We start from the raw sequence: 72,089 nt of genomic DNA, 5'->3' as shown, positions 1-72,089 counted from the left end.
TCTTCCTGTCAATCTTGACTAAATGTACAAACAGCACTAGTAAGTTTTCTGCCCTGAGGAAATTCTCAACTAAAAAATAACTTTAAATATCAACACTTATTCACAGAAATTAAAATTCTTTTCCTTCAAGTTGTGTGTGAATGTTATGCATATTTAATAAAGAAGTCAGTCCAGAAAAGTATAGGTTTTCTTCCTGTACAATAGAGAAATAAAAATACAGTATGTCACAGTATAAATATAGTTATAAAGACATTTTTTCAGGCAACTTTCCCATTCAAATAATTAACATCAGATCTCTTTGACATGACATAATACAATTTATTACATTGGAGTCAAATTGGTACATAAGCACCTAGATTACCAGATGTATTTATTATGTTTGGGACTTAGAGGGAGATATTGAAAGACAACACAGTTTTCTTACAAACTCCTTCCAGCAAAGAGAGGGAAATTCTCGGGTCTGTAATGTTAACCTTCTGTTTTAGTTTTAACATACAGCACAGTAAATGCTCGAATTACTGGGAGCTAGAACAATTTACAGGAAATATGTTACTAGCAGCACATGCTTAAAAATGAATTTTAACAGTGAGAAGCTAAAGTTGCATATCCATACTTTCTTCTCAATAGGAGAGTGACAGTTCATGATATATTTACAACTATTTCCAGCTCACCAGGTTTATTTGCAGATTCTCCTCTAGGGATTTGCACATAGCTGGGGTTAAAAACTGGAGCATTTTTGGTGCACGGATGACAATGAGACATTGATATTGAGGAACTGATGATTCCAGCAGCAGATATTTAAGACATTAAGGAGGGGCTTGGACAAACAGAGCATAGATTTGCCTGCAAGAGTGTGTGAAATAAACTCGTTTCACATTAATTCTCGTACCCAGTCGCTTAGGCAGGGTGCAAAACCTGGGGTAACTGCATTTTTTAGAATGACAGTAGGAGGTCTACGGTATGTCATGACTCATTCTGACAATCACAGCCTACCTGTGGTTGTCATAGAAGTTAATGATGGATTGTTAGAAACTGCTTCAGCCTCAGGCAAAGCCCTGGGAAGTTAACTACTAGGACAATCTCTAATAAGCTGCAAAAACCAGTTTATGGGCTATTTTGCAGATTAAATTTACTTTTTCTAATAAAGAGAAGCTTTACTAAGGCATCATCCAGTTTTAAAACCAGGTTCAAGAAGTAGTCAGAGATCAGTGCAATTCCATCCTTCACATAATTATGACATATCTAGCACACATAGGAAACATATTAAAAGTCATATTTATAGTTATTTTGAATTTATTTAAATTGCTAGAAATAGCAGGTAACTTTATCAGAAAATTTTAATGAAGGTCATACACAAATACCACTTCACCTCACTATACTATGACTTCTTATTGAAAACAAGCTCTGCACTAATGACTCTTAACATCTTTAACCCTTACTGGAGAAAATAACCCTGCCTCCAATCACAAAACAGAATACCCTGGTTTAAGTCATGATGGTTTTGTCAAACTTTAAGTTTTGGCAGTCACTCATTATGGCCAAAATTCAGTTCAACCTTTTTAGCTTGCCCAAGCTATGAAATTCTTTACTGCTTCAACGTATTCAATATTTACATTGTAAAAATGCCTTTGATCCACAATGAAGACAAGCAGCCAGTTGTGCAGATGCTGTTGATTAGCCTGTGGATGCACAGCATTTTTATAAGGGCATATAGTTCACAGCTTGTAGAATACGGCAGAACAGTGGCATAAAAGTCAGTCATTTGCATTGTTTACCTCAGTTGATACAGAGGTCAACTGACAGTAAATGTGCAAAAAGCCAGTGTTTCTCAGAGCTGCCAGCACTGGGCTGCCATGTAGGTTCACTTTCTTACTTTGAAAACAGGCTCAGCACTACAAAGTTATTTGCTTGCAGCTCATTCCTGCAGTTTTTCATCTCCAACCAATTCTATAACCAAACCTGGAGAATATGTCCTCTTAAGGGAAAAGGCCTGAAAACTATTAGTAACTCAAGATGGCAAGTAACTAATCAGCAGAACTCCAGGAGCATCTTGGAGACACTTGTCTGCTACTGGAAAAATATAAACCAAAAAGCCTAGAAAAAAAGAACTGTCCATGGCTTGTCTTTGGTTTGGGGTTTTTGTGGGTTTGGTTTTGTTTTTTATTGGAAGTACCTTATTATGCTTATAAAAGCCTAAGTGCAGCTTAATCCTCACATGAAAATACTTTGAAGGATCCAAGTTTAACTGGCATCAGACCAGATTTACATATAGTGTGTAAGTCAGGTCCGCTTTTCTGCATGGAAGCAGGAAGAATATCTCAGCAGATATATCATTAATCTGCCATTCTACAGACCTGGGCTAATTTCAAAGTTCAGTCACAGGCACTGGGTATGAAACAAGAAAAATTCATTCTGGCTGAAAGCTCAGTCTAATCACTGTTCATAAAAAAATCTAGTGTAAACTGAAATGCAGTTAATAACTATTTAGTGAGTCAGTAAAAAAATGTAATCTTGCAAGAAAGTACTTTTGAAGAGCTCAAAAGCAGTATGCCATAATTTACCTTCAATTCTTTGTGATATTGCATTACTGGACAAATATTCTAAGAAATCAAGTGAGTTATTTTGGACCCATGTTGATAGAACTGAGAGAAGACTTTAATTCTTTATTAACATTCTGTTCAAATATTAATAGGTTTAATCTTATTAAATCAGATTATCCATATTTTTGAAAACCAAGAAATGTATAAAAAATGAATTAAGCCAGAAGCTCATAACTGAGCTAAAAATTCAAGAAGTCCTAGTTGCATACTCCACAACAATGGAAAGACTAATTTCATTCCTTTTATTTCTCTATTTTCTCTTATTTTTCCTTTTTGTTCACATTCCACACTAAGTCTAAACTGCCATGAACTTAAAAGCTGAGTGGAAACAAAGAGGAACAAGCCTCAGTTGTCTTTGACACTCACTCTGTGACTGGAAGATTTGTCAAAGGCAAATAAAAGGGGGGGAAAAGCACAGGGACTATATTCAAAAGATATAATCAAAGAATAATTTAAGCTGAAAAAGACCTACAAAGCTGAATAAAACTGTAAACCTAACACTACCAAGTCCACCATTAAACCACATCCTTAAGTGACACATCTACATGCTTTTTATTATAATTTACAGAAAGATTTAGTGAGTCAGACCTACATTTGGCTGAGAGATTACCATAAGCAACATTTGAACAGATTTTGCCATGAGCATCACTATGCACTTAATGAAAGCACCAATTAAAGTAATAAAAATATCTTTGAGATGTACCTACACTGTAAAAAAGGATTAGGAAATGACCAGCACAAGATTCCTGTCATCACCTTGCATTGCAAACTTAACTTTCGGTTTTCAAGGCATCTCCAGTTACAACACTGAATCATGACAATGAAAAATGTACTGTTAAAAGAATAATCCATTTCCTATCACACATGCCTTTTATCCAGGGATCAGGTCAGGCATTGGAACAGGCTGCCTAGGAACATAGCAGAGTCACCATCCATAGAGGAGTTCAAGAAACTACTCAGTGTAGTAGTACTATGTTTAGGTTGATATGGTGGTGTTTGGTTAAATGTTGGACTCAATAGTTTTGGAGGTCTTTTCCAACCTGAATGATTATATGGGTGCGGCAAGACGTTGCTGCCCAGGGGGAAAACCTGGTACATCACATAAATTCTCATGTACCAAGACCTAGGCCATTGAAGAACATCAGATTAACCAGAAGATCAGAGTGCTGACTCAGATGTATCATAAGTGCAAACTGCTTTTAGCCCAGTGCGTCCATGACACCTTGGGCCTTAAGGAAGGGATGTAACCCTCAGATGGGCTCATGACTGAGGGGTGGAACTCATCCATGGACACTCTCACAAAGTGAGCCATGAACATGAAACATGAGCTGCATCAAGCAGAACAAGTTTGTGTGGAGGATGGTGCCTGCAGAATAAACATGGGAGGGCCTGGCAGGCTGGCTGTAACACACTCCCACCAACACACCAGGGCCAGGGCCATGTGCTTACAGTGGTGGAAGCAGCCTCTGGATGGCTGGACACAGATCCTGTGTCCCAAAGCACCACCCAGAACACTGTCCTGGGCCTTGAAAAGCAAGGCTTATGGTGACATGATACTCCAGGAAAAAGTGAGACAATGGGACTCATTTCTGAAACAATTTCATGGACACCTGGCCTGAAGAGCAGGGCATGGAGTAAATGTGTCACACACACCAACCTCCAGGAAAATCTAATGATACGATGGATTGCTAAGGACTACACTGAGAGCAACAGGTAGAGGGTCAACACCACAGGATCTGCCAAACTGGCTGACACTATCCAATCAAGACTTTCATATACTGCAGGAGAGGATAAAGTTCCTGTAGTGCACATAAAAATATGCTGGGTTATTCGTGCCTCAGGCAAACGCTGCCCATCCATGAGATTTCTTCTTCTCGAGGACCTCGATGCACTAGGTGGGTAATGTGGGAGGACAGGATTCTGATGTGTGCCTCAAGAGGACTTGATTCTAGTTGAGAATAACCTATAAATTAAATTATATTAACTTCTATATAATGACATATGTTATCACTTTTATGGTGGGTAGCTGCCCATCACCACACTAGGCACCTCATGGTACCTGTCTCTGCCATTCCAGACATGGAGATCTGAACACAATTCCTTTTCAATCACCACATTAATGAAGAATGAACTTTAATGAATGAATAAAAATTGGATGGAGTCAGAATTGGCTTCAGCATGCAACAGCCCAATGCTACACAACACCTTTCCTGCCCTGAGAGATTTCTGATAAAGCATGAAGTCACGGACTACATGAATTCAACGGAGTTTTGTATGGATGCTCCATAAACTAAGGGATGATATATCTTAGTATACCTGCGTGTATATAAATTGAAGAACAGGAAAGGTGATAGTGTACTGGAAAGCACAGAACCTGGTATGCCACAAGGGGTATCAAACAAGAGGTGGATACTGTTGTGGTGTATAAAAGAGTTGACTTTTTTCCTAGTAGCTGATACGGGGCTGTGTTCTGAATTAAGGATGGGAATAATGTTGATAACACATTGATGGTTTAGTTGTTACCAAGCAGTTGTTGCTTACCTAAGACAAGGACTTTTCAGTTCTCCGTACTCTGCCAGAGTGCAGGTGCAAAGAAGCTTGGAGGGAGCATGGTCAGAACAGCTGACTTCTACTAGCCAAAGGGATATTCCATAGCATAAAATGTCTGCTCAGTATAAAAACTGGGGGAGGTTAGTTGGGAGGTGCCACTCTCTACTGTGGTGAGGGCTGAGCATCTATCAGTGGGTAGTAAGCAATTGTACTTACTGTGCAACACATTTTTCTTGGATTTTCACCCTCTCTCTCCCTCTCCTTTTCATCAATATTATTATTGTATTTTAGGTTTTTCCCCTCACAATTATTATACTATTCTTATTTCAATCCGCAGGTTTTACGTTTTTTCTGATTCTGTTCCACATCCCAAGGAAGGGTGGGGAGAGAGGTCTGGGGAGCAGGCACACACCTGTGTGGTACCTAGTTACTGGCTGGGGTTAAACCACAATGGTAAGATAAAACGTGCATTTTTGTGTCTGACCTATTATGAACCCATATAGGGAACACAAGAGAAATAAAAAGCTATAGTCCAGGAACTTGCAGTAAAGCTGTTTCTTCCTTAGCAGTTCTGTTCTTCAGCATTCTCTCTCCCTTGCAATTCCCTGTGGTTTAATCCTTTTTTTATTTCCTTCCTTTTCCAAAAATACCCTCCCATGTTACCAACAGTTGCCAAAGGCCAATTGTGCTGAAAATAGAGGCTATTACTCTCAGAGGGAAAAGCGAAAGGAGTTGTTTTATCTAACACTGCTAAATTAGCCACGTTTTTCTAAACTGTTTGACAGATTTCATTCTCGGTACATGACACTGAACTTCAATCACTAAGTCTCCAATAGGGTAAAAATAGCAGTCAAAGTAAGTTCAGGCCCCTTGGGAGCATCTGTCGTTCATGTTTTGGAGCACTCTAGATGGGTTTAGGGGACTGAAACAAATAAGGTTCTAAGGAATTTACCCCACAATCAAGGTAAAACTGGAGAGTAATAACTTTTAATTGGAGAACTAGAAACAACTTTTTGGTGGCATATTAAAAGAGCTTCAGCATTTTATAAGATTCTACATGACATTTTATGATGCTTTTCCATAACAATCTAATCACAATAGCAAACATACCCATTTACATAACAAAAGAGGCTTCTCTGCCTTTCAGAGCTTGCTTCCTGAAGACTGGGACTGCTGCAGTTTACTTCAGATTCAGAAATGAATCCTGAACCATCTATGCCCACCACTTGCAATCTAGAGGAGGAATATTTTGACCAAACCAACTCTGAGTACTGTGTTAACATTTGCTAGCTAAGTTTACAAGACAAGATATAAAATCAAAAACCTCATTGAAATGTGTCTGTCAAAGATTAATGTCCTATTGCAAAATTGTATATATTCCTAATACCCAGTTCCATTTCCACATCTGAAAAATCTCTGTTCTAAAAGCTCTGATAACTGCTTTGTAAAAGGCACAAGACAGGTACAAGCTTGCTAACTCCTCGTTATAGTATGGTTTTCTCTTGGAGCCTTACCTATTGTGCATATCAGCCTTTTCTTTCAAATACCATCTTGCATCCAGCGACAGACTTCAGGGTGGATACTCTGAAATAATAGTAATCTTCACTCATAACCACATCTGCCACTTTCAACAAAAAAGCAATAAGAAGCACACTCCTTGCCCTGGAACTCCTGCAGTTACAAATCCTTCATTCCTTAGCACCACAGCATCCACTCATTTCACAGCTGTCATAACTCTTACACCTGACAATCAATACAACTGCATAGATCAAACATACGATGAAGCTACTGGGGAGTTTTTCTTACTTCAGTGCTGCAAAAACAGAGAAGCTTATAAAAACAACAACCACAATGCAAAACCAAAACAAAACTCTGTTGCTTGAACCAACAAATACAACTATATTCTTGCTGTTATCTCCTATAACCATTACAGAAGAGAATGGCTTACAGAAACAACACACAGTCCCATTGGTACGAATCTTATATTTAGTGGGGATCCAAAAGTCTCACACAAATCAAAGTCAAACTCAAAAGTCTCTAGCAGAGCTGTGGAAAACCAGTAGAATTGGTTCCAGAGACCTTACTCCAAAGGTAGGACTCCATGTCACATAAACAAATATATAGTCTGTCATACCATAAAATCATCTGCAAAGGAAGCACTATAGCCATTGGTGGGAACAGCAGCATTTATCAAGAGGGTTTTCACTGAACCAAAACTTAATAAGTTCCAACAGAAAATATTCTCCATTATAATTTCTTTATGGGGTTCTTAAACACTGCAATGATCCAGCACAAAAAGTATCTATCAGTATATTTTCTCAACTGATACGTCTGGGTTGGATAGCTTTAAGTGTTACCCTTTCGCTCTTAAGGGTTTTTTCTAATTCCGAACAAAATTAATTTTATATACCTATATGAAACCCACTTTTTTTCTTCCTTAAGACTTTTCTAACAGGCTTCAGCAAATTTTTCATTAGTTTGATTAGTAGTAACAGCTCAGAGTTCATTCAGTGGTGTTGCTGAAATATGACTCAAGGTGGTTAAAAAAAATTCAGTCCAGGAACAATTAAATTCTATTCACAATTTTTATGCAGAGGAAAGCTGTTGAACATTCCCTGCTACTTGATTATACATTACTTCAATGATCCCATTGATTAGGTGACTTTTTCAATCAAGTAAGGATGTCCATTTTCAACTGTACTTTTCTGCACTTGATGATTCTCTCTGTGCTCTGATGCATTTATTTTATTTTAATTGAAGAGGAAGGTTGTTAAAATTCTGGGAAAGTATTTAGACTATATGAATCTTTAACAATGGTCAGTGATTAGCGAGGCCTTTTACATATTTAATGATGCAGTTTCTGTAATGATATGCTGTTCACCATGCACATTGAATGTTGAAGTGATTACCTGCATCTAATATTGTTTTCCTGGTGAATTCAGAGTGATTCGTGCAGTGAGTGGGCATGACAAAACTCAACAATCAGGCTTGGTTTGAGTGACTATTGAAAGTACTGAGACCACTCACAATCACAGAACAATTTTAGGTTCAACGGGACATCTGGGAGACATCCAGTTCAACCTTCTGCTCAAAGTAAGACCAGCTTCAATTTCAGATTTGGTTGCTCAGGATAGAGTCTAGTCAAGTTCTTTCAAAACTCCAGTATGAAGATTTTGCAATCACTCTGGGCCCTGCTTCAGTACTTGGAGATAATAACGGAGAATTGTTTTCTTTTTAATCCAGATGAAAACCAGTTGGGCTTTGAAATACTAGCACTCCACTGAGGCTGGTGAGCCAGCCAGTTTCCCAGTCCACACTTACAACCCGTGTCTCCTTGGTTTGACTAAAAGAATGCTGTGAGAAACCACAACAAAAGTCTTGCTACGGTATACAACTTCTGGTGCTTTGCCTTGTACGCAAGAGAGGCGGTCCAATCCCACCACAGGAAGCAGCCATGTCAGCCAGGTAAAACTTGCTCTTGTTACACTGATGATAGATGTCCCCAGTCAGTCCATCATGGACCCAGAGCTGGCTTCTCTAAGGACATAACACTTCACGGCATAAAGGTGAAGCTATTTGGGCTGTTGTCATTCTTGCCTTTGCTGGAGATACGAGGAACGTGCACCTTTTTCTAGTCATAATGCCCTCTTTTTTTTTTTTTTTTTTTTATTTGGAATGCTTTTTTATCTCCCAGCTCTGAAGAATTCTGAAGAGTTCTTTCCTCCTCACTGCACCCTGCCTCTATTTGTAAACTGCTGTTGAAAGAAAAGCAGTGCCATTTTTCCACCCCACTCTCATATTTTCTCTTTCTTTGCTTCATGTTGCCTATTGTCTATCACCTATTTATTTCTTTACAACTGCAAAGATGATCTTGCTTTCCCATTAGCTAATTTTCTTTTTCAGTCCACACATATCAGGAACAAAACTGCAGGGTTTTCCGTGTGGTATAAGGCCAAATTCAGTAAATATGTGGGATCTTGGGACAGAACAGTATCTCACTGCTCTGGAAATCTCAGAATGACAGAATCTAGCCAAACTGTTTGCTCTCTTATAAAGCCTAGCCTGATAAATACCTAACAGACACACAAAATATCACCCATAGCCTAAAATAAAAACAGTAATACAAAGCAGCACAGTTTGTATCAATGCTGTTTCACTCAAGTGTTCAACTTACAGAAATAAAAGAAAATCAAGATCTTCAGATAATTTTCTAACAATGAACTAGTGAAACATTTGGCATATTATGTACTTAAATTTAGTGCAAAAGAACAGCAGTCTGCTGACTTCTTTCTGTGGCAGCCCTAGAAAAGAATAAAACATGATCATTTTCACCAGCAAGTTAGTACTTTGGGGAAAGCAGAATTACATATGTCATGCCCTGATAAATGACTTTTCTCCAGATGAATACTATCCTTTCATGTTATGAGAGTTGTCTAGAAGCCCCCCTCACCTATAATAAGACCTTGGAGAAAGCTCTCTGCTTTCACACCCAGCTTTCATATATGAATCACATCTGCCTTCTTTGCTGTAAGTGCTGTCACCTACTCAAGAATTCTCACTCTTTTAAGTCTTAAAAAGTGTTATGCTTTTATAAAGAGCAGGTTTTTATTTTAATAAAGAAGATTCATGCCACAATAATGTTCTATTTGAAAAAGTAACATTTGAAATGCATAATTCAAATATATTCAAGGTTGTCTCCTGCGGCTTATACTAAAATATCTGACTGATGTTCTGTCCCTGATATCTAATAATCCTTCCAATGGTCAGCAGATAAACATATTTATTATGTGCCATTGAAATAAAGTCGGTAATTGGAACTGAATTTTTTCCATGGCTTTCAAACTAAGCAAACAAGAAAATTTATTTCTGGATGCATCCTTTCTATGGAAAGAAAAATTAAAATAAACCTCTCAGTATGCAATCTTAAATTATACTAATTAGACAATTACCTAGTATAACCTATGAAAATGCAATTCAGGAAAGATTACAAGTCTATTGCCAAATCTGTTATGAGGGAAAACTCTTGAAGGAATAACTTGACACACAGGGAAATTATAAGGTTTATTAATTGAGAGAGAGGACTAGGCTGTCTTGGACAGTGCAGATGTAGAGGGGACTTAATTATTTAAGAGGTTATAAAAAGAGCTCAATCTCTATTATATCCAATTTGCCCCTCTTTAAATTTGCCAGAAGGTATGACAAAGAAAAGATATTGAAACTTATAGAAGGAAGAGTTCTAACCCATGAGGAGGAGAATATTCTTCACAATCACAAGAAAAAGACCAAGAGTAACAGTGAAATAATGTATGTGTATCTAGGAAAATTTTTCTCCCAGAATCTTTCAAAATGTAGAAAGGTCATCATCGTATTATTAATAGACAGCATAAACAATATGAGGCACAAAGTAAAATTACAACTTATAAGAATCATAAACATCAAAATATTACATATGCATATATCACAAACACTTCCTTATTTTTGGTAACCATGATCTGCAGTAAGTGTGAACATGGCACCCTATCCCTGGATAACCTCTCTGAATTTCTTACATGAAATCTGGACAAGACTTTTATAAATCTGTTCTTTATTCCTATTTCTGATATCAATGCAACCTAATTTCCTTAAAATGTTGTATAAAGCAGAATTTACTGTGTTGCCTTTAAGATCTTTTAACTATCTAATTTTCTACTTCACTGTTTCCTAGTCTCAGATGTAATTGTACACCAACAGTTCCATCTGTCTCTACATCACATCTGTACAACTCACACAGCGTATTCCACAATGTCCTGTCATACCTTGTGCAGTCATGCATGCAGGTACCACGTGGAGCGTCTGACACTCTCCAATTCTGTTCCCAAATTCATTGCTCCTTTCCACATCACGATTCTCAGTTCTATATTCTCCCAATCCCTCATATACCCAGATAAACACTTGTCTCTATGTTTTGCTCTACTGTCAGTAATTTAGAATCTGATCTCATAAGAAACAATGAGATTAAGCATCCAGTGCATCTAATTAAAATCAATTTGGAAAACCATACTTGAGCTCTCTGAAAATATTTTAAGTATGCATGCTAACCACCCTACTGCAAGCAGTGTAACACTTTTATAACTATTGAGATCTATGAAGCATTGTACTGAATAACACAGACTTCCTGAACATCTTCTGAATCTGTAAAGAAAAAGAAAATCTTCACTGCTTTTCTAAGTAATTTATAGTCCTTTCTTCAATCACCTTTCTTAAAAAATGAAATTATTGAATCTTTTTTAGTTAAGTGTAGTTGCACACAAAAGGATAACATCACAGACACCTAACTGTCTGTAGCACTGAAAAGACAGTATTTCTAATATTCATACAGAGGCAGAAGACCAAATCTACACTCCCAGGAGCTTCTGTCAACTAATACTGCAATTGTATTTTCAGCAAGTCCTTGTGTATGTGCTCATACATGAATATGTGCCAATATACACTTACATAAATCCTTCCTTAGTGAAGAGGGAAAGTGTCTAAAAATTTTCCTTCAGTTTTTCTCTGCCAGCTGGCTGGGTGAGCTGAGGACAGCAGGGAACATAGAAGGATTTTAATATTTTAGAGATCTGTCATTTCAAGGATAAACTTTTCATTGCAGTATTCTGAGAGCCAAAAATGAGATTGGCCCTCATGCACCCAGCAGTCAGAACAACACCTCAGCAGAACAGCCTGTCCAATAGTTCCACAGCCACAGTGCTGGCCCAGTAAATCCTGGTTCTTAGAAGGGACTTGAAAACCTTTCCCCATATATTTGTTTGCATGCAGAGTCATGGGTAGCTCTGGATTCACATGTGGAAGTTTATGAGAAATCACAGATTAAGTTTGCTACTATTCCTTTTAAAGTGTAATTCAGAGGACTAGCCCATAGGTCTGTCATTAACAGATTTTATCCTGATCACAGAACGCACTTTAACTGCAAATCGTGATCATAACATGGACAGTAGAGCTACTTCAGACCACTGTGGTTCCTAAAACAATGCAATTGTACCCTTGTGGTGCAATGTCCAAGGAAAGATATTTTGCTAAAGGTAACTAATGAAAAGATAGATATATCTATTTCAGGATCATTTTGGAATCTGACAGATCACTGCTTGGATGGAAAAGGACTTTGCTGCTTTGGTTTGATCCATCTCAGGTCCTTCTGCATGATCCTCACTTGCATAGTGCAGGCATTCTGAAAAAAGGCTGCTGTGTAGGACACTGAAAGAACTAAAGCTCAGAGAACTGAGCTGACTGCTAGGTGCAGATTTCAAGCCTAAACAGGATCCTAGCTGGCTAGTTTGTGACCACTTCTTACAAAGGAATCCACCTTTTGCAAAAGAGTTGGTGACAGCTAAAGGAGACAGAGAGACTGGGAGTCAGAAGGTCGGTAGTTTGGATGAGACTGGCTGTCAACTGAGGTCAAGCTCTAGGCTGTTTATTAAATTAATTTTAAATTGTTCTAAAGGTCTGACTCATTTAATCAGATGGTTTTCAAATAGCTTTCAGTGAATCCTTCAGTGACAAAATTCATATCCACTGGTAAAGCAAACCATTTGCAATTTTCATTAAAGATTTACTTACACTCCCTTGTGCTGAGCAGCTACCAATTCTGATTAAAAAATGCTTTACTTTTAGTGACATGATGAAATGGAGTCTCAACAGACCATCTGCACAAAAGGACAGCATTACAGCTTCTAACTTTCCAGCAGACACTTCAGGGAAAGCTCTAACTTCAGATTATGCAACACATGAGACAGCACCCTGTCTCAGAAAGATTGCCACACTGGAATATTTGAAGCAGCTTTAAATCAACACAGGAAACTGGAGGGTTACAGTCATGGAGCACTCTTGCTTAATGAAGGTCTGATTTTAATATTTGAGATTGCTTTGAAGCGGCTCAGTATCCTTAGATGAAAACTGAGTTTTGTTTTGAAGGGTCTGGATTCAGAACTTGCTCATGCAAATCCATTTCAATCAGTTATTGTGACATGCTGTCAAGAAGGAGACACCTTAGAGGCTGGCCTTTTCCAGAACCTAAGTGTAGGCTATCAGGAACCTGCTGGCGGCACCTCAAAGCCAGCAGACATCTACAAACCAGACATCCCACATTTGGACATGCACTGTAACCACTGCATGATGGTATAGTACAGTACAAACCTTCAGGAATGTTTCAAACAAATGGCTCAATCCTATTTTAATATTTTTATATTTGTATATTTTAAATCCTACACCTTTTCTATGATACACTTTATGGATCTTGCTTCAGGGTGTTGTACAGTGAGACTCAAAGTTCAAAACATTCATTCCTTGTTCTACAGAGCACAGACAAACTGGTAGCACCACCCTCGTGCTTGATAAAACTTCAGAATATATTATTTCCAGAGTACGTGGTCTCAGTGAACACAGTTAATAAACAAATGATTTATTCTGTTAAATTACCTCAGCTGAGTTGGGCAAACAATAGTTGAAAGTTTCTATGAAAAGACAGCCAGAAAGATGGTACCTTCCTGCTAGACCACCCTGAGAAAAATAGAGCTTCATAAGGCTGGTCTCAGAAAGCTACAGTGGGATGACAATGCCTGTTTTATTACTATAAAAATTTCTATCACATTTGGGGCTTGTTTGCTTGTTTTGCAGGAAAAACAGTCACTTAATGATAACAACAATCATGATTTTGCCCCAAGGAAGATAAAACCTAAGTACAGTGAATAAGTAAAATGCAGGTCAGGCCCATAACCTCTATCACTCCACCTACCTTGTAAACTCTTTACATATTTATCACCTATTTGATTGTTTTCCCAGGCATTTATTCTTGCAGCCAAAGCTGGCAAGAGAGTTGTAAAAGTCGTGGGATCAATACTGTCATACACCCAAAAAAACCACATTACATTTCTGGGTCTCTGCATGTATGACAATGTTCACAGAGTTGCACAAACACCTCTCAACTGTGTATCAAGCATTTACTTTTGAAAACCCTGCTTATAAATTAGAAGATCACAAGTCAGCAAATTAGCAAAAACGCTTGAAGGGCATTGTAGGAGAGAGGGAATCTTTGCTACTCCTGGGCAACTGCTAATAAAACAAAGGATTAGCAACAAAGCCAGGCATTTCTTTGCTTATTCCCTCTACACAGGCCCTTGTTACTGAGAGGAAATTAAAAGGGAATCTTTTGTGCTGCAGAGTTTAATATACCTGCGAACATCTATCAGATCCCCCGCTCCTATCCATGGTGGCAAAATAAATCTCTTTTAAAAGTCAAGAGCAGGCTGGTGACAGAGAGCTGCTTTTTCCTGGTTCTGTGAAAGGATTTTGAGAGGCTAAATATATTTGTAGGTTTTGAAGTGGGGAGGGATCTACAGATGGGAGCTTTCACATGACAGTGTATCTAGGCAAAGACTGACACCCATTGTTCAGGAAACAGAGGAGAGCCGAGATAAATAAAATTCCTTAAAATATGCCATTAATTTTTTTTTCCAAAAGCACATCATTCCTATAAGGCCTCTATTACCTTGTTCCTTTTTGTCTGCTTTCTGCTTGTTACATTAATTCACAGTGTCTACCTTTGCTGCCTTCTCTCAGTCCACAGTACTGAGGATTACCTGGTTTCTGTTTTTATCTTCTGGAGTTTTGAAATTTAATCAAAGCAGAAACACTTTTTTTCAACAGCATCAACATGATTTATACTGCAGTATGTGTCCCTCAAGATAACTATTCAGACTACCAAACCTCCTGCAGCCAGCCAGATCAAAAGTGGGAATGGGAAGAGAGGGGAAGGTGTGAGAAAAGTCAGTAATTTTGTTCAAAATTCGGAAAAAAAAGAAGCAAAAAATATATCAAAAAGGTGTCAGATTCGATATATCTTTTACTTTGCAACTGCAACATTAGCTGGAAGAGTTATTTTGTAAGCAAGACTGTTTCAAGATTTCAGCAGAGCTTTACAACAGATAATGGAAATGACAATTAAAAAAACCTATTCCAGTTTGCATACAGGAAATACAATTAGTGTATCGTAACTTAAAAACAAATTGGGAGCTCTTTTTTTTTTTTTTTTTTATAAAGCCATAACATGTCTTCCACATTAGACAGGAAATAAAGTTTAATTCTTTTCAATCTTTATAAACACAGCAACACTAAAGTAAAATTCTAACCCAGCAAAATAAAATCTTGTAGAGAATTTACCTTCCTAGAAAAAAGATTTTCATTCAGTAAACTTCCACTTATTTCCCTCTCCATGTACTCTGCACTATCACCATCTTCATTCTCAGTAGACTGTTAAATCTCAACTACATGCCCATCAATGATACAAGGAATCAGCTAGAATAATTTGAGGACAAAAAATGTCAATGCACTATGCTTTGATTTCTCCCCAGGGTAGCTAAACATTCACAGATTTCTTCAGTAGCTGCCTCAGCCCCATAGTAACAAAATTAAAAACTAAAAACTGTCTTGAAAGTTCCAAAGTCTAGGGGAGTGTTATTGGGTTGCATTTTTGGTTTTTTGTTGCTGTTCTTGTTGTTGTTTTCCCCAGCAGCAGGCTAGTCTTTGCTGCATGATTAATAAAAAAGGCTTTTGGTGGTATTTTGTGATTGTTCTTCTCTGTGGTGCTGTTCATTGGCTGGATGGTTAGTTCGTTTTGGGGAGGGATGCTTGCTTTTTGCAAAAACTGTTAACATTTCCTGCAGACCAAGTTTCTAATCAGTCAGCTTAATGTTTCCTCTAAAGTGGTGGGTTTGTTTTTTGGGTAAGTTCTAATGCCAAATACTTAAAACTGTGGAAGTTGTTAGCCAGGTGCACCTTCTCTTGATACGCATTTTGGCAAGTAAGGCATTCCTTCATTTCCGTTTGAGCCATCGTCCTCCTTATAGCAACTTAAAGAAGAACAAAGGTACAGAAATCTGCTCAGCCAAGGTCTGAATTGGCAAAAGTAGAGAAGAGAGAACTATACTTAAAATGTGTGGGACATATGGAAGAATGCAATGAGACATCTGAGCTGCTCCTTCTCGATCAAACCTATCCAGTACGTCAATGGCCCCCATCTGACCTGCACGCCTGCTTACCCCCCAGAGTTAGAGCAATTACTTCTGCAGCTCAACCTGTGGAGATCCATGCTGCAATATTAAAAATTCAGGGCTCAAGATCATCTTCTGAAGGAAGGTTTCAAGGAAAGGGCACCAATTGCGCAGTGAGAAAGGTAAAAACAAGTGTATGATGTACTAACTCCCATAGGCATAAATTATATCTGAAAGCTAAGTTAAAGTAATATTGCAGCTGTAAAATCAGAGGTAAAAAATTAGGAATTGTCCATGCTAAACCTTTATCCCCTTATGACTCATTGTGTAGTTCCATGATCACATGTCATTTTTCTGTCATAGTAATGGATTCATACAAAACCCCTGTTCAGCCATGAATCTGCCGTTTTGTAATTTTCTGATACTTGGTTTCATAACCCAGATAAGGTTTCTTTGTCACACTGCCTGCTCACAATCACATTTACATTGCCAGGCTGGAGGTGCATTAGGGATAGCAGTTCAGCACACCTACACAGAGGAAGCATGCTTACATATAGTGCTGCTTGGAGCAGCCATATGTGAGTCAATGTGTTTGATTTTAAATGCATGAAATATTGACACACTTTGCTCCTCCAGCACCTGCTGCTGACTGAGCTGTGCACAAGCAGGGCCACAGGAGTTACCCTCTCAAGAGTAAGTAATGTATGATGACAACTCAGCAGTCACCAGCCAGAGAAAGGAGTGAGATGAGCAAGGGGACTAAGAGGGACAGTTGCTTCAGCCAGAAAAATAAGCAAAGCAAGACAAAAAAGAATGACATTCAAAAATCTTTTTTTTTGGGCCCCACAAAAGCTCGTGTGTACTGCAATTGCTTCTTTTGAGCTCTGAGAATTAAACCTGCAGAATTCGTAAATTCATAGATGAAACCAAAGACATTGGGGAGGGGAGGGAGGGTGTAGAGGAAGGAACAACAGGAGAGGGGTGACACTGTGCTCACCCCATTCCCAAGAGCACAAACCACAGAACTTGCCTGAATAAACATTTCTACCTGAATTCTTTGTACTATATTTTACAATAAGGTGTTTAGGAACCTGTGCTGTTCTTTTTTTTTTTCTTTTTCTACCTAACATTGCTTGTACTCATCTAATTTATAGCACAGTACTTGATGAATTAAGCAAACAGCTGATTAAAAATTTAAAAATACAAAGTTTGAGTACTGAGAACACACAACTAAACAAAACTATTCATACAGATACTTCATCAATTTTCACATATACTTCCCCCTTTCAGGGCAGCGTTCATGCCCAGTCTCAATTCCTGGTCTGCCAACAAAGACATTTATTCTTTTTAAAATTATATAGATATTTACTGTGACTTGAAAGTAATATATTCTTCACAAGGTTTTGAAAGCAACATTTGCTTCTCATTCCCATGGCTCACACTTGATTGTACTGGCAGGAAGTCAAGACTCACAAAGCAGCCTCCTGTCTAATCAAAGTTAATATACAGTAATAATTGGAAGGGCACTGGCACAAAACACTGAATAGTGCCAGTAAGTAACAAATATCACACTGAGTGCAACGTGTATGTTTTAGAGAGGGCTGGGGAATGCAGCTTTATTCTCTGTGTCAGAGCAGCAGGGTTCTTTTCCGAAAGGGAGAAAAAAAATGGCTGTAATGCCTGTCCTTCCCTTCCAGACTGCTGACTCACAGGAAAGGGTGTCAGTGAGGCAGGCAGCAAACACATATGGGGGGCCTGGGGCAGTGAGAAAATGCAAAACTCCATGTGCATGTGAGTGTGCATGTGTAATGAAGTGCTCTAAGGAATAAAACTAGAATAATTGTCTTCTGCTTTAAGGATTGGTTGAACTAATTTTTGCATGTATGCCATACGCCAAAATGGTGGCTCCCAACAGTGAGCAGCTCTGTCTCTCCAAAGGGGAAGGGCAAACTCCAGCTGAGGGGGTGGTCCATGACAGGAGAGGTGTAGCCAAAGCCAGTAGCACCACCTGTGTGCACCAGCCTTGATCCTGAGGAACTTCTACCTACAGCTCTATAAATAATTTTCAACCTCCACTGAAAAAGAAAACAGGCTCTTTTTCTGATTGCTGAAAAGATGGGAATGGTGCCTCCAAGTTTCCAACAGGATACCTCCCAAATGACTTAGTGTTTTACATTGATCAAACTTTGTAAGAAAGCTTATGAAAATATCCTGATCCTTGATCCTTCTCCCTTCTCAAGAGTGTATGTCCTCTTAGGTTGCTAATGATGTAACAGAATTTTGCTAAAAGTCAGAGAGTTAATGCAGTGGTAACTGCTGGTCAGATGGGGGGCATTACTCCATGAAAGAAGACTAACAAAAAAACCAAGCTGGAGACTATCAATAAAACATACCACTCTCTACAAAGGTGCCAAACCCACTTTGGGTATTTTTTGCTTGCTTGCTTTTTATTTTCTCAGAAAAAATAAATTAACTATTTTGAAGTTCTGGTTAGAATCTTAGCAGATATTTCAAGAGTTGATTAATCAACTCGTCCAGTCAGTTCTGTAGCCTGTACCAAATAACTCACTTCAACAAACTTGCAAAGTCACCAGTGAGAGATCTGCACTGAGCACAGGGCTGCAATGCACAGCTGTGAGTTTGGGAGCAGGGCAGATGAAGGAGTGAAACCCGATGACAAAGAAATAAATATAGCAATCTGCATGAAGTACAGTTGTCCATTTTCTTACACGTATTTCCATAAAAGTGTGAAAGGATTCAGAGAGGTCTCTCCAGAAAAATAAAACTGAACAAACACACACACACAACAACAACAACAAAAACAACAAACAAACAAACAAACAAACAAACAAACCCCAACCAACAAAACACAAAAAACCCCCACCAAAAACCAAACTAAAATCCCCACAAACCTCAGTAATTTATAGTTAAACCTGCTGACAAACTTGGTATTTCTATTTCAAAACACTTAAAAATTCTTATTAAATGTTTTATCCATTAAATATCACTTAATCTACTTCAAATGCACAAAGCCAGAGGCAGACTTTTACTGGGACCTTGCAACTCCTATAAGGTGAAGATGAGCTTATTCATTACTAAACCACATGAATCCACCTGCACTGAAGAGTAACGAGCCTAACAACACAAAATGAGTCTAAAAACATACAACGAGTCTAACAACACACCACTTGAAGGAAGAGGTGTATTAACTCTTACTGCCAAAATAACACTGAGGTATGTTTTAATGAAGTCCTGCTTATGTAATCATGTGTTTGCACATACGTGCACTGTCTCTTCTCTCTCTTTGTCACTGACTTTGGAGCCCCTGACCCTATAATTTTTTTATAAAGCAATAGTTGTCTCAAAGATATTGAGTTTCTTCACAGTTTTTGAAAACAAGCAAGCAGATAAATGACAAGCATTATTACTAGCCTTGCCCAAGGAAAGACTGAAGAGTGAGCACAACTTATGTTCCACAGGAGAATTCTCACAAGAAAGATCACGAGTCCCCAGTTCCAGGAAAGCTTCAAGTTCCCTCTCCTTTAAACTAGAGAGACTCCAATCACAAGCCAAAAATGAAATCTATAAGAAATTTGACTTTCTTAGTTTGTTTTCTTAGTGAAAGGTTTATTTCCAGGTAGCACAGCCCTTGAAGGAGCAATATACTCATAACTGTGAAGGAGCCTGTCAACTTGCCCATCATTTTTCCACCCACAAAAAAAACCCCTCAGCTCTCAGATATGCTTCTGAATTTTCAACCAATATCTATATGCTGATCATCTTAGGGAACAAAAAAAAGGAAAAAGAAACAAAACAAACTGTTTCCTCTTGAAATCACTTGCCACAGGATATTCTCAAATAGCAAAAAACTTTCAAACTATTATTTTGCCTGAGTGAAAACAGGAACATGTTGGTAGCAGCCTTTGAAGTCAAGGAAATGGGCTGATCCCTCTCAATACTATTCTCAACAAAATTAACCATTTATTTCAGTTATAATCAACCTTCTTCAGTTAAAGCTGCTGCATTTGTTTCCAGGGAAATTTCACTATATGGGTGGGTACAAAGTCTGAAAATAAACATTTTTCAACCCTATGTGTAGCAAAAAAAGATTAAAATCTAAAATGAAAAGGGTGGGGTTTTTGTTTGTTTTAGTTTTAATTTAAAGTATATTCTTAGAGTAGTTTGATTTCATATCTCAAGCTTCGCAAAAAAATGTTTTCCATTGATTAATTTTGTTCTCCAAACCAAGATTTTGGGGTCCCCTAAAGTAAAGGTTTTGAATTACAGAATTTGTCTGCCATAATAGTTATAGAAGGGCTAGTTTAATAATGTTATTACACTAATTAGCTTGTAACCTTTACCTAATTGCTTTCAGTTCTCCATTAATTCAAGTTCTGATTAACTAACAGATGTTCCACTGCAACAAAAGTTATTATTAGCTTTTATGTGTTCAAATGTTAAATGCAAACTCCAAGCCATACTGCAATTATTTGCAAACCTAGATAAAAATTATATTTTTATTCTCCATTCCTCTTTCTCTCTCAGAGTGTTCAAGTCATTTTGGCAATGGCAAAACTCCCCGAGGTACTGCAGCTAATGCAGCTGATGAGACCACAGCTGGTATGTAGAGTACATGATCCACTGAGTATCAGAAAAATGTGTCTGGAAGACACAAAAGGCACCTCCTTCCTTTTCCAGTTGTTTTGCGTGGCTTAGCCAGGACCAAAGATCCAACACGGCAGGGAAGAAATGAAGATCACAGGTAAGACCCCATCTCACAGTCATCTCTGATAATCACTCAGTTGCATTATTGTGTGATCTAGTCACGCTGGAACAAGTTTTGTGCAGTAACTGTCTCCTCTTTAAATAGTCTTAATTTAATAATAAATAAATAAAGGAGGGGTGGTAGAAGATGGAGGGCAAGTAGCAATTACAGCAGCAACAAGTAGGTTTAGGCACTGCAACTGCAAGAAAAAAACATACATACTCAGGTCTCAATTACCATTCTAATTAAAACAATATAAGTGAACACAACTGGACATGATGCACTAATTAAATGACTTGCATGCTACATTGACCTCAAGCACATACACTAGCATTGTTCATAAATAATTAGGATTTATTAATATTTTGAAGGATTATTAAGGTTTTAGATGAGCCTCATTACACTTAATGAGAGCACTGTGTAAATGACAGTGCTCTCTAAATTAGCATTGTTCCACAGCAGAGTCAATTCTGGAAACAAGCACAACTCCAACCAAAATATGCCTTCACATACACACATACCACATCCACCCCCCCCCCCAAAACAAAAACAAAAACCACCAAAAACAAACAAACAAGCAAAAATATTAAAGTAAAAAACATTTAGTCCTAGTCCTCTATCATAGAATTTTGATTCTAGTTCCATATCAGAGAAGCCAGAGAGTCATTGTTAGTATTTAAGCATTTTCAGTTAAAATTGAAACTTGATTATTTATTGTTTATTAAAACAAATTTACAAAACAAAAAATATTTTAAAATTTGGGTTAGATCAATACTTCCTAGAGGGAAAAGCGAGTTTTATTTTTTTTTCCCATTTAATAACTGATTATTCTTTCTGCTTTGAATTTCTAAAAGAAATATCCAATTTTCATTTCAGATTGTTTCAATTAGTTCTCACAAGTTTCTCCCAGCTTAACTATTTGAATGCTATAATGCTATAGGCCAGTATAAAAAGATGCCTACTAGAGAAGGAAACTTAAGTACACAGCTATAAATCAGAGCCCAAAGACTTATTTTTAAATAAATCTGCTGTGTCACAATAAACTTGTTCATTTGCTTTTAGGAAATATTCTTGTTATATGAGATAAAATAAAATGTTGGAATGGTATATCAGCAATATTTCCAGCTCCAGCAAGAGCAGCATTTTGAATTGAACATTTCATCTTTCTTTCAAATCCCATATCCTGGGAAATCTACAAACTGCTGTGTTTGTTGGGAAATAGTAACATTTTCAACAAGGCCTTCAAATTCAATCTCAACAGCCACAATAGCTTTAGAAACTTTGGTGAAAAACAGAACAGGAAGCTCTGGACAAGTTTTATGGTTCACAGTTGTTCAGAGCAGCCTTTAATTTCCCTGCTAGACTTCCTCTCTAGTTTTCAAGATTCCAGAAAGAGAGGAGGAGACAAGTAAGGCTGCAAGGAGCCACACTTCATCTCACTTGCTGTACTCCCATTGTTGTGTCCTGCTGGCTCCACTAGCCAGGTGTTAAGATGAACCTGTTCAATATATAGAACTGACATTTTGGATAAATGCTGCCCAAAGCTCTATCTCCAGACCTTTACAGAGGTAAAAATTCTGCTCATTACTTTGCCTCATTATTTCTGTTCTGGGATGTGACTATGCAAGGACCATCTCTTCCAAGTTTCTAATTTTATACATGCAAGAAAGTATTTGCAAGCTCAGGATGATCGCTAGAACAGCAGAGTTCATCCAGGTCAAACACGAACAGATACTAAATTCAATGGTGGTTTTATTTCGTGCTAAAATATGAGAAAAAATATATTGTATAGGAGTAGACCTCTGTATAGAAAAATAGTTATATAGTGACACTTATAAGCATAACAGTATATGACTGTTGGAATGCAGTCTATGCCTGTCCCTAGAAATGTGAAAGCCAAAGTGGGCAACATAAGTTTACAACCAAAACAAGCAACATAAGAAGATAAAGGTCTAATCTCTGAGAAGAGCATGATGATCTTTCATCATTTAAATCAGAAGTAATTTTATGGAGGCTTAAAAAACCCTCACAGGCTTCCTGGAAAAAATGTTTTAAGACTGATTCCAGGCTATGGTTATTTGAGAAGAAAAAATGAAACAAACAGCTCAGATATTCCAACTTCAGATACATCCATCCCCCTGAGAATCAAAACTCAAGCAGCTCACAGGTAATTCAATTAATAGTGCAGGAGACTGGGAGAAAACACAACTTGAATTATTCCCAGAATCTGAGCAACAAAAGGTAACCTTCTCACAGAAATACAGAGAAGATCAGGGGCTTCTCATTGTTAAAAAATAATTCATTATGAAATTCAGGAAAGGCAACTGTAATCCAACACTAGCTTAAAATTTCAAGGCAATTAGGGATTAAAGTTCCTAACACTGAACAAAATAAATATACCCAGTTTAAAGAACAAAGATATCAAAATAACTGGTAGTTTTTAACAAATGTTAAATTGGACATTAAAAAAAGAGAAAAAAAGGAGTAGTCAAAATTTACTTCCTGTTGGTGACATTTAAACTGGAATGCTTGAGCACTGGGAAATTATTACAGTACATGGAGAAGACAAAAAACCATAGGAAATAGGAAAAGCAGGGAGCACAAATCAACTCTACTCTTACTGGCACAGAACCTCCAAGATGACATTGGAAAGACCAAACCACAGTAAACAAAGCCATGCTGAGAAAACACCCATATGTTCTTTCCTGTAATCGGAGGGTGATGGCAGGAAAAAGTATTCATCTATTGCAGGCAAATATTTTTATCATCATGAATGGGGAAATGAAGTGATATATAGGAATACTAGCCAAACAAAGCCATACAAATACCTTTGAATGCTGTGTGCAAAATGTTTACCAAAGAAAATGAGGAGGGGGAGGAGAGGGGGAGGAGAGGGGGAGGAGAGGGGGAGGAGAGGGGGAGGAGAGGGGGAGGAGAGGGGGAGGAGAGGGGGAGGAGAGGGGGAGGAGAGGGGGAGGAGAGGGGGAGGAGAGGGGGAGGAGAGGGGGAGGAGAGGGGGAGGAGAGGGGGAGGAGAGGGGGAGGAGAGGGGGAGGAGAGGGGGAGGAGAGGGGGAGGAGAGGGGGAGGAGAGGGGGAGGAGAGGGGGAGGAGAGGGGGAGGAGAGGGGGAGGAGAGGGGGAGGAGAGGGGGAGGAGAGGGGGAGGAGAGGGGGAGGAGAGGGGGAGGAGAGGGGGAGGAGAGGGGGAGGAGAGGGGGAGGAGAGGGGGAGGAGAGGGGACAAATCCACCTAATTTTCTTGATCCTCTCCTGTCACTCCCTTACTCATCTTCATTTATTTCACAATTTGTTCCTATGGGATTCATGGTCTCAAATTACCCTTTTCACACTGCAAAAGAATAGTCATCTCTGTTTTGTATTTGCATTCGTTCTTCATCTTTATTAATGTATTTAGTTCAAGAAAGACATATTGGGAATACTTTTTTGATTTACTATTACATGTCCACTTGTGAGAGAACTTTTTGTTCAGGAAATTAAAGCCAACCTCAAAAGGGGCAAACTAACATTCCACACCACATAAAATTAGGGGGCAAATGATAAATCATAGCTCTAATGTCAAGGATCTCTTATCCAGAGCTGAGTAAAACATTGAGCCTTGATGTCTACTGGGTCATTAAACAAAGGAGAAATTTGTCAGCTACATGTGATGAACTCTGGCAATCCAAACATCAAGAAAGTGTTCCAGCTCTGTCTCCTACTCATCTGTCGAACTGCCCTGTGTGCAGCTTATGTTTCCAAAGGGAGTTTGGTTGAAAATGCCTCCTTTCCTCACAGATATCTAGCTGGTCTCTTTCGGGGTCCCTACAAGGCATTGAGCTTTCCCCACTCCAAAGTGAAAGAAACAGGAAAACCTTGCTTATCAACCCACCACCCAAAGTACTGAACAATCAGATGGGAACCTGAAAAGTCTAAGGTATAAAAAAGAGAAACTCTTCCTCTCCTGCTGCAGCAATATGCTCACATTATATCATGCTGCCTATGTTTAAGTCCTATAATTCCAGCACTGCTGATCTCTTGAAGGCTTGTCCTCACCAGAGCTGGTCTCACATGTCATCTTGTTAGGTAGCCAGAGTACTGCACGACTTGATCTGGGAAGACTCATTTTGAGACTTTCCCTTGTTCTCACCAAGCGTCCCACATAAGAATTAGAAATCATTCTGTAAAATTAATCTGAGCCTGCTAAAACACTCTTTGACAAAGCAATTCATCATAACTCCTCTTCAGCCTTATGCAATTACCACAAGGTAGATTTTCAGAGTATAAAGCACAATATTTAGCAAGGTATGCAGATCACCCCTCTCAGTTCTGACTACTGAGTGAAACAGTCTAAGGCTAATTTCTGGGGAGAATGAGAGAGAATAAAAAAATTCACATGAAATCAGGTATGGATAATCAAAACCTCAAAATGCCAGTTAATTTAAGGCATTATCAAAAGTGATTGCTTAAAGGACTAGATGGAAATACTGAGCATCATTATAGGAATTGGTAACAGATAAGAGATAAATCTTTAAACATCTGGTGGTAGTTGGTGAATTAGAATTTCTATTAATTGATATGGCCCAAATTTTAAGCGAGTAACCAGTTATCAATATTTTCATCCTCTCTCCTCCAAAACAGTCTAATGTTGTCATCAACTCAGAAAAAATGCAGGACAGCCCTTTGTTAAATCTGGTCTGTTCCTTCAGACAAGAGATCACTCAAATTCTAACCCGAGAACAGCTTTTTTGATATCTAAGAGTACCAAACATCTCTTGCCTTTCATATTGATTTTTTTACCTTTTCATTTTAGTGCCTAAACTCAACACTCAATAAAAACAGGGACTTTTATAAGATTCAGATCTTCCAGTTCAATGGTGTGGATGAAACAACTTCCAATAATGTTTGGAGAGCATCCAAACATTTGTTTACCAAACTAAGAAAGTTTGGGGTTCACTTGAGTGACTACTACATTGCAAATTTCTAGTAAGCCAAGTCAGAATGATCCTTTTTCTTTGCTTTGATTAAACAATAAGGATTTTTTTAAATTTAGGATTTAGAGTTAGTAAGTTGGTAAGAAATAGATAATCCATGTCTTAGCAGTACCACTCATAATGGCCTACACTCTTTGGGCAGTGTTTATGTTGCTGACACTCCTGTAAACAATGTATCTGTGCAAATTTATGTTGGTAGAAACTGGCCCAAGATTGCAGATAAGCATTAATCAGAATCACACTTTCAAGTACCTTTGGGGAGGGCAAAACTGATGCGACATTTACACCTGTAATTAACCTCTACGATTTATATAGTGTGGGATAAATGTCAGGTTCTCTCCATTCAGTGCAGAATAAAGCTATTTCCTTCCAATATACTGCCATTGTTGCTTCCAAAACAAAAATAATTTTGTTAAAATTTATTTCATTTTGAAAGACTTATGCAATTTTAAGCAAATTTCAGCTTTGTGGCCTGAAGAAAGAAAGGAATAAAAGAGAAAAACCAGTGCAGTATTAGTGAGTCATAATCGTTGAATGTTCTTGCTTTGTTTACAGTTCTTAATTTATTTTGATCACACACAAGATGGATGGGTATGTCACAAGCTATCTATAACAAGAATTTTAACCCTGCTAAAAAATAGCTGCTTTTAAAAATGGATTTCAAGGGATATTTCACTAAACTCTGCTCAGTTCCAACAGGCTTATACTGCAGGCTACTCTATTACCTACTGCTTTCTCTAAAGTCAATGAGATGCAGATGCCAAAAACACCTCAAGACCTGGCCCAACAAAGAATCCACACTATGTGGTTAAAAGACCACCACCCACCACCCACCGCTTTCCCACAATGAGGGAGAACTTCAACTGGCATCACAGTTTTGCTCAAACGAGAAAGAAGCTGTTGGTTTGTATACCTCAATGATCAATGTAAGATCAATGTCAAACCTGTGAGTATCTACTCAGTCAACAACTTTTATTCAATTTTGATTTTTAAAATACAACACTGTACTATTTAGAAATACATTTTTGATTAAAAGAAGTCAAAAATATGTTTCCCTAACTGAAAACGTGTGATTAACCTTGTGCCCACAGTTACTTTTGTACTAAAGAAATCGTGACAAGACATCATGCACTGAAACTTGAAGCTGCAACTTTCAAAGATGACTGTAAAAGTATCACTTAAATTGTGATAATCTGTAAACCGATATGGTCCAAATTTAGCTTAGACACCCGTCACACCCCTCCAAAAAAATCATCATGCTGCTTATATTTCTTTAAACCTGTTGTTGTCTGAAATGTTTGGAAAAATTTTTCAGCATCCGACTTCTGTAACAGATTTGCTAAGGATACATATATACCCATTGCAGAAGAATGTTCATAGCATCTACAAAGATTTTCCTTATTCAAGTGTATCTGAAATACAGAGAGGCTATCATATTTCATGTACTTGGCATAGGATGCATTGCTTTTACAGGTCCTATGGGGAGATTATTTTAAGATTATGATATGTGGCATTTGAAGCTGTAGTATTCAAGATATTTTGTGTATAATAATTTTTTGTAGAGATAAAAACACATTTGATTGGTATGGGCTCAGGTAGAAGGAGTATTTTTCTTCACATATACGAAGAACGCCCATTTTACCTTTCAAAAATAAGATAAATCAGAATTAAAACAAATACTAATAGCATGGTAACTAAGACATCCTTGAGTCGCTCTCTCATCAGGCCATTAGTTCAGACCATAAACTAGATGTTACCCATGTCTAAAGCTGAGGAGACTTATTTCTGCTAATAAATGAGAGAATACCAACTGCTTCTGCAGAAGTGACAATTTTAACATATCCAGCAGATTCCTGTGTGAAAGATCACTCTTATATCGCCTAAATGCAAGCAGTGTTTACTTAAACTTAACTTTTAGGATATTCTTAACTTTTAGGATTCTCATGTAAAAACTGGGCAAAGAAGCAATACCGTGTTCTATAAGATTGTCCTGTATTCCTCTTCACATAAACAATTTGGACAAGTGTTGGTAGTCAGTCTTTGCTATAAAGAAACCAAATACCAAGCATTATGTTATCTGAAGCTTCCTAAAGTTAAACAGAATTCCATTTGTCTTTGGTTCATGTCACAGGATAGCCATTACCTACAGGATCAGTATGTTTACATCTAATAAAAAATAAACAAACAAAAAAGAACTTCTATTTACAGCTGCACAAACACCCACACAAATAAACTAATAAAAAAATAACAAAAGAGAAGGAAGGCCTCATTCCTGATTTGGAGAGCCTCAGTTGAGTGCTAAGAGGGGATGCAAATTGAACCAAATCATAGTGTCTTCTTTTCACTCTTCTTCTCATCTCACTTCTCAAAATAGAGCACCAGCGGCAGGGCTGGGATGCATCAGGGAGAACTACAACCACTTTATATAGCACAATAAGCAGTGGGAATGAGAGGGCAGGGAAGAGAGAGAGAGAGAAAGAACAGAAGGTTTTGCTCATTGAGCAAAAGGGGAACACATATCTTTCCCAGTATCATTTTCAGAAAGATTCCCAGCAGCTGGTTAAGAGCTCTGAAATTCAAGTCCTTTCTTTATCTTACTCCTCCCTTCTTTCCCTCCTATAATATGGAAGAATGGGAAGGCTCATTTTACCCTCACCAGGTGTCCAAATGATCTCCTGAAACAGAACTCAGGATCCCAAAGCTATTTCTACATCTCCTTAATACCTTCATCCTTGGCTGCAAATTGGAAGGACCTATGGCTCTCTGGAGGGTTTTCCCTTGGGCTCCTGCACTTCTCCAAGCTGAGGTATGCTGGTGGTTACATTAGGACATAAAGCCAAGCAAGGAAGCCCCAAGAAGGATAACTCCACTGTTTGATGTCCCAGGCCAGGCAGTGCAAATAGGACAGACTCTATCACCCAAACCCCTGAGGCAGACACCATATCCCACACTGGACTGCCTCACTAATGTTAAAAGGTAAAGTGAACTTCAAGAAAGGCAATCCTAGAAAAAGAAATCTAGGCAGGACTAGACTGGAGTAGAAACAGCCAAAATAGGGTGAGGCTTTGGGATTTGTTCTGGCAGGGGTTTTTTAAATTATATTTCTTATTTTTTCATCAGAGTTCTCAATGATGATTATTTGTTCATCTCCATTTACCAGTTATGCAACATCTTAATTTCTATTTTCGATTTTGCCAATAACTTGCTCATTCTCTATGGCTCACCTCTGTCTCCCTTACCCTTCAGTGCTTTATTTTCCTCTGAAGCATATCCCTTCCATATTAAATTTGTTGTCACTATTTCTCTCAGAGTATCTTAATTTTCCACCATTTAGCAACATGCTACAGACTCATGGTGCATCAAGTGTCTGCAACTTTGTCCTTTTACATGGCCAAGTGCAACAACTATTCCTTAGTTCCTTAGGAACTGCTCTCAAATATCATAAAAACAAATGCCATCCACAGGGCTCTCTTAACAAGCATTGCATTCAAAACAGCCTTTGACATGCTGACAGTAGAGTATCTCTGAAAACATCCTTATTTGCTTGCATCATACTTGACTAACAGAGCTGCTCTTGATGTAGAATGACATTTTGAGTGATGGAACCAAAACTACCAGGGAATTCAGTTATTTCTAAACATCTCTAAACAAATTGTTTATTTAACTTGCCAGAAGCATTTTTCTTCAACACTTTTAACATGAAAAAAAAGAAACATTTTGAAATGAAACTGTCTTGAAAAAAAAAAGCAAAAAAGAGGTTATGACAAAAACAGTTAAACAACTGCAGAATAAAATGTTTCACTTCATCAGGCAAAGGATTTCAACTCAGTCCAAATTAGGTTGGGGGAGGAGGTAGGAAGTCAGGGAATTGAGCAGAGTGGTGCAATACCAAGTGAAAGAAAGTGAGACGTCCACCTTAAAAGACATTACTTTCGATTATTCTTATTTTACAAGGAAAAAAATCGTCATATCAATTCAATCAGCAAACTGGAGTGGCTGTTATAAATGTAGTGGATATTATCAACACTTGATTGGCTTGTCACTTCCATGTGGCTATCTAGTCTTACATTCACACATTTTTTCTTTGCTGACATTTTCTCTGGAGAGCTCTCTAAATCTGTTATCTAGGGACAACTGGCTTTGCCCCCATAACAATTCAGGTCTCCACAATACAAATCTTTTACATCAGTTAGATGCTGTCCTCGATATCCTGCTGATCTATTATCCTCTAAATACCAAAGGCTTTGGGAAGGAGATGAGGGAAGTTCACAGCTGGGGCTTATCTCTAAAGGCAGTTTCAGATGCCAGTTCAAGGTCTTGACTTTAATCTTCAAAGCAATTAACAGATGAGCCTCTGCTACACTGGAGACCAAATTGCTATCTATACTTTTCCTAAACAGTTGTGCTTCTTTGGGACAATGCTGATCACAAAACCCAGACCAAGCTTCACAAGAGCTGGAGCAAAACACTGTCTGTCATAGGAATAAGCTGTGAAACAAGCCTCCATGGGAGAATTCAGAAGTTCACTACACTCTTCTTTGTACCACTTTAAGCCTTTTGCTACAGAAAAATATTTTCCCTACCCTATCCTCAAATTAACTGGGGAAAAAAAGAAAAGAAAACAAAACAAAACACAAAGTGTTTTATTCAACTGGAAGAGAAGCAGAGAATTTTTGAAGCATCCAGGAGAGTTTCAGCTCATGTTATTGTTACAGGAAAAGGTACAGACAACAATGTGAACTAGTCAGGAATTGTATGTATGCTCTCACACCAGCCATTAGCTTTGTGTTAGCCTTGCAAGCTACAGTTTGGAAAACACTGCACCAGAAAGTAGAATACACTGTATTCTAAATACAGAAATACATTACAACTAAATTTTCTCTTCCAAACAGGGGCAGCCTACCTCAGCAGAAATATTACATTCTACATGGCCACTCTATCACCACTCAAAAACATCTTCCTATGCCAAACTCACATACATAATCAAAATTGTTAAACGTGAAAAATATGCCTTTAAAACATTAGATTTGGTTTCTTTTGATACAAACTCTGACAGAGGCACATCCAACAGGGCACAGAAAGTTAAACAGCTACAGTCATTGCAAAAATGAGCTGAAATAATGAGCTTGAACAGGCAGGAGAAAACCACGTGTCAGTGCATGGGTGAATGCCCAAAACTAACCTCTTGAACTCTCAAGCAGGATACTTGCTAGCTGGAACCAGTATGGACTTCTAATAAAGAACCAAGAGATCAATCCACCAATTAAGAGGCTACTCCTCTGACGTGCTTCTGCTTCCATTTAGAATGGAGAAACTGGGAGGTTATTCCCAACCAAAAAAGAAAAGTATCATGCCAAGACCTGGGGCCTTGAAATGAATACATGGTATCAGGAGGGTGAAGATGCTGGCCCAAGGAGGGGTCTACAGGGAAAAAAAAAGAGTAGATGCTGGAAATAATGGAAACATGGGGACCAGTGCCAGGGGATGCCCATAAACCTGGGACAATGGCAACCAAGATAGTAACTACAAAAAGCATCCTAGCAGAACATACAGTTTTCTATCCAACCTTCCCAGGAAAGCTGTGCCCTCCCTTCAGGGAAGGGAGGTCAGACCATAGGAATGAAACACTAGAGCTGTAACAGTCACAGAGAATAAACACAAAATAAATGAAAAATTCCCACTGAAGTTGTTGCAGAGGTGATACTCCCTGCCTACTCAAGGACTCTGGATGAACCTTAGAAAGAGCACTATAGGATGAGAAGGAAGCAGGGAGGAAGAAGTGCTGCTGTTAATTTGGCATTCATTTGAAGGAGCTGAATGGGAGCCAGAAGTACTACAGATGGCATCTCAATTCCCCTTTCTTTAGAAAAAAAATTATTTTTAATACAGTAACTTTCTGTTTCCATGAATGCATTTTTGGCTGTGACGTAAGGACAGTTAAGAGCAGTGGTTAAAGCCTCAGCAGTAGTTAAAACCACATTTCACAAAGTGATGCCTAATGATATGCACACAGGTTCTTAAGAGCCAAGAAAAAGCTGCTGGGTAGTAGGGATGCAGAGAATTGTTGTCAGGCATCCTAGAGAAGGACACTAAGCAACACAAAAGAAACAATACTGTTGTCTTTGCACAGGGCAGGAAGGAAGTGTGAAGTTTATAAATAATTATATATATTGCTTTGTTCTTTGTACCCTTTGTTCTTTGTACTCTTAGCTCTAAGAGTCCTCTGCTACACCGCATTCCAGGCAGCTGTCTGGTTTTCAGACACCCGAATAAAAGTCAGTCTGACAGCCATCAAGGCTTCAAATCTGGAATTTTGACTCCATCTCAAGCAATGCAGTCAAATGCATCTCAAAAAACAATTCATCTCATGAAATAAGTAGCACAGGGACCTGCAAGGGACACGGGTGGAAAAAAACTGTGGTGGCAGTTTTGGAGTTTGTAACCTTGCCTAATAATTCAGTCTGTGCTTAAGAGCAACATTTTGTTCTGACTAGGAAAATCAGTCAAAACCACAAGCAAAGATTTGCAAGAAAAACTAGCAGGAAAAACTGGGCAAGAAAATGACCCAGCACAAAATACTGCTGGAACACTGCCACATTAAAAGGGTCACACTCAGATATAAAAACCCTCAAGGCAAATTAAAAAGCTGCAATTTGAGTTCCTATGGTAAGATATTTTTTCTAAAACTGCAGTACTCAATTCCTTTGCATTATGTTAATTTACTTTGATTCCTAGTGGCTAAATCCTAGGACACCACAAGAGAATGGAATGTAAATGTCTTGGGAGGGAAGGTGAAGAGGGACAGGAAGTAGTTCTCAAAACACAGCGGGCATTAATCTAAATAATTTATTATAGCAGATTAAGTATTTGGGCTCAGTGCATATACGTGACAGAATGCGGTTGAGTGGTCTAGTCCAGCAGGAGACGGTCCTGGACAGTTTAAGAGATTAAATTTTCTAAGATCTGGAAAGAGGTAGAAACTCTACCAAAGCCTGGTGGGTCCTGAAGCACACAGAAACAGGTATTGGCAGTACTGCACTGCTTTTTCAAGACTCTGTTTCTCTCAGCTTACACGTTCAGTTTCTCAAGCTACAACACTTCGTCTTGGGACAGTTCTGTTTATTCCCAATTCGGCTGAAGTCCATAACAGGGTCAAACAAAGAACAGCATGAAGTGGTAGAACCCAAATTTGACACCAGTCTGATGACACTTTCCAACACAAGTGCATTAGTTCTATCTGCTAGCACAGAGGCTTCTGTCTTCTCCCTTCCTTCCTCTGAGAGGAAGAATCCTCCAAGGAACAATGATTCCAGAATCACAGAATATTCTGCATTGGAAGGGAGCTGCAATGATCTTTGTGTCTAGCTCTTAAATGAATGGCCTATAAGGGGATCAAACTCACAACCTTGGTGTTATTAGCACCCTGTTCTAACCAATGGAGCCAGTCAGAGGTTGGATCAACCTCCTGATGTCCTTAAAAAAAACCAAAGAGGCTGAAACACATCAAACACATTGTTGAATAATTTCTTTTTCTGCATGCCTCTAGTCATTACAAAGTTCATGTCGACACAGTAATCTGTGTAAAACCCTACGACCCTGTGACACAACCATCACTTACCCTCCCATATCTGCAGAGAGGTGGCAAGAGTGTCAACAAAAATGCACATCCATCATTAGTATGATTGACATGTTGATGAGGGACAAGCTTAGTAAAATACTTTGGGTGGTACTGTATCTGCACAAGGTGTTCCAGATTCATCTGAACTTTCTGACATTCACCAATTCCCCTTAGCTCCTATTAATTTTAATGGCAAGCAGCACTTCATAAACGAGGTCTGCAAGACCATAAATTGCCATTCCATCTGATTATCAGTTCTACCAAAAGCAATAGCTGATATTACGAATCCACATGTGAAATCATTGTAGTGGTTATGCTGCTTTTTGATGGCTTTGGCTATGGTTGGGATATGGAACTTTGGGCTTAGGGAGAGGGATAAAGTTCGAGAATGATTCCTTTCATTACATTAGGTGTGCATCCTTGCAGCTGACCAGTAACAATCAAGCCTGCATATAAACACTGAGCACTCAAGATATTTCACTTGGCTAAGTTTACAGAGCTGCTGATGTTGCAAATGCCTGTATTTAAGGGGAAAATGGGTATGACAACCCCTACAGACAATTTATAAAGTGGACAACTAAAAAGCAGGGAGCTACAGGAGACAGGGATTTTCTTTGATTCTCTGCAGGATTTATTAAATCCTTATATTTATTATTTATTTATACTGCATTTGCAGTTTATGAATTCTATCAGGCAGTCACACCCCAGTATCTCTCTCCTATTTTTAAACACAGTTGTGAATAGATACCTGAGTCAGCCTAAATTCTAATGGCAAAAAAGAAGTGAATAAACACCCTATCATACAGTCAGAGAATTTGAATGTTAATTGGTAGCCATACATACAGTTGGAATAAGAGCTCCTAAAAATCCTCGATTGTGTTATCTAGACAGAAGTCTAATAATCCAAACATAAGAATATATAGAAAATGAACATCTGTCTTATTCTATAAAATGTTGCTTCAATTATTAGAGTATAAAAGCAGACCAAAATGCTGAATTTCTACTTGTGGGAATCTTCAAAACAAACAAAAAATTTTCACTCATATGAATGCATGAAATGACAGTTCTGAACCAAAAACTGTGCTGATCTTTCAGAACCTCCAATTATTTCTTCCACATTTGGCAGGGATTCCATTATTTCTCAACAAATAAGTAGTACTGTATAATTACATGTTACTATTATTGACACCAGTACATGGATGTTCCATTATTTTCAACATTCTCTAGGGCAATTTGTAATTAGTACTGTTTGAGGAATCCCATTTTTTTTCCCCTATTAAATTGTTTTACACAAAAGCATGTAAAATAATATTGCCATATCTGGAGCAGCAGACAACACATTAAGAAAAAAAAAATTTAAAAATGAACATGTTTCAGAAGTTTGTCAATTTTTGTTTGTAAAGTTTCATGGGGTTTTTTCCCTCTAATGCGTAATTACACACATAAAATGTTGTCAGGAAAATTGATACCAACAAAATAAACATTTACTTAGACAAGGCTGATACCTAATAAATCCAACAGCTGTACACACCAGTCAGCAATGAAGGCAGAGATGCAATCACAGGGAACACAAATGAGACATCTCAGCAGATGTTATAACCACTGGGCAGAAGGAATTCTCAGGCACTTTATGGATCAGGGGAAGACATCAATACCACCTGCACGTTCCAAGACCTCTCCTCCTTCCAGTAACCACTTGTGCAGCCAGACTCATTCCTCTCCAAAATACTAAAGGAAGATAAACTCTGAAACTATATGCCACTAAATGTCTTCCTAGTTATATGCAAGCTGCCACCTACTCAACTTGTTTAAAAACACATTCACAAGAACAGTGCAGTACATAGGACTGGGTAAAAGATCATTAATCCTCAGGTACAGCTTCTATTCATGTTACAGGTTTAAAAAGGAAAGGGATAAAAGCTTAGCTCTTTAGCCAAAGTCTCTACTCGATTTGTACAACACTGGCTCAGCACAAACTAAAATTCCACTTCTCCCTGGACACTGCTCTGCAAATGAGGCACAAAAACCAGAGGTAGTTAATGAATATGATGCATTATTTTCTGCCCAGAATCAGCACAATGTTGCTTGGCACAGGTGCACATTAACAATGATGAATCTGAAAAGTTCACATTGATTAATTACTATGATTTTCACATCCACCACCTCATACAAAGGAAAAGCAGATGATGATGTTGGAAATATTTCTCCCTTTACCCCTGGATATTTTGTGCCTTTTTTTTTTTTTTTTTAAGAAACAAACCAAAAATAACACTCTGTTTCTCAGAATCTATTTTTAGCTTTAACATTTTGAGGCTTAGAAGAGGAATCGGATTATCTTAAAACATAGCTCCAAGGAAGGCAAAGAAGAATTAGGAAAGCTTCTGAAACAGTCAAGCAGTTGTTGAAAGAAAACCACTTTCTTATCTAGCAGGGATGTGTAGACACAATTATTGCCAACAGCCTTAATATTCTTCATAGAAGTAGATATTTTTCAGGTCTCAGGCCAAGAGTATGAGGACTAGGTGATAAGCATTTATACTGGAACACTTTCCCAGAAGCCAAAGACTTAAATGGTGTCCTTAAAGGGCTCAGATTCCAGGCAACTCCACATCGGATCTGATCCACCATGGGTTCACCAGACCCAGCACCTGAGTGATATCAAGCAAGTTCAAAATTGTAACATGTTCCTTCATAGTTTCCGCAAAATAAGGTTTTCAGTATGTAAGCTAATAATTTTGAAATTGCTGCCAAAACTGAGACCTGCAAATCCATGACCTACACAACACAGACTGAGTCTAGAAATCAGACCTTTCAACTCAACTGTTTCTAAATTCAAAGTCATCTACATCTGGGTCCGAGGTTCAGCTGTCATCCTCTACATAATGAAGAAACATTTCCATCCTTCATGGAATAAAACACAACCATGGCTCCTCAACTACCACTCTCAAGTTCAAAATAAACAATCTACCAGAGTAAGACAAATTTGACTTTAAACATAAATAAAAAACACAGATGGAAAGCATGCTTGCTTGAACATTACCAGCATCAGCTAAGTATCCTTAAATAAACAAATGTGGTTTTCTCATATTTTGTGCCATCCAAGCCAGCCAATAGTCATCAATTCAACCACAGGGAGCTGGTGAAACTGACAGCACCATTTTTATTAACAAAGTTACTTAGCTATCAGTATCAGAGCATCCTTGCTGTTGAATCACATCAGATCCAACTAGACATTTTGGGGGAGGATGTATTTTTATTTCCAACATCAGCAAAAGGAAAAGTGAGCTAGACATGACTAAATGATTTTCCAAAATTGCAAGAGGAATTGCATAGTATATATGACAACATATAGACAGCATCACCCAGGCAATCCATATACTTCTCTCTAATTAGCTTCTTTGGAGCAGATTCCTTTCAACAGGCTCATGAAAATGGAGCTTGATTCACTGGAGACACGCTGGGTTCTGTTATTAACCTTTTAGCTCTTAAACAAGGAAAGGTCTTTAAAGCATACATTAGTAAGTATACTTGTCAATAGAAATCAAGGTAGTATCAAGATGTGAATTTTATTTATTTACTTCTAAGTAACAAAACAACTCAATAAAAATAAAGAAAGGAGAAAATGAAAAAAATACATATTTTGTCATTGATTAACAAATCCAGTTATAATCTACCTGAATAAGCCTAGAGCAGAGACATCAAATTTCAGAGTGTTGCAGCAGTTCCTAAATTTGGATTAAATTGACAATACTATTAAACAAGTGTAAGATTTATCCCGATGCCTCAGGGATACTACTGGCCAGCACTTGGCAGGGGAGGAAGGTAAGAGAGACAGGCATCCCATGCCCATGCCAGCTGATGTGATTAGGGCTGGTCAGCCTGCCCGTTCCTGCAGAGGCTGCATCTGCTCCTCAGAGCAGTTGCCTTAACACATGGAGTCATATTCCTGCCTACCAACTCCAAGATCCTTTCTAGCTGAGGTGAGCCAAGTCCTGATAATTCTCAAGCATCTCCAGTGTTGCCTCAAATGACACTAGAAATTGGGAGCATAGGCCTGTTCCAGAGATCAGAAGACTGAGCCAGTGGAACCATGTACAGATTTAATAAATTGTTTTAACAGTTGCAGAACTGTGTTTGTATTTTCCTTTGGAATCGGCATATACATTGTAACACAGGAAAAAAGCAAATGGGAAACCAAAAAGTTCTGCTGATTCAGATGCAGTTAGGATGTTTGAAATTTCCCTTTAGAAAACTCTGATCTTCCTTACTATCAGTTCAAAATAAAGGTAAAAAGCAAAGTTATCAAAATAATCAAAACATTTCCAAAATAAAATTTTAATCTTAATACATTGAACTATACATAAGATAAATTTAAGCTACATTAATAAAACAACTACCTAATGCTGCAGAGATTGATTTTGTTCTATACTTTGCAGTTTTCATCCAATAACATGAAATTGACTTATATTTTTTTGCTTTTTTATGCTCAAGTAGGATAGCCCTTTTAGTCTCTCAAGGTCCACACAGGGTATAATGAGCCATTAAAATCAATGTTATGGCCTTCTATTACTCAGCTAATAATAGGCACAAGCAATTATCTAAGGTAAGGCATGAAGCTCATAAAGGGGAAAGTAAAACCCCATCTCTGATTAGATGCTAACAAACTGGATTTAAAAAAACAAAACAAAACAAAACAAAAAACCACAAAAAATAAAAACCAAAACCAAACACACACACACACAAAAAAAAAAAAAACCAAAAAACCCCAAAAAAACCCAAACAAACAACACCAAAACAAACAGCATCAAAAAGAGAGCACCTTAGTTTTTTGTGCTGGTTTTGGCTGGGATAGAGGTAATTTTCTCCACAGTAGATAGTATGGGGCTAAGTTCTCGGTTGCTTTTGGACCCAAAACAGCATTGACAACACAGGGATCATTTTGTTGTTGATGACCAGGGCTTACACATGGCCAAGGCCTTTCCTGCTTCTCAGAGAACCCTACCAGTGAGTGGGCTGGGGGCACACAGGGAGCTGGGAGGGGACACAGCCAGGACAGCTGACCCCAGCTGGCACTGTGCTGGGGGAAAGAAGGAACTGAGAGACATATTTGGAGTGATGGCGTTTGTCTTCCCAAGTAACATGTGATAGAGCCCTGCTTTCCTGAGCATGGCTGGAGTGGTGAACGGATCCCCTGTTTTATTCTGTTTGCACACAAGGCTTTTTCTCTACCCATTGAACTGTCTTTATCTCAAAGATATCTCACTTTTACCCTTTCAATTCTCTCCACCATCCCACTGGAGAAAAAGAACAAGCAGCTGTATGCAGCTACGATAACAGCTAGGGATAAACCAGGCCAATTATTAGTTTCTAATAGAAAAAAATATCATTATCTATGTTACTTACACATAGAGAGATGAAAGAGATTTAGAAGGAGTATACCTCTACTACTTTTCCTACTGGACAACTATTCATAACTCTTAATGCTTTTATAGCTGTGTGGGAAAAGACTTCACCTCATCAAGCCAACAAGAAACTAACCCAACACATGCAATGACCATATTTTTTCTGACTTATTGTGTTCAATTAGCTTATGGTAAAGCTATAAAAAAGCCAGATAAAAAATTCCTCTTACAAGGAATACCCAAGACCACACCAGCCCAGAGTAGGGCCCAAAGATAGAGAAAGGGTAGAAAAGGATTAAAAAAGGAATAGTCTGCCCCATTTCAATGGTGTCAACCCACTGCATCATCTCAGCTAAACTGTTTTACCACTGCTACAATTTCACATTCAGCAAGTGCAGAGAAAGAAGGTCAGCTTCCTCTCAAAAAGACTCAATGCCCTAAGGGAAAACAAAAAACAAAATTTGAGAAGAGACTCACTACAGAAGGTCCCACTGTGAAGATCAAGACAGCCCCATAATTCCTGTCAGTAGTTGTCTTCTGGGTCTGATACAATTGCATGATAACACAGAGGAAGAGAATTAAGAAGTTTCAACTTGGTAATTGAGATGTTTGTCTAATGGAAATCCATACACATCCTATAATACAGTTTCAGTAGCTACTTAAGTGCCATGCTCTCATCATACTTTGTGGGATTATGTGAGCCCATCCTCAACGTATAAGGAAATTGCTCACCTTGACATATGAGTAAGAAAGTACCACACAATAGTAGAAGCCAGAGACAAAATAGGTGAGTCATTTACAAGCAATTTAAATGGATTAGGAGCTCTAGACTACTTCTCTCATGTAATCACCAAAACAGACCTCTCAATCAAGAGAAGCTGTGACATGAGTCACAATAATCACATAATCTGAAAGGCAAGAAGAGGGGGTTGCAGCAAAACAGTCTTTCAAAGTAACACAGGTCTATCCAGCTCTGGAAAGAATGCAGATGTGCAGCTTCAATCAGGAAAGTTAATCTACTTTCTATATTGGAATTCTTTGCAATCCATTAAGTACATTATCTTGATCATTTTTCCAAATATACCGACAAGAGGCAGGGGGAAAATACTTGCTTATAATTGACAGCTTGTTAACAGTAAAGTAATAGGCAGTAACAGGTACTAAAGATGAAAGATTCTTTGGTAAGGAAAAGAGGGTTTATGTCTTGTTTGGGAAGCCATAGGTGGGGTTTGGCTTGGGCCTTTTTTTATCTCTTGTTTCAAAGTTCCAGCTTTAGTGTTTTTAAGACAGTTTTCTTCTTTTAGACAGCAAATTGCCTACTAGAAGCACAGCCTTTGTATTCCAGCTTGATTTGTCAAGAAGAAAGCATCCGCACTGCAGTAAACATAAGAAGGTATTCTTTAATAATCTATCCAAAACACAAATTTAGAAAAGCAAAAACCTTGAAATCACCTTTAAAGGCAGAAAGTTTTAGCTACATAGAAATAAGTAAATAAAAAGTAAGGCTTCTTTACTTCATTAACTCAATGTATGACATAATTACACTTGATATTTGTCACATCTTGTGCATTCCTACCCTCAACAGTTCTTTTCCCAGTAATCTAGAGAAATTATAAAAGTAGGTAAATTGACATTATACTAAGATAGTTATCTTTCTTCCCAACTTCTACTCACTTATGAAACTCCCTGCACATTAATAGGAGCTTCCAGTTTAATATTGTGTAAGAGTGCATGAAAACTGTCATGAATGAAACACTCTCACCTAAGAGAGGATGTCAAAGACCTTGGTCCAAGTCTTGGCAGAGCATCCTCTCCAGACAGGTAGAACTCCAAGTACAAGAAAAGAATCTAGGTCTGTGATCCATACTTGTCTATGGCAGTGGAAGACGCTAGAGCAGTTAACTGTGGCTGTAGGAAGGCTGCCACCCTGCCTGCATAGCCAGCAAGAGGGAATGTATTCTCAATTCTCCTGTTTCAGTGCAAAACCTGATGGCTTGCTTTACACTTCTGAGGGGTTGGAGCAGGGCTGCCAGACTCGTGCTGAACAGCCTGAGGCTCACAGACACATTCTGTCTCTCCAACACTCCTCACAGGAAGGATGGACACCTGGGAGAAGTAACTTCAGCTGCTACAGCTCATCTGTCAACACCTTGGTGGGAAGACATGCACAGTTATTCTGCTCTGAAATGAGGATGGGTTAAGAGTATATGACTGCAACTTCAGTAAGATGCTTGTTTTAATTATCCAACTTGACCATTAATGTACCCAAATCAAAAAATAAATTATATAGAAAAACATTCTACTTTAAGACAGATTCAAGAATGACTGGGAGAAAAGTAAAGTTTTGAGTGACTTACTACTAGGCTAGAGATTACAGAAAACACTCTGGAGCAAAATTTAACCTGCCTTTAAAATATTGATAACATTTGTTTTCAAAAAAACACCCTTCCAAATTTAAGTGAGGTTGTCACATTGCAACCAGCTCAAGAAGAATAATGACTCAGTCCTCCTCATCCTAGGAGGCTGGTAAACTCTGAAACTTGGCACAAACTTTACTTAAAATTTGCCCTACAGTAGGAAGTTACATGTCCATCTGTGTAGGCTAACCAGTGTTGATTATCACTGTGATGACTCCTTAAAATAAACCTAGAAGCTGAACACAACATGTTTAGAAACAATGGAGCTGGAAAAAACCTGTATCGAGCCCCACAAAGCACATTACTAGAAATGAAAACTTCCTCCATAGGGGACCAGTGCTTGGCAAACCCTCAGGATCCTTCCAAAACCCAGGATATCTTTTTCCAGCACTGACTGGCAGTTTGGAGCAGCTACCGAATATATATCAATTTATATTGATTTATTTTTCATTTGACGCAAAAGCTGTTTCTGCGTGGACATTACAATGCTTTGGGGCACACTTCAATCCAGGAAAAACCATCCCTACAGGCATCTTAACAAACTCAGAGCGCTCCGACTGTAGACTGTAGCATATGAAGTTAAATATGAAATATCTTCACAGAAATTAGTATGGGATTTTGAGCCATTCCCCCCACTCTCACATTACTGTAGGAACCAGAAGCAAAATTTGGTGGAAAACTGGTGGAACATTTAGCTGGCAGATTGTGTGCAGATATGCCAGGGTCCGTCCTTCCAGTGGCAGTCACTGTGTGGCATTGTGCACAGGTTTACAAGGACTCTTCCCAAGCAGCTGATCAGTGCTTTGGGAGTAAAGCAGTGCTACTGCACTGATATATTTTGTCATTTCTTCAGAGACTGGTATGGCAAATAAATGAAAGCCTTCTCCTCACTTTAATTTACTTAGCATGGATTAACATTGCAGGTAAAGTTTTTCATTAAAATCCCGTAGCTCAGTTTCCTGCATCTACACATCTTTGACCTTATTTCCAGGAAGCAAGTGAAATCCAGTTCAGCATTTTCTTAATGATTTAGATTCCAACACTAAACAAAATTAGTGAAAAGCATCATTCAGGATAAGCCTGATAAAAGCATTGGTGAACTGCCTGGCTGCCATACATGAAATTCAGGTTTTATCCAGAAATGAAAACACTATTCATTGAACTACATAAAATTATTTATGTTGTTAGGTGATGTTTCTACTTCTTCAGTATCAATTCATCGACCTGTACTAACACTACATTCTTTTTTGCCCAATCTATTAAGTAAGATCCAGAAACCCGTTTTTGATTATTTCTAACTGAAATTTCTAACAGGAAAAGTGACAAAATACGAGGTGATTAATTCCAGTGAAAGTAGGAAGATATAGGCTTTATAGGTAAAAGAGAATTTCTGAGCTAAGAAAAAAAATTATAGCTTAAATATATGATCTTTCAAGATGGCATCCAAGAACTAGAAAAACTCTAAACTGCAGTAGATTGGATCATGCATAACACGCTCAACTATGAACAAGCATCTCTTTACAAATGCAAACAGGGCTCTTTGCTTCAAGGACAAATACAAAACAGAAAATAGGCATGTCTATGTAGGAGTTGGACTCATCTTCCAAACCACCCCATTTGACTTCTGTCATATGAAATAACTTCCAGGTTTTTTAGTGGCAATCAATACTGCCTGTTTCAATTAATCTGAAGCTAAATCAAATTAGAAACAGTGGCACTGGTGTAATGACTGACAACTGATCACTTCAGTATTCCTCTGATGCTCCACAGTGGAAACTCTATACAAAAAAGTCAAATGTTTCTTCAATTTTTTTATCCTTTGGGTTGGAACTTTTTACTTTTTTTTTTAACTTTGTCCAAAATTAATTCTTTGAATGGAATTATATTCATTACCTAAGAACAATCATTTTAAAGTCATTCACAAGAACCAGAATAACGTCACATATAACTAGACAAATGAAAATCTTTGAAATCCTGACACATCAGGAAATTCACTAAAGAAAAGCAATTCCTAGCAAAATCTCAAATTTTAATAAAGTCATATAAATAGAAAGGTGCAGAATATCAAATATTGAATCTTCATGGGGTGATTTATCATGGAGCATTTCAAATGACAAGATAAATGACAACCGAGATTGAAGGAAGTGTGTCCTTAAAAGTTTATCCTACCTTGTTAATCTCTAGGGGAATTCAAGATGGTAGGAGTAGTGGATATCTCTGAAAATTTTTCAAAACAGAAGATTTTAAGTACATTTTTATATCATTATTTGTGTTCCAGGCTGTAGGGGTTTAACCCCAGCAAGTAACCAAGCCCCATACAACCACTCGCTCACTCCCCCACCAGCAGGACTGGGGAGAGAATCAGAAGTATAGAAGATAGAAAACCTCTGGACTGAGATAAAGACAATTTAATAGGGAAAGAAAAAACCATGCACAAAGGCAAAGCCCAACAAGGAATTGATTCAGTGCTTCCCATGGGCAGGCAGGTGTTCAGCCATCTCCAGCAGAGCACTGCCCCATGACATATAGCAGTGATTTTGGAAGACAAACACTGCAAACATCCCCCTCTTCCTCCTTCTTCCCCCAGCTTTATATACTGAGCATGATGTCATGTAGGCTGGAATGTCCTTTGGTCAGTTTGGGTCACCTGTCGTGGCTGTGTCTCCTCCCAGTCTCCCACTCACCCCCAGCCTCCCAGCCAGTGTGGCCATACAAAAAGCACAAAAGGCTTTTAAATACTGTGTGAGCCCTGCTCAGCAATAACAAAACCTCTCTGTATTATCAGCACTGTGTTCAGCACAAATCCAAAACACAGCCCCACACCAGCCACTGTGAAGAAACTTAACTCTACCCCAGCCAGAACCAGCACACAAGCATACCTCTATTTAGTTTCAGACTTAACCAAACCTAAGAGCATCCAAGCCACTCAATTACATTCTGGCTCTTAAAAGTGGCCATCTGCTTCAGTAATGTATTAGACTTTCTAAAAAGAAATAAAAATCCCTAAGGAATAAGAGTGCCTTTATTATCTTCCCACATTATTACTACAGATCCAACTCCATTTAGAGTTGAACAAAGCAAATCAAGGATGACAGTTTAAATTCATTTGGAATATCAGTAAAAAAGAAATTATGTCAGTTTGAGACAGCATTCGTTTGTTTTACTTTTAGTTAAATTTTTGGTGAAGTAAGGTAAATAAGTTCATGCAGGTTTGAGATGCATGCTGTAGAATTTCTGCTTCTCAGACAAGGAATAAACCATGGAAGACAGTTGAAATTAGGCATATGCAACTTGGGGTTCTTAAAAACATTATTTTATTTTTAAAAACAGTATTTTAAAAAACAGGCATAAGCTAGATTGAAATAAGCTCCTATTATTAAAAAGGAATGTTCTTTTAGCTTTTTGCACAGATTTCTCTTCCAAATATCACCTTATCCAGGTAATGAATTTGACACCTGACACCATAAGAAATAACACTTTCTCCAAGGACCTCTATGAAGCAAAGACACAGCAATGAGCAAAGGAATTTGGAGTTTGTGCTTTGTTTTGAGGGACCCAAAGCCTTTTTCTGATCTAATGTAACAAAGTCCCCACCCTTGCTGGTAAGTGGTGACACGAAGAACACTTCCTCCCAAGGGCAAAAAAAAAGATGAGCTCTGTTGGGACAAGGTATTGCTCAGTTGGAGTAGCAGCAACAAAGCTTGAGTCTGTGATAAGAGAGGAGGGGAATTCTGCCATGAAAATATCTGGGACTGAAGCTTTTTCTGATGCCGCATTTATTGGGCTTGAACCCATGTTGTCATAAGCACAAGGAGAAATACAGACCCTGAAAATGAGATACATTTTTCAGTAAACACCCTTTAGGTTCCCTGCTGGAATATTTTTCTCTGTTCCTCTCCCACCTCTCAAAAATCCATTTATCATGATATGTTGAATTTAACAGAAGAAAAAACCAATCCGTCACAAAAACTGAAGTGATGGGTTCTTGTCCTCCTGTTGGGGAAGCTGTGGCAAATTTCCATCTGACAAGTGGCTTGTAGGCAACCACTGGAGTATGGCTGGTTTGGTGGCAGATACACAGATTCAACATTAGCAGAGCACAGATGGCCAAGGCATTTATCCTCCACAACGACTGAGCCTCCATATTTTTCCTGGACTTTATCTGCTGAGAAGAAATATTGACAAGAGGCTCCTCCACACAGGCAACCAACAAACCAAACCACTTAACTTAGGGTGCTTTTGAAACTGAGTTCATGAAACATTAACTTTTTCATAAAAGATTTCAGGTTTTACGTTGGACCTAGTAAAATACAGTGGAAAAATTCAATGAAGAGCAACAAAAATTATTAATAAATATTTGATCTGTTTAAAATGAGAATCAGTTTGCTTAACTGAGAAGAGTAACTTAACTTCTAACTACCTGCAAGAAACCTACAGTTGGAGAATCTCAATCCAGCAAACAAGTACATAGCAAAATCTTAGAGCAGAAACAGCTGAAACCATTTCAGAAAAAGAATAAAACCCAAATGTTAAATGAGGATAATTTGTCATTGAGACAGTTTACTAAAGTTTATGAGCACTTTAAACCAAAGAAAACAGGAAATTTTGGGGTCACACATCCCTGCTAACCTTAAAATCATCCTGCTGTCCATCTGGTATGCAATTCCTAGGCTTTTCTGAATCTTGCCTGGACAACTGTGGGGTGCAGTGTGCAGACAGATAAATATCAGGACATCTTGAGCCCAGCAGTGGTTTCCTTTCATAACAATAAAATTACAATAAACAAAGTATCACCAGAAATAAAGATCTGGATAAAGAATACATTTGCATATGTATGCCTTTCTAAGTATTTTTGAGCAAGTTATCTGTAGGAACAGGATAAATCTTCCTGCAAATTCTGATTGGAGCTTTATGCCTGTGCACATCATCACAATCATTGGCACTAGGGCCCACCCACATATTTCAGATTACAATAGCAGGATTTCTGGTTTTGTCTAAATTGAGCATGACTCTACATCACCCCTCCTTTTGGCACTGGGCTATAGTGTTTTTATTGTTGTGTATTTCTATACCCACTTGTGCCTGCTACTATCTTGCCCTCCCCCTGCTTCTGGTAGAAAGAGAGAACAATACACATTCACTGACAAAGAACTGAAAATTTTCTGTCTTCAAAACAGTATTAATGTGATTTTCTTTAGCATGTTACAGTGACAAAGGAAAGCTCACTGTTCTGGTAAATACAGAAGGAAAAGACATTTTAAGAGCTGATTTTTGCTTTTGTGGGCTTTCCCCTCCAGTTTTGAATTTTGAATTTTCACTTTCAACAGTGGTCTGGTGTTTGCATTAAGTATCAGGCACCAGCAATTAACCTGAATGAAGATATCTTCCCTCTGGTAGGAGATGATGTGAATCATTTCATGTCAGTGGAACCAAACATTTGGAGAACAGCTTTTAATCAAGATCGATACTTATAATGAGAAAAGGGCTTAAAACCTAGCAAAGCAATAATGCACATATTAGTTTTTTGATTGAACATGCTGATAACCTCAGAAACAAACATTGCACCCGTCAACCTGCAACAAACATAATGGGCCTGCCACTCTCACAGGGGGGTTGATTCAATCAGTCCCAAATCTTCACAAAGGCAGACTCCAAAATACTGTACACCCCCCCGCTACTTCACTGCTCTTTTATCCAACACATTTCAGCAGAGGCTTAATCTCAAAAGACATTGATAAAATTTTTTCTCCTCCTTATTTGAGGCATAATTGACTTTTCTAAACAATATACAGTTATGCTAACCATTTCTTTTTGTAGACAAGAGAATAACTACTGTGTTTTCATTTTAATGTATAATTCCAGCCCAATAATCCTACAGGGAAGGTTTTTAATAAGACATGAAATTTCAGAGGAAGAGAAAGCAGTAGCACGAATGGCCTGTTCTTATTCCTTCTGCAGTACTTGTTTTCAGTATCTGAGGTAAGAGACATTTAATGCCCTTTGGGTTTTATAAATTATTTTACAATTTTCTACTAATGAGTATCAAGAAATGCAGCACTGTCCAGATACAGTGCTAATTAACAGGGCTACTTATACAGTCAAATTTGGTCTGGAACTTAACACGGTTTTCTCCCAAGACATAATTCAGTTCTCAAACTCATGATGGCTCTGTATATCTGCAGATAATCCAAATTTTTCCCCTTAATTCCTTGGTCAAATTTGTACAGTGGGAAATCCCTTCTGGCTCAAACTGGGAAGTAAGGAAACTACAGTTTTCGTGATCTTTTGAGTTTCATGCCCTGATGACATGCAAATGGAAACAAGGTGCTCCAATAATCTGCAGCCCAAAATTTTCAATTAAATTGGCAATTTCCCAGGAAATGCTTTGATTTTTAAATGACAAAACATTCAGCAGAAAATATGCAACCAGCTCCATTAAATACCATGAAAACCATTAAAATATTGATAATACCTGTCTGCAGCAGTTTGCTAACCAGCACGAAAGACACATTCTGGATGTCTCAGCACTGACTATGAACTACAACAGTATGATATCAGACATCCACACAGTGTCTGAGGGATTTGAGATGAAATGTAGATCACAACTCAAGTTCCCCTTCCTTCCCCATAGTCATTCTTGCACAGTTCAGCTCTTTTCCCTCCCTTTCACATTCCACTTTCCCACGGTCAGCACGAAGTAGTATCAGTACTTCTATTTCTGGAAGTACTTTTAAACTGCATGTTCTCTCCATGCACACATTCTATATCTGAGCTCAAAACCCAATTGTTTGCAATCACACAAGCACTTTTCAAGGAATAAGTGTTTCACCTCAAGCAACAATGCTGTAATAATTAATACTTTCACAATTTTCACAAGACCTTTGGAAGCTTAGTCGAACAAGTTTAAGGGTGCAGTGAGTACAGAGAAGTTCATCTGGGAAGACTATCTGAGTGGAGCTCTGTGCAGGCAGTACATCTCAGCTGCTCCCACACCCTCTAAACTTCAAGTGGCAGCAGTAGCAGCTCTACATATTCAGATTTCATGGGGAGCAGGCATTAGACAGATCTGACTCAAGAGTTATCAGTGTCAGAAGATGTCATGGGTTGGCGCTGGCCAAATGCCAGTGCACCCATGAGTGTATGTTTTTCCTAATGAACTACTGTGAGATGTGGTCAAGAACAGAGCAGAGCAGGCCCAAAACTTGAAAATAGAGAGAAAACTTTATTAAACTACATACCAACAGAAAATAGAAAAGAAGAGAAAACCTAAACACCCAAAAACAGAAATGAAAACCTCCCAGAACATTTCTTCTCCTCCCCCAATTTCCACCCCTTACATGCTCAGACTTTTAACTCTTACACATTACCCTCATCTTACTTGCTTAAACCAAAACCCTGAGTTCCCAATCAATCACCATTCAAAAAAACCAATCTTCAATTCATCCAGGGAGAGAGGAGTCTCTCTTGCACCACAGACTCCCCAGGAAACACAGGTCCACCCTCCCATGTTCCCATGTCACCCATGGCATCACTTGGAGAAGTCTGCCAGGGTGACACCCTCCATCCCATGTCCAGTGCTCTCACCACCGTCCATGGACCAAAACCGCATAAAGGGCTCTCTTAAGGATGTTTGGCCAAGTACCAAAAACCAGCCATCTTCTCATATTGGGACAAGCAGTCCCCCTCACATTTACCCCTGGGGCCAAGGGTTCCAAGAACAGCCTTCAAGACAGAGGGCACCACCACACCCTCTTCCTCTCTTCTCTGTTCTCCACTCCTACAGGGGCAATCACTGCCACAAAGTTTTTGGTTTCGAGCCAAATGCATCCACCCAAATACAGTCTTATTTATGTTCAGGAGAATTCAGGGTCTGTCTATGGCTAACATTATGCAAGAAAAGTCCAGCCCAAAAAGCCACTCCTCTTCATCTCTGCCCATCTGGCGTTCTTTTCATCTTCCTTTATCATCCTGGTCCCAGGCTATCTCTCTCTCTTCTGAAACCACCAGCCACGACAATCAATGTCTGGGAATAGTTTTCTTCTGCCTTAGAAAGGGTTAAAAGCTTCTGGCTCCCGGCAGGGCCACAGGCTCAGGCACTCGCAGGCTCCGGCAACTCCCACACACCGCTGGGCACCTTCTCCCGGAGGGGAGGAGACGGGACGAGGCGGGGGGGGTGGGGCGGAAGACACCTCCGAAGTTCTCCAGCCCTCCATCCTGGATGGGGCTGGCTCAGCTCCAGTCCTGTTCTCTCTTTCCCCCCCTGGGGCACGGGCCTACCTCAGCCCAGCCGCATGGCCCCCCTCCCCCACCCAGCCTTGTAAGCTGGGAAGGGGAGAAGATGCTCCTCTCCTGAAACCTGAACCAGAAAAAGGAAATCCCTCTGGGAGTCTTTGCTTTTAACCCCTTGTGTTCTCAGAGGCGTGTCCAACCCCTCAGTGGCCACCGAAGGTGCCAACATTCAAACCTCACCACTGATTGGTTTGACCACAGCTTCCTGAAAAACTCACTTCTCCTCAAACCAAGACAGAAGAGAGGCATGAAATACTGTCCTCAGCATCATGCTGCAGCTCAGCTCTGCTTGATCCAGTATCTGCATAGGGTTCAAGGGGCTTAGGCTGGGTTTCGACTCCACAAAAGGCCCCCCTCAGTCAGCAGCATAATGGGACACTGAAGTCAATGACAAACAAAAGTAGCAGTTTCCCTAGGAGTTCCAAAACAGACAACTATAGCATAATGCATCCTAACAGATCATTAGTCTGAACAGATACGAACATTTTCTTTTAAAAAATATGCTCATAATCAATTTTTCTATAGAGAAGTACATGCTTGCACAGGATACTTTGTGATCATTTCATGAACCAGCCATCTAAGGAACCTTATTATAAATTGTATAATATATCTAATTTGCTAAGGAATTCAACTGGTTAGCAGTACAGCAATACTATATTCAGTTTGCCAAGAAATACCTATAAAGAGTCAAAAGTATCTAATATTATTTTAGATCTATAGAAATGTGAGTTCTACTTACAGCCAGAGGTCTAAACAGTTCAAGATTATTGCTATAAACCGCATAGCAGCAGTTACATAACAAGTTTAATTTTTCTTCTCAAGCTCGATATGAATTTCACAGAAATGGGCAAAGAAATGGCACAAGTTCAAAAACAGAGATGAAGTTGAGTTCTTGGTACTTATTGTATGAAGAGGTAAATATTGACAATGATTAAGACAGATTAGAAGAAGGTTAGCAAGTCAATATGTGCCTTGAAGGAAGAGAACACTTGATATTTATTAAAGTCAGGGTATATTAACTTGAGATCTTCCTTTGCTTTTTTAAAGGCAAAGAATGTTGGCTTGCAAAGGACCATTCATAGCTATCCAGCAGCTCATTTGACTTTAACGAGTGTTTTTCTGTGTTTTGAAAAAACCCAAATAGTCTCCCTCTGGATAAACACAATTTCCTTCTTGCCTTTGAGCCAAACAGCATGTGTTCCTGTGTCTGTATTTTTACTGGCACTGGTGCTATCACAAATACGGAGAACTTTCTCTTAGAGTTAAGCCCATGTACATAACTAGCAAAGCATTTCAGAACATATCTGTATGCAAGAATAGTATTTTCATTCTTTATTGAAAGAAGATTTATTTATCGTACTAAACTGGGAGGTAATCATAAAAATGATGGTTTTGTGGGGAAAAAAGACCTGTTTCTCTCTTTCTCTCCATTTCCTTCAGCGAAGGTCTTGCAAGTACTAGATTTATTTTCAGGTTCAAATTTACCAGTAATATCAAGTTCTTAACTTGAAACCATTTTTTCATGCTTTAACAATTAAACCGGATTAAAAAGTTAAGAGTACTATGAGTCACCAATAATGGCCAAAGCCAAATCAAAAAGTAGGGGCTACACATTAGGTTTTGCATTTGGTTTCCAGTTTTAAAACCATCCTGCAAACATGAATAAATTCTGGAAAGGAGAATTTATGAACATTTGCATATTTAAAGACTGAAAAGATGGTCTCTCATTACATAATAGATATTCAGAAGTTTCAAAATATCTTTTCATCAAGATTTGGCCCCACAACAAAAATGAGTCAGATTATCAGAGGTGAAGTCAGACCAATATGTATGAAACCTAAGTCATGGAATCACAGAATGAGTCAGCTCAGAAGGGACCACAGCAGTTCTTCTGGTCCAACCTCCCTGCTCAAGCAAGGCCATCCTACAGTACATGGTAAAGGATTCTGCCCCTGAACATCTCCACTGAGGGAGACTCCACAACTTCTACCGGCAATCTGTTCTGGTGCATGGTCACTCACACAGTAAAGATGACCTTCCTCATATTTAGAAAGCTATGCTTCAAAATTATGTCCATGGTGTTCAAATGGAAACCAAAGGAAGATAACATCCATGTTTGACCTAACCTTTAGCTTTGGTTGAACATCATAGATTTTGGCTAAGAACAGCATTCATTATGAGAAGCTGTCATTCCTAAAGGGAATTCTTGAGACATTCCTGAGGAACATCAAATATAGTAACAATAAAATGATGCAAAATAGAAAAATTAATTTCTCGTAAAGAAAATGTTATAGCCTCAAGTTTCAACAGCTTATTGTGAGCAAAGACCAATATTTAAAAATAAAATAAACAAATTATATTTTAAAAAAATCTCTCCCACTAGAAGTTCAACAACAATAACAAAAAATTTAAAGAGCTCTTTGATGTTTTTAGTCATTATTTAGTCATTATTTCCCAGAAAAGTGTGGAGAAATCCAGTATGCATGGGTAAGATACAAACAATCTTCCTGTACTGTGAAATATTGTTTGGGGCAGAAAAAGAGTTCTGCTGCCTCAGAAGGGATTGGCTAACTTCTTGTGTCAGTGTTGGTTTTTCTGATTTGGTTTATAACAGATTGTTAGCCTGTCATTTAGCTTCTAACCAGGTTTCTGCTTTTCCCTGGCTGTTCTCTCCAGCTGACTCATTTGGCCTAGTTCTCCAAGTGACAGAGAAGTGAAAAAAAGAGTGTCCTCATCAGGAAACTGCTATATGTAAATGAAATGATACACCTTGAAGATGCAAAAAAAAGCAAGTAAATGCTGTAAAATACAGCTTCTTGTAAATGTGCAGTTGTACAGAACCTTTTTCTTTTAGGATCACTGTTTGAGCATATACTGATATGTCCAAAACACAACACCACAGTTCTCAGTCCCAACAGTATCTCCTTCTAAATTTCTTTCGCCAAGCTGCAAGGCCCCAGGGGGAATTCCAGGACAGCATTTCAGGCTTGCTTTTCAAAAGTGATTTAACTGCAGGTCAACAGTACCCTATGTTCAGAGCTCTATAACAAATTGTCACAAACTATGCCTGTTATCTTCAGTACAATATTCTCAATGTATCTTATAGTAACAATGTACTCCCATATGTATTCCTAAAGCTGTGATTATCTATTTCAATCTACTTTTGAGTCTCTCTGAAACTGTATTCATCCTGCGAAGTAACACGTCTCTTTTACTGATAAATACACAGAATAGCTTTCACTGAAAACCTTTTAGTGTAGTGAATCAAACTCGAGATTATATTCTTGAAGCAGCCCACAGAACACTGTTCAGGAGCAAATTAAGAGCTCACAAGGAAACATCCTAGACATAAACTTCAGCATATGTTCCAAAGGCAGTAAGTGAAGCTAGCATTTCCTAAGGAAGCTTTTTGCAGAAACACATATTCAAGGCTGCTCAAAGATTTTGCTCTTGCTGTGGTCAAATCACAGTAGAAGTTGTTCAAATAGCTCTACAAAATCATTCTGCATGTTGAAATGGAACAAAAGCTCACTCAAATAGCAGAAATTTAGTTCATGAAGAGTGGGTATAAATCTTTCATGCTCTGATAGGTTCATCAGAGGTCCATCTGTGATAGACCCACTTGCTCTGCACTTCTTTCTTCATTTATAGACACCGCTGACTTATTCACACCACCCCAACAGGCTGTGTTCCTCCTATTATTCTCCATGGAAGAAAACTCATCCCTGTTTGTAGAGCCCTGCTTTGGCAGCCTTCCCTCCTATCTCAGGCCACACGACTGCCAGTTCACATTTTCTCTGGTCTCGGCTCAGCCACTGAACCACAGGCCAAGCTGTAAGGCCTGAGCAGCTTCCAATAGACTTCCTTTTCCTCATTGCCCTCTGCCTGGGCCCTGCATGTTTAAGAGGCAGCTAACAGCTAGCCACCAGCAATCAGCTGTGCACCACCTGTTCCTCAAATCTCCTGATCATCTTCCCAGGGTTAGGAAGAAATTTGATGCACCCATAAGCAAGATAGAGAATGAAAGGCTGCTGGAGGCATCACACAGGCATAAAACAGACCACCACAGCTCATGCACATATGAAAGCAGGCCTGATAAAACTGTCAAGTTTCCCCTTCAGAAAACTGTCCTCTCCATGCCAGAGCCTCCCTGAAACTTCAAGCAAAATGTGCAGAATGAGCTGGGACTTCAACTTCCCTGGAGGCTGCAGATTTACCAGCTGAGTTCACAGTTCGCTAAAATAGGATACAGCCGTAGTCAGCAACAGGGTTTAATTCCGTTAAGTAATTATTTCACCTGTGGTCTAGGGTATTAATTTTGATAGAGTCTTATAAAAGAAAGTCATTACAGATGCCTTAAAGGTGAACACCTACAAAGTGAATGGCAGCTATAAATCCATCACTATCTGATTGCTGCAGCTCATTTGCCAATGTATTTTTCTTGCCCTGCCTGTTCCTTCCTTCTTTTTCTCAGTCAAAGATTTACTTTTCCCAATAATTAAATTAAATTAGATAAATTCGAGCCTAACTAAAACTAATTTTATATAATATCCCAAACCATTTGCATAAGGCCTCTAAAAATCTCCAAGCTATTTCTCTAGGCAGTGGGGTAGCTAATTATCTACCTCTCCAAGCAGCCTTCAAGGCATCACAGATCATATGTTTAGAAGACAGAACAATTTCATTCCTTTGCAAAAAAAAGTGTCCATCGCAGTCCTAATGCATCATGAAAATTCCACGTTTCCACAGAGACTAAATAATTCACCCTCCATGGAATATATTTGATCTTATAATAACAGGCAGACTTGATCATCATGCCCTCAATATCACCATTTAGGAAATCAATTCCTGAACTTTTGGGATATGCAAATCAAATTGATTCTTGAACTGTGGAGCTCTCAAAATGAACTGAGACTTTTGGCAGTGTGCAAATATTCACCATCCCTTCAGGCTGGGCCAATGTATCTGGCATCCCCTCCCACATACAACAGATTCCATCTCAACCCAGTAGGACATCCTTCCCTGCAACCATTTGGTTTATAAAAGCTAAACTACACTACAGAAATAATGTAATTATGATCATTTTTCAGCAAGGATAAAGTACTAGGAACAAAGGAATTAAATATGAAATTGCTGTTCACAAGCATTGTTTCTCTGCGCATTCTTAGACTACAGAGTTAATTTTTCAAACAAAAAATCAGCCACAACCTTGGCCACAGCCCTCACCAATACAGTGAATATCTGACTGGGGCTGACTCACAACCTGTTGTTTTGAACCATGGATGGGCTGAGCTCTAGTTTGAGTATATATAAGAATCTGGTAGGACTCACCAAGATCCAAAATAGCCAGATCTCTCACGACTTTTTGATAGTGGAAATTTTCAACTCAACAACAACAGAATTAAGCTGGTGTGTCACTAAAGCAAGATAAGCAAACACATAACAGCATGATTTTTTTTTTCTAAAGCATCTAAATATAAAGCTATTCATACCCCAGTCTAAGACTACAGTTCTTACTGTACTTGAAAAATCAAGTTTTCTTTAAATTCTAGGTGATCTGGGTTTTTTCTGGCGTCTACATGCAAGCAAAACTCCTTTTTAAATGAATATGTTCCAAGCATTAAAAAAGAATGCTCGTTCCACATGTGGCCAATGGTTGAAGGTTCAAGCCTACACCTTTAAGGCTCATCTACAGGCTGTGGCAAGAGATTGTGGATGACAATGATGGATGGGGGAATAACAGCTTGGCATCAGATGCAAAGGAGACTCTTACACTTTAGAATAACCAAAAAATCATGATTAACCTAAGTGCACCTGCTCATGGTTCAAAACATTTCCCACCTTGAAGAGAAGGAAAGCATTCACTTCCAATATTAAGGGGAAATTCAGTGTAATTTTCATCTGTGTTTTTCCCTTTCCTTCAGTGCTGAAGATACCCCAAGGGAATGTGCTCAGTAGAAGCCTATTCATAACTGAGAGACATGAGGGATTCACATCATGAAGTCACAATGCCAATTTCTGTCCCAGCCTGTTTTAGGAAGAGCTTAAACCCCAAACAATTCACCAAGGAACATCTACCACATTACATTTACAACCATAACAAAACCACTTCTAGGTCCCTGGAGGGCTCAGTTATAATCCTACATTTAAGTTAACCTGAGTCTCATGTCCCATCTGTCTAAATGACTTACTGGGGCTAGCACAAGTCAACAGCAAATTCTCTGGTGCCATACTCAACCCTCTTCCCTTGGTGTTCCAAGCATCTAAAATACAAATATTAAGAGGCTCAAACACAATCTGCTGTAGTGCAAAAACACATTATAAATTATTTTTCTGAAGTTTTGAAACCCTTGACTGCATTTTCACCCAAGTGAATCAAACCCTTTGCACCCTTGAGCGTGCACACAGGAAAAGGAGTAACAGATGCTCTTGAATACTCCTCATCTACTTTATGACTAGGACCTAAAGCCTATTATTTCTTTCACAGAAAGAGAACAAAGTTCTTTTTCTTTTTATGCAAATCTTCCTTATTTTGAGGATGGAGAAGTACTTCCTCCTGACACTTGAATATTACAGTTTAGACTTCAGTTCTTTTCAACAGTCTGCATTACAGTACTTTTCCTTCCATTAGCCACAGGTCCACTGAGGCTATGAGTAATCCAGAATAGGAGGGAAAATACTCCTCTTGCCCATCCTGCACTTCCATGGAGCTAAAAAAATACACAGCCCACAACAGCTGCAGTAACAGAAATCATTTAAAATCTCATTATCGAGGTGCTGATAGGAAGAGATAGGATGCATTTAGGGCACAGAGACTGGAGAGAGAGGGGAGTCAGTGCCTTATCCCAGTACCTGGGAGTCTGTTCTGCCAAGGACTTCCAAGTCAGTCCTTGGTAAATCACAGCACTTCTCCGAAACCAGGCTCCCCAGACTGCCAGTTTCTCTGCTACCCTTTCCTCTAGCATCCTCTCATACCAACTGATAGAACTGTTGTTCTTTACCCCACAGGTTCTGATCGTACACAACATGCAATACTGAAGTCCAGTGGCCATAGGAGTTGACATAGGTGCCCTCAAATCAAAATACAAACTTGTTTACCTGAATAACCCTAGCATGCTACAAGTATTGTAAAATCAAACCTCTTGTTCAAACTCACTGATGGAAATTGAAAAAAAATGCCTAATAACCACAGCAGGCTTTGGTAAAAATACAATATTAATGAAAATATATATGCATATCTAGATTTCTTTGAACTACTTTGATCTGGAAAGTAGGTTGTATGGCTGTTATTGTCAAGCTTTTTAATGAGGTTTCTAATAGTTCATAAAAATAGCAGAAACTAAAATACAAAAACCACTTGTAACTGTTAGTACATTCAGTACTAATATACTCTAATTTATATAAAGGATATGTTTTTTAAATGAACTTTAGAACAATGCAGTACTTATTACTCTGAGAGCATCTCCAGAAATTATGCTGAATAAAAATAAATCAAATCATGAAGTGGAGGACAGATAATCACTACAGCAATGTCCATACATGAAAAACACTAAGAAAATGAAGAAAATTATGGTAATATTATGCATCTGTTTCTTTATGTGTATAAAGGAACAAACAGGCTGAAATACCATTTTGATTGACAGAAGAAAAAAAGTAGAATTTGGGAGTGATCATAAAAGATACATTTCACATTAGGAAACAAGGAATCATTTAGAATATCAGATTTCAGGTAATAAATTGCCAAGTAGAGGGCTTATTTAGAAGCAGTAGAATAAAGGTAGTAATTAAAATAACGTTTGAAAGTATATTTTCTGAACTATTTTAACAACAAAATAAATGCATAATTTACTTGCACTGAATATTTTTTGCAATACAGCTGCCAGATTCGTGCCACACTGAATTTATTCACTATCCTTTTTTTAAAAAAACTAGACTGATACATTTTCCATGAAGTTATTTAAATACCACCCCAAGATGCCAAGTTGGCTCTGTGACTGCAAAGATATATTTTTTAGAGAGTGTGAAATAATTCATTAACATATTCATGAGGGAGTAAAAGAACTGCAGACTTCAGGTGAAACAGTAGCTTAAGTATCACCAGAACTAAATTGCATCAAAAGGTGCTAAATCCTGTGAACGTGCTTGCTATAGCACCACTGAGACTTCTACCAAAACAGCCAAGTGTTCATGTAAGTCCCCAGGAGCTTTGCAACAAAGAGGAGAAAATCGGTTTAAATAAGGACACCGGCACAAAAAACTCACCATAACAGGGGAAAAAAAAACCAAAAAAACCCCCAAACAACAACAAAACACTTGAGGAAGAAATAAGGGAGGAAAAAAGCAACAGGAGTATTTGCACTTAGAAAGTAATGTTCTGGAAAACCAGAGGGAAAAGTTGTTTTACAAACGGCATGGAAACTTCTTGATTTAATGCAGTTGCCTCCAACCTTACCTGTTAAAATAGACTATTAACTTTGCACACCAGAGATATGTGTGACCAAGTATTGTACATGCTAGCTGAAAAAGCAGTGTTGCCTGTGCAACACTTCCTGTAGTGGAGACAGGACACCCAGATTACAAGCACGGGAAAGAAGAGTGAGTCATTGTTACAGTAGGACCTGTCTAATCTATTCTTATTCCTTTAACTGGTGTTTCCCACATTTAGAAAACAATCACTGGAGCTGCAATCTCCCAGTCTTGTTACTGTCTAATGATTCATGTTGGTTTGGAGCAGAGAACAGGATTAAGTGATTATCCTCTTTTCTTTGGAAATATTGCCTCTCCTTCAGTTTTGATGTCATTGTTAACATCTCTCTCTATTCATGACTGTACATGTGCTTTGTCTTTAGTGGACTCTTGTTGGCTTGTCTGCAATTCCTTTATCTTCTGTTAAAAACACGTAAAAAGAAATTGGCCTATTTACAGAAATGCAATAGTACCAATTTTGTAAACAATACTACAGTTTATTGCTGTAAACAGCAATACAGAACAATTAATAAAGAACAATTCCACTACAGTTCAAGAAATATATTTAAAATAAACTGATTGTAGTTTTCCAGGAAGCACAGATTAAGAGCAGCTATTTAAGAAGAGCTTCCACCATCATCCTCAGGACTGCTTCGATTCAGGACAACTGCATTTCCCAATGAGTTTGCTTGGGCTTGCATTTGGGTTTTCTTCTCTTTTTTTTTTTTTTTTTCCTTTTTCTTAAAGTAACTACCTCAAAACAACACATGTGCCCCAAATAAAACAGCAGTTCTGCACAGACCTCTTGGGTCCTCCTTTCCCATACATGAACGGTGCTGTACTGTCCATTTTGAGGTGGTGCAGCTGAAGACAGACAGATCTACGCAATCCTTCACAGGGGTCAGATTGGCTTTACACTCTTACACATGAATTCACACATCATCTGACATTTATCAGTGTCTGTTCTCGTTGGTCCTTGTCTCCCTCCAGTGGTGGGAGGATCAGACCTCTCTACACTTCAGAGATACATGGTCACCCTCTGACTATATTATACAGCTAAGACTTCCTCAAACTTTTTGTTGCTCTACTGAATGAGAAATCTCAGAAATACATATAATTTTTCCTCCAAACGTGCAACTTCTTGCGATTTTAATACTAATTCCTTTCCATCTCCAACTCATCACTATTCAAGGTCAATCCCGGTCTCTTATGCAGTTTCAACTTCAAGCCATTAGCAAATTTCATTAGCACATTCTTGTTTTTATCCCACTTTTTGGTAATTAGTGAAAATAATAAATAAGACCGATGTCAAAGCCAGTCCCTGAGGAGCTCCACTAATAACCTCCCTCCAGCCTTATAGCTTCTTTCAACCCAATATCTTGTTATCTCCTTCAGTCATTCCCAAAGCATTTGTAGTAACAACCATCTCCTCCAGTTTAGATAACATTTTTCCCACACAGCACCATATGGAGTGCTCTTCTGGGGTTGGGGCAGATTCAATCTTTTCTTTGCTCTCAAGGTGAGTGGCATGGCTATGAGAGAGACAGAGGGCACATTGCAAGAGGTGTTGTCAGGGAGAAAATTAAAAAGCCATCATATGTGGCCCTGATGGGACCTTATCTGGAAGATTATGCATAACTTTTGCATTTAATGATTTAAAAAAAAAAAAGAAAGCCTTGAAGCAGAACAATTAAAAAGTCACTTGAGGAGGCCAAATAGAAGGGCCTACTTTTGTAGCTGTGCAAGAGGATTTGGTTTGGGTTGGCAAGGTTTGGGTATCGAGGGGACTACAGGGGTGGCTTCTGTGAAAAGACCAAGTTCTTTAATGGTGGCAGTAGCATCACTGGGATAATGTATTTAGGAAGGAGAAAAAAAGCCCTGCACAATTGCAGCTGGAGAGAGAAGTGAGAACGTGAGAGCAACAACTACACAGACACCAAGGTCAGTGAAGAGGAACAAGGGGGAGGAGGTGCTCCATCCCCAGAGCAGAGATTCCTCTGTAGCCTGTGATGCAGACCATGGTAAAGCAGCTGTTCCCCTGCAGCCCATGGAGGTTAAAAATGGAGCAAATAGCCTCCTGAAGTCCACAGAAGACCCCACATTGGAGCAGGTGCGACCCAGTAGGAAGCCTGTGCTGTGGTAGACTCCTGGCAGGACCTGTGGGCCCACTGAGAAAGGAGCTCATGCTAGAGCAGGTTTTCTGGCAGGACCTGTGAGCCCACAGGAGACCTGTGCTGGAGCACTTTGCTCCTGAAGGACTGCAGCTTGTAAGAGGGACCCTGCTGGTGCAGTTCCTGAGGAACCGTTCCGCATGGGAAGGACTCACATTGGACAAGTTAATGAAAAACTGTCTCCCATTAGAGGGACCCCATGTTGGAGCAGGAGAAGAGTGTGAGAAGTCTTCTCCCTGAGGAGAAAGGAACAGGAGGTACAACATGTGACAAACGGACCCCAATCTTCATTCCTTATCCCCCTGCACCACTGAGGGGGAGGAGTCAGATAAAATCAGGAGTAAAGTTAAACACAGAAAGAAGTATGTATGAGGGCATGGTACTTCAGGATTTAGTTTTCTTTCTTTGTCATTATCCTACTCTGATTTGATTGGTAATAAATTGAACTAATTTCTCAATTCAAGTCTGTTCTGTCCACAGTGACAATCAGTGAGAGTGATCTCTCCCTGTCCTTAACTGAAAATCCTTTCATTATATTTTATCTTCCTTGTCCAGCTAGCAATGGAGAACAATAAATCAATTTTGGTCAGCAACTGACATCCAGACATGGTCAACCTACTGCATCATCTCAATAGTAAATGCCAAAGATAGAGAGAAAAAACTGTTTAAGAGCAATAGAACAATGATAAAAATTCCCACAAACATATTCTGTCTGGAATTCATATAAGCTTCAGATCATGAAAAGCATTGCATTTGTGACTAGACTTGTATATAAGAGGAGAATATCTAGAAACAGTTCCTTTTAAAACAGATTCATTTGTGAGATCTACAACACAAGTATTGGCACTATCTGAAAGTAGCAAGCTTGATAACACAGAAAGTTCTTTTTGCTACCTCCATATTTTTTTCCTTTCAGAAGGTCCTCAGTCTTGACTTCATCATCTCCAGTGCAAGGCAGAAGAACAAGACATACATTTACATCCAGCATTTTTCAAAATCACGACTTTCAAAAACAGCCCCTAAAGTATAATGTGCAACTAGAATTGAAGATACAGGGTATTTTACTTGCATAAGCATTCCTAGACCATTGCTGCCTTTAGCTCTTTACTTACAGCTCTGTATGTCTAACTTGACAGACCAGTTTAATTCCCTCTTTGTCCAAGACGGACATTCTCAGAATTTGCTTACAACAGCCTCAACAACATACTGGCTCTCAGGCTGATCACAAGCTCAAATTGATGCTGGAATACAGAGCTAGTTTATTAGTTTTACTATCTCTCTCTGCTCACAAGCCTAAACAGAAGTTTTAGCCCAAAGGAGATGGCAAGACATAGTGGTTTGGTATTTTACCGCAGATAAGTCAATGAAGGAAGGGGAGGAAAGAGAGGGAGGAGGCTGTAGCAGGGTGGGAAGGGATATTTTGGGATGTCAAAATCTGTTATATTGTCATTTGCATGAACCAATATTGTATTTAAAGCTAGAAGAGTTCATAGCTTACTGTGAAGAAACAGATGGTTTAAAATCAGTATTACCTCTGACATTTACGGGCACCCTTGATAGGTACAGCATTCAGTTTGCAGGGAAAGGGGTATTGGTGGATTTTTTTATCATTTTTGGATAATTTATCATTTTGGCCCTGTATGATTCACCTCTTTAATTCCCTCCCCAATAACCTACTTTATGTATTAAAATACAGTATCTATTCAGTAATTCAAAAATAACATTAAAAATTATTTACTTAACAGCCCTATAAATATTCTATTGTTATTGTTCTACTGACCTTTACTCTTCTAAACCTTTTCCCCAATAATGACATCTAAAAAAGAGAGAATAGATGAATTTTAGTCTGTGTCAGTACAGGTAGCTGTGACTTGACTTCTTTCTGCACACCAATGTCTGTATTAACACCTAGGTATGACTGTCATCAGCACAATGAATTTGCTCAGTTCTAAACTAGAAGCATGCAATGCTCCAACAGTGTAATTCCTACACACACTTCACAAGCCCTCTCTGCTTGACTGAAAATGAAGCAACAAACAGAACCTGAGACCAAAAGAGGTTTTCCATCATGCAGATTAAAAAATCCCATTGCTTAGGATTCAGATGAAATCAAGTGTGTCAGAAAAACTGATTTGTGTCAGAACAATCAAATAATTAAGAGGAGAAATAAAACAAAAACCTAAACAGGTCACTCCTCCTTTCAGAAGAGAAGACTTGACTTGCTCACTGTTGCCACATTCACTCAGGATGTGGGCCAATCATTCTATAATTCCTGTATTACCTGACTGAGCAGAGGCTCAGTGTTCAAGGAAGCATCCTAACTACCAGGTAAGGGACTGATAGGAAATAACTCTGAGGATATTTAGTTCTTCACATGATGTGTAAAGACCACAGCTGAACAGCCAGGAGAACTTCTCTCAGTTGTGACTGATAACTGTTCCAATTGGTGCCCTAGGCAAGGCTAGGAAGAATGTGTTAAATGACTGGGTTTATTGTCTTCTCTGCCTCTTCCTCATTGTCACTTTGGCTCAAAAAAACCCCACATTTCCCAGCAAGACTTTCATTAAGATACCTCTAAAGGTGTCATTTTCCAATGGAAGTTACAATTTGCAAAAGTGTGGTGGACCAAATCCCCTGAATTACACCAGAAAGAACAGCTAAAAGGCTAAAGCAAAACAGAAATTTAAATCTTAGTTATAGACTATTGTTTTAATAGTAGTCATTGCCTAAAACCATCTTGGAGACTGCAGAAATAAGTTGGAGCACACAGACATTATTCACACCTTTTTGTCTTCATATGACTAAAGACAAAGGCCAGTTCTACTTTAAGTTGGGACTCCAGCCTTGACCTTGAATTACTCTAATTATAACAGCGTTACTCTAAATATAACAAATTTATCACTAACAAGTGAAAGCCCATCAGTAGCTAATCCGCAGATGTAAAGACCTAAAATAAAGTAGCATTTGATAGGTCAGCTTTATTCAAGACACCACTCAAGAATAACAGCACTTGTAAGAGAGTGACAGACATGAAGAGTTACCACTCACTCAATAATAAAAGCTTTCCAAAATAGCCTAACTTTTCTCCAGAAAATACATATTTTTGCCACAGTATCAGCGAGTACTTTCATAGGTGAAGGCTGGCATGTGGGCTACCATGCAGGAATAGCTCCCAGCCTTGAAAGGCACTGAAGAAACACAGTGCCAAGACGTCTGGGGGAATGGCTGATCATGTGCCACTTTTTCAAAGCCAGAAAGTGTAAATTTTTGATAGAATCAAATAACAATCCCGAGTAAAGAACAATTTATTTGCTTTCTCATCACAAGCAGAGAATATCTGACCACAAAACACCCACTTATCCCCCCCATTGTCAAGTCAGGAGATTATCTAGAGAAACAGAGTGAAACAAATTTGAATACCTGTGTTTTCTTGAAATACAAAAGAGACAAGACAGGGACTTGCTTCACTACACAGGACAAATCAAATCAGTTGAACTATTCAATATATATTTGTATTAACACTTGTAAAATACTTCTTTTCCTGCATTATTAGGCTGAGTGAATCATCAAGGATTGCTATACGGATCCCTCATACTTTTTAAACAAGGATGCCTATGAAGTAATTAAGTACACAACTGCCATGTGGGAGCAAAGTAGTTCAACTACCTTTGCCCTCAGTTTATGGCGTAATTTTCAGAAGAGTAACAGTTTACTCTGCCCATCATTCAAGCACAGTAATCAATCTTAAAAAAAAATCTTTAAAAAGTGAGTACTTACTCTGATTTTTCATTTCTCTGTAAAAAAAAAAGATTGATTGGGAAGGGACACACAATGGAAATGCTACTGAAATGTCAGGCTCTAATTTTTTTAAAAAAATATAATTTAAAATGTTATTTTAGTCTATGCATTTGCCACTCACTGCAACATGTTCATGAGCAAAGCTTATACCAAACACATCATAAAAAATTAAATCTTGCAACAACTTTCAAGAGAAAAGGGAAAATGAAGCAAAGTCCTATTTGTTTCCAAGTCAAATTTCATTGGTGTTGGTGTCATGGAATGAAAGCAAGGAAGTTCATGACTGAAAACAGCTTTCTGGTTAGGAGTAACCTAGATGCTAAAGCAGACCTTGACTCATTTCAAGGTCACTCTTCTTTCTCCTTGTAATTTCTAATGCAGGAAATCAATTTTTTGGTACTGGGGCAGAAATACAAAAAAAACAAAGACTTTTTGGTCCCATGTGCCACTGTTTGATATTCCCATAGCTTATAAAATGAGGATAATTAAATACATGAACCTCCCAAGAGTATTTTGAATAGTAATTAGACAACAAATTTAGAGCACTTTGAGAATGAGAAGTACTCTGTGTCAGTATTTGCTGCTATCTTTATTCATTCTGAAAAACACCAAGATATTATTTTCTTACATTTATAAGGGTAAATGCATTAAGATGGTCAAATGCAAAGTAGGAACTTTTCAGAATTATTTCAAGAAACCAAAACTGTAGACTGTTCTTACAGTCTTTATAGAGGATGGCAACTCTTGAGCTCAGATATCAAGTACAAGAGCTGTTAAAAATAGTGAAAGAAGTCAAACTACATTTGGAATAATAATTGGCAAACTTTTCTAGCTCTATAAAGAAACCAAATTTATCAGCTTTTTATCCAGGATAGCACAAGTTATTAAACAGAAATAAAATTCAGCATATTCAATTTTTAAGTGGACAAATTAAACTATAAAAAAATCCTGTTCGTTGACTGGAGATCATGCTGTGTGCACAAAAAGGCCATGAGCAGATCAGATCCTTCAACTATTTCACAGAATTAAAACTGTAATTTCACAGAATTAATAAATAATTAAATAATAATTATTAAATATTATTATTATTAAATAATTATCATTAAATAATAATTTAATTTCACAGAATTAAATTATTTCTGTATTTAAAACACAGAATCATGGAGCTGTAATGGTAGGAAGGGACCTCTGGAGATGTTCTAGTTAAACCTCTCCAGCTTAGAAGAGTCAAAGACAGCAGGCTGCTCAAGCATATCTGGATTTTTAACAACTCCAAGGATGGAGATGCTACAGACTCCCTCCCTGGAGAGTCCATCTAACAGTCACCCCATCCAGCTTGTATCTTCTCTTATTTGCTATATTTAGAAGCGACTTCCAGGAGAATTTGCTCTCTTTCCCAGGCATCAAGGTGAAGGGGATTGACCAAAGATGGGAGCTCACAGGAACTTCATTTCAAATTCCACGACATTTCCAAGGCCACCAAACGTAGCTTCATGATACAAGCCAGCTCCCTCAGTACTCATGGGTGTATTCCCATCAGATCTCATCTACTAGAGTATGTTCGGTTTAAGTGTCCCCTAACCTGAGCTTTCTCCACTAAAGTCTTCCTTGCTCCAGGCTTTCCCATTATTCTCAGAGGACTAGGATGCCTGAAGGCAGATCTCCCAGGGCAGAAAAGGCATCAATAACCTTGGCCTTCCCTATATTCTTTGTTGTCAGGGCATCACATTGAGTACCAGACCCACATTTTCCCTAGTTTTTCTTTTGTAGAAGTCCTCCTCAGTCCCTCTCACATTGTTTGCCAGATTAAACTCCATGCACGCTTTGGCTCTCGTAATCTGCACTCAGTTACTTTTGTATTCCTCCTAGGTCAACTGACTACACAAATTCTTACATCTTATATTTGTGTTCTGTCAGGAGAATCTATGTTTATCTATGCAGACCTTCTGACACCTTTGCCTGTTTCCTAAAAATCAGAATGGATCATTCTAGAGATTGGTGCTAGTCATTCCGGAAAAATCATCCAGACCTTCTAGATCCCTCTTCTCTTCAGGACTGTAACCCATGGTATTCTTTCAAGCAGGTTCCTGAATAGACACAAGTCAGCTCCCCTGAATTCCAAGAGTGTGATCCTGTTATTTGCTTCAGTCTTTCCTCTCAGGATCCTGAACTCCACCATTTCAAGGTCACTGTCACTGGTCACTCCTCACCAGTTCTTCCTTGCTTCTAAGGGAACCTGCACAGCAGATTCTCAATCACCTGTGTCAGGAAGATGTCATTGCTACACCCTGGAAAGGATCCTCCTGGATTGTTTGTGTCCTGCTCTGTAGCTCATCCAGCCCAGATAGGGATGTTTTAAAATCCCACAACCTGTGAACATGAGGCTACTTGCTGATGCCTGAGGGGCCTTAACTACACCTTTTTCTGGATCAAACACCCACTGTATCATCCACATTGGTCCATCTGCTAATTCCAACTCATAAGCACTCAGCTGGCTCATCCATAACGAGACAGCTGTGTGTGTTCCTCCTACCTTTTCACATAAAGGTCAGCTCCCCACCTCACTGTCTGTGGCAGTGTGTTAATTTAATCAGTTAGGCTTTCTATACTTTTGTACTTGTTGGGTTCCCTGTACCCCACCCCTCGATTGTTCCTTTGTTTAACTCACATGACTCCGGCACCTGCCATGCGACACACGGTTAGCTGCCTGTCATTTCTCCCGCCTTTGTAAATCCCTCCTATTTTTCCCCTGATTAGTCCAAGTGATGTTCTATTACACCTGTATCCCCTGGCAACCTGCCCCGGTTAGCTGGCAGCGGCTGGCCACCCCCTTTGTCCCCCCTCCAAATCCTTTGGACAAAAACCCCCCGCACCCCTCTCCCCCCGAGCAGTTTCGGGCTGAGGAGGTGTTTGCAATAAACCCTCTGTTCGTCTGAAATTGTTTCCTCCTTTCTTCCCACTGCCCGTCAAATCTCCATCGCTCGCATAAGCCTCTGCCAGGCAAAGAACCCACAGGAGTCAGTACTGCTTGCGAGCCTGCAGACTGACCCCATACCACTCTGTCGCTGTGTCTGGGCCAGCGGTGACAGAGCCCGTTGGCTCTCTGTGAGCACACCGACGGAACTGTCCTGCCTTGTTCTTAAAGGTCCTGTTTCCATGCACAGTAACACATCTCCTTTTGAGTTATCCCACCATGTCTCTAATACCCCTGAGACTGTAGCCCTACAAACACAGGACACTGTTTCCCCTGCACCAAGCAGTAATGTACAGGCAGTTGAGAGAGGTGCCCACTTGTGCTGATATCTCAATAAATGGATGAAAGTTTCTTCCATCACGTTGTAATCTCACTAATCCCTTATTTGTGTGCAGACACCTGAAATGGGCCCACTTTTCCTGTTTTGTTGATTAGAAGGTCTCTTTTGTCCTCACTTGTACATGGTCCTTTGTTGTCGAACTCTGGAAAGACTGGGGACTAGAGTAACGCGAGACTAACCAGTATGGTTTCTAGCACGTACTCTGCTTTATTCTGCGAGATGGCTGGTTAAGTACAGAGCGAATAGTTTACAGCTAGCAGGTGCACTGTGATAGGCGGTGAACATACAGAAGTATGTAAGCAATTTAGGATTAAGGTGGCTACGGAGATTTAGTGCCATTACTTCCATGCTGCGAGTGGCTATACCTTAACACATACCTAGTAGGAGATAAGTTTATCTGCTACTACGTATGCTGAACGTTCTGCGGCCTACTAGGCCCAGGCCTGAGGCCTAGTTTGGCCTAGTTTGGAATAGCTTAAATGGTATCTGTGAGTATATCATGCCCACGATACCTGAGAAACTCGGCCACAGTCCTTTACTTATCTGTCATTCCTAGTTTAAAGCTCTTCTTTTACCAGATCAGCCAACCTCTTGTCTCTCATAGCAATCCTTGGTCTTCACAGAGCATCCCATGTTTGTCAAAGTGCATCTACTTAAGGCATTTCCTACAAAAGGAGCCTCTGCATTTGGCCATTCCACAACATACATATTTCTTGGGGAAATAACTACCACTTCCCCCACAAAGGAAGGAAATGAATCCTGAAGAGCCGCCCTCCCCCACCCCCTCACCCCCCCAAAAAAAAGAAAAATAAATGCCTGTCTGCACATTTTGACAATAGCTGAGTTGGTATTGATTTCACTTCATTCTGATTGATTCCATCTCTACCACAACTCTGGTGTTTCCTAGAACCTGACCTTTGACTTCAGAAACTTGAAGCTTCAAGTTTAATGATGAAATGGATTCTTAAACATGTATGAAAAATAAACTCAAGAAATCCAGTTACCTGAACAGATAGAGAAAACTAATATATTAAATGTAAGCAAAAGCTGCAGATTTTATTTAGTACACTCTCCTTTTGGGATACTCATCCTTCTGCCCTCAAAACACCTCAAAATAAATATTCTGATGTAATATCTCCAAAACTATCCCAGAGATCTATAATTGTACTACTTATTTTCAGAGATCACTTAGCAGCCTCATTGATTTTCAAAAACATTTAGACTCAACCCATTTGCAAAAATGAGGTGGAGATGCATTTGCAGGTCTCCTCTTCTAATATTAGAAGAGACCAAGGATTTGAGACATTCAGCAGTCACAAATCTCACTCAAAAATATTATTTAGATAATTTCACAAGAAAGTTTGGATCTTGAAATGAACAGGCTAAAGCTGGATAGTGACCAAATAACCAAACTACAGTTGCAATCAAACAATTACAACCAAGAAACCCCCTTATTCTTTATTTCAGTGAATATTCATTTGACTCCCTTGTCTTACTTCAGGATTCTCCTCATTAGGCTTGTCCCTCAATGGAATTGCACCTGCACCCCAAGATCCATTTTTGCAAATGCCAAGCCAATTCATTTCTCTCTAGGATTGCCTTCCATAAATCAGGAATCATTGGAAATACACAGGTAATGAAAAGTATGGGGGGAGGGAAATCCCTGAGCAAGCAATTTACCAGCCAAAGATTTAATATCAGTTGAGTTGAACAGTCAATCCAAATTTAGAGACAATATGCCCTTAAGATGCTCAGCCCTGAGTACAATAGTATCCAACCTGAGCCAGTTACAAACCTGCCACTACCAACTATTGCTGTACAAACAGCCAGACTGCTACATGCCTTCTCAAAGAAATCGCCTGGCAGAAATTTTATGATTCACAAGATTTAAGGCCTTATTAAGGTCCACAAATAGTACAAGTAATTTTTTTTAAAACCTTCCTCTGTTGCAGAAAGAAAAAGATGTCTTTATGAACTTCAGCAATGTCAGCAACAGCATTGTGTGCTGAATAGGAGCCTGATTGGAGAATGTTCTAAGAAAACCAGGTTGATTTAATCATTCCACGCCAGGCGTTGGATTTTTTTCAGCACAATATACACAGTGGGTAACTGACACAATAAAATCTCCAGTTTCTACAAGTTCAATGCATTTCAGGTCGGTTTTGTGTCAAAGATATGCACTTATAGAAGCTCTGTTGGCTGGTAGCTGTGAAGTTGGTATAGTATTCTGAGCCCACTGGAAATTTCTAAATGAATTTCTTTTTAATTGAACAACATTTCAATGGGATAGCCACAAAGCTTCATTTGGTAGTACTTTTTGCAGCTTTTTGCCCCTGCGTCTTTAGTAGTATGCTCCTATAAACAATATTTTAACCTCTGTGTGTGTGTGTCTTAAGAACACTAATTGGGTAGGGCTGCTTGGCTGGAAATTGTCAGGCATAATATGGAGCCCTCTAGCTCCTAGCACCACCAATTTACACTGTGCCAAGCACCAGGAAAACCATTCAATGCCCAAGCTGCACACTTGCATTTAGAGCCTACAGTAACAACCACCCATGGGAAAGAGGAAAGAGATAGAGAAGCAAAATAATTTGGTTTTGTTTAGATGAGCCACCAGAGTCAGAAACTAAGACAAAACTATACTTCATAGCCAACATCTCTTCTCCTGGAGCAGGAGGAGTCATTTCCTAAGGACCACCACTGCCTGCATTTGTTAGTTTAAGTGATAAAACAGAACATTCCTAAGCCTGAATTCTTCTTCTTCCCTCCATTTCTTTCCCTCTGCCTCCTTCCCTTTTCTCCAAAAGGTGCTTTGCATACTGCCAGATCTATCTTGTGCAAATTTGCCACCATAGCTCTGTCAGGTTATAGAGGAGAGAAAAAAACTGACAAAACAAAAAAGCTGATTAAATAACAATCACTTGCAGATTTAAACAAGTGTTCAACTGGAAATTGGGGATGCATACTATAAATGTTTTAAAGAGGCATATGAACCACAGCATGCATGTTGAAATATCCACCTTTTAAAGAACAAAGATAAAAAGAAAATTAAACACTAAATCACATTTTTTTAGCCTGTGGAAGCAGCAGTTATGGTTACACCTATCCCCACACTTGCAGAAGTCACAAGCATGTGCACCTGACCACACTGAGGCACACAGCTGTACAGGCTTTGTGTCCTGCTCTGCAACCACAAGAGAGAGGACACACCTCCACTGACTACATCTGTCCAAGATCTCCCAGTAAGCCACAAAGAGACTTGTCTTCTTTCCAAGACAATGAGGAACTGTAAGTCTTAGGTCAACAGAGCATAAAGCTCAAACTAATAAGTACTAATGAGTTAAAAGCATGTTGCCATGGACTGCTTCTAGGCAGAAATAAACTTCTAGGTTTTGCCTGCTCATCCAAATAGCAAATTGTTCCCATGTGAGGTGCTAGAAAGATCAAAAACCAGATGCAACAAATTTTCTATCTGCTCTTTATTCCGTCATAAAACTGCAATTTGTCAAATGTTAACATTTCATGGAAACACTTTCTTTTGACAGAACACAGAGGCAGGCTGGCAACCTGCTGTTTTGTAGCTGTTTATTTACCTTTCTCCTCAGCAATAAGAGCTAGATGTGAAGACTTGCAGGTTTCAGAGCCACCTGAGCTCCCAGCTGCCTGACTCCAGCCTGTGACTCCCAGGACAGCCTTCCACTCACCAGGGAACCCAGGGAGCCCAACTAGCTGCTGAATAAAACTGCTATAATCCTTTTAGTTTCACTAGCAAACCCCACTGATTAACAGCAGCAAACAGTCAAGCCCTGTCAGCTTCACACAGCAGCAGGCAGGAATCCCGGGGAGCACACCAGTTTCATAAGCAAAACATTGTGGTATTTTAATAGCATATTCTGGAGGAGGGGACAGCTTCTTGTCCCAGTTTAGAATTGTCACTCTTTTGGGAAAAAACACTGGTGGATAAAAATTTGCTTTCAAAGCCAGCTCTGGCAGAACCAAGTGAATTGCTACTCTTTGGATATCTCATGATATCAGGCAAACTACAGTGCTGTTTTCCTGTAGGTTACAGGTCTGAATCAAGACATGCAAGCCAGCATAGGAGTACGCTATAATCCTTTCTCTGTCCTTCTTACCACAACAGAAGAACTGGCAACGAGATATCATTTATATCCATGTTCAGAAGTTTGCCAAGACGAACACTTCAACCAGAAAGGCAGCCTAACTCAGTAAATTATCTGCTAAAATCTAAAAAGCATTCACTTGTCAAACAGATAATCCATTCCCTGCTCTGGATGAGCTGAGGAGACCCAGCTGTATCTCATTACAAAAACCATTCCCATACACTGCTGGAGAATACATGTGACAGAAGGACAGCAGGACATCATCTTACTGCATCTTTTCTCAACAGCTCATTTTAGGCAGCTTTGATCTTGACCAGATTTCCCAATACAAAGAGATATTATAGTTTTAAGAAAGGTCCCAAACCATAGTTAATTTAGTAATCCACACACACGTGGGAGGAAAGTTTGCACCATTTTTTATAACCTTAAGGATTTTGCAGGACAGGAGAAATGGACAGGACATTATGAAACCATTAGGAGAGAAAATAATTAAAATCTGATTTTTTAAATAGTTTTGTCTGTATATGAATAGCATTTTCTTTCAACAAACAGAGGCTGATTTGAGACT

This window comes from Prinia subflava, chromosome 1 (genome assembly GCF_021018805.1).
Source record: "Prinia subflava isolate CZ2003 ecotype Zambia chromosome 1, Cam_Psub_1.2, whole genome shotgun sequence".
Classification (NCBI taxonomy): domain Eukaryota; kingdom Metazoa; phylum Chordata; class Aves; order Passeriformes; family Cisticolidae; genus Prinia; species Prinia subflava.
The sequence above is the reverse complement of the archived record's forward strand: the minus strand, read 5'-3'. Positions refer to the sequence as shown.